Source organism: Phalacrocorax aristotelis, chromosome 4 (genome assembly GCF_949628215.1).
Source record: "Phalacrocorax aristotelis chromosome 4, bGulAri2.1, whole genome shotgun sequence".
Classification (NCBI taxonomy): Eukaryota; Metazoa; Chordata; class Aves; order Suliformes; family Phalacrocoracidae; genus Phalacrocorax; species Phalacrocorax aristotelis.
The window spans coordinates 55,620,898-55,692,986 of NC_134279.1; the positions used below are offsets into that span (position 1 = coordinate 55,620,898).

At 40.0% G+C, this 72,089-nt stretch overlaps 1 protein-coding gene across 1 annotated transcript; it reads left to right on the forward strand.

Moving 5' to 3' along the window:
- Positions 1-1,995: 1,995 nt before the first annotated feature.
- Positions 1,996-49,748, forward strand: GABRA4 (gamma-aminobutyric acid type A receptor subunit alpha4). Its single transcript, XM_075091566.1, has 9 exons — positions 1,996-2,303; positions 2,415-2,533; positions 11,972-12,039; positions 14,446-14,666; positions 14,770-14,852; positions 16,623-16,766; positions 18,168-18,320; positions 21,631-21,890; positions 38,229-49,748. Exons 1-9 carry the CDS (start codon positions 2,221-2,223, stop codon positions 38,760-38,762), a joined length of 1,665 nt encoding a protein of 554 aa, XP_074947667.1. The 5' UTR covers positions 1,996-2,220; the 3' UTR covers positions 38,763-49,748.
- The last annotated feature ends 22,341 nt before the right edge of the window (positions 49,749-72,089 follow it).

The window sequence follows — 72,089 nt, forward strand, 5'->3', positions numbered from 1 at the left end:
AAACAACCCCAGTTCCCTCAGCTGCTCATTCATGTGGGGAGATCATTACTGGTGAATACCACTCGACTTCTGTATTTCATTTCACACAGGTGTCTGTACATATGTCAAAGGTAATAAAACAATCTAAACCCAAGGATGTCCCTGCTCTGCCAGGGTGGTGTTGGCTTTCTTCCGCAGCAGCTGCTAGAAGTGGCAGTTCTGTAGAGCCGCGGTTTGCTCCACGTCTGTGACTATCCGGCAGGATTCTTCCCAGACCTCAATTACCATCTATTGCCATTGCTTTAGTTTTGTGAATTTGGCTTCTGCCAGCAATTTTTTTTCTGAAGTACCCCTAGATCAGATAATCTCACTTCAGTGTTCTGCAAGCAGGGATTACTTTTTCTTGCAAAGGACAGGAAAACTGAAGATTATCTTTACTGGAGGCAAGTCCTAAGTATCCCCGTGGCATAGTCCGTGCTATAGCAGAAGACTGGTCCAGAAAAACAAATTACATCAGTTTTCAGAAGATCAAAAGTGGCTGATTAACCCAGGCAAACTTATCTGATGTGGTGAAATTAGACTCCTGAAGAGCTGCTGATCCATCCTTCTGTTGTTCCTGATCGGGTTGCTAATGCAGCCAGGGCAGTGGACTCTTGCTGGCGTGCTGGTTTTCACCTGTGTCTGGAGTTAAACAGGCTGCTCCCAGAGCCTCATCACGGGAGCTGAAGTGACCTTGGCGTGGCATCCTACCGTCTGCATTGTCCAGGCTTTTAAGTACTGCATGGAGTGCACATGCTGTCCGTAGGCAGGCTGCCCGCTCTGGGAGGTTTCGGCAGAGCATTTGTTGTTCCAGTAAGACAGTCAGATCAGGATCCTGTAAGGCAGTCAGGAGATGACAATCCTGTCAAAATCTCAGGAAGCAGACTAGTAATCTGCAGAGGCCTAAATAGGGCTTTTAAAATTGGAAGCAGAACTGACTGCCTAGACAGAGTTTTTTGAAAGATAAACAGCATCAGCAAGCTAAATGGATTTCAAGCACAGCTTTAATTCTCTTTCAAAGGAATCAGCAAAGGGCACCTTAGCTGGAACAAGCTCTGAAGTACAGTCATGAAGATTTCAAGTGTACAGTAGTTTTGAAGATAATCAGGCATTTCAGTGCTGGAAGATAGTGTAGCAAGTAATGAATAAAGCCTTTTTATGTCAGCATCGACAGTACTGTAGTCTTGGAGTCAATTACAATACCTGCTCTATAATGCTGCTGTGCAATGAACTTCACCATCCTCGTTAAAATTGACCTGCATACTGATTTCCAAACCCAAACAATTGTCCCTGCAGCAGGCTTGATCAGAAGAACAAGCTGTTTACTGCCAATACCTATTGAGTGGGGGACACCGCTACCTTTCTCTTCCTTTCCCCCTCTCATCCCCTCTCCATCCCAACAGCCTGTAACAGACCAGCAACACTTCTGAGTGGATTTTACTGTAATTGATGCAGAATCCCTTGGACCTTGTATAATGGGAATTATTTGGGTCACCAAATCTTGTTCCCTAATTATAGGAATGAAAAGAAAAAAAAAGATAATGTGAAACTATTCTTCTGTTCTGGCATTTTTGCTTTCAGAAACCCGGGATAACCCACTCTCTCCCATCCGTTTTGGGTGCCTGCTGTTTGAACCTTCAAGTCAGAGCTCTCTTTCCTCTCCTCTCCCACCGGCGCGGAGGGACCCTCCTGCTCCCAAACCCTCCTTGCCGGGAAATTGATCGCTGCCCCCCCCGCCCTTGCTTTCGTCCCCCCTGTTGGGGAGCAGAGATGACTGGGACGAACGAAGACTTCGCCGCCGCGGTCACCACCGGGACGCCCCCACCTACCCACCCACCCGCCCACCCGCCCCGCACCTCTCCGCACCCGCACCCAGAGGCGACGGGCGCGTTTCCCGCCCCGGCCGGAGCGCGGGGCCGGGAGGGGAGCGCGGGGCGGGGCGCGGGGCCGCGGGCGGGGCGGGGGTGGGAGCGGGGAGCGGGGGGAGCGGCGGGGACCGGCGCCTGTTGCCCCGAGAGAGTTAACGGTGCGGGGAAAGTCGTCTCTCCTCCGCCCGTGCCGGGCGCCTGGCAACCGGGGCGCCGCGCATGTAGGGCCGCCGGGGGCCGCCGCCGCCGCCGCCCCCGCGCCGGGCCCCGCGTCCCCCTCCCCGCCCCGGACAAGGCGTTTAACGTGCCCAGGCGTGAAGTATGGCATGCAAAGATGGTTTCTGCCAAGGAGCCAGCCATCGCCATGTCCTCGGGGCTCTCCATCGCCCTCCTGCACTGCCTGTGCCTGGCGACGTGGTGAGTACCCCCGGCGGTGGGGGGACGGGGGGGCCCGGGTCGGCCGGTCCCGGCGCCGCTGCCCCCGCGGGCTCCCGGCGGCTCCGCTCACCCTCCCTCTTTACCTCGTAGTCTCACCGGGCCGCCGGGGCAGAGCAAAAAAGAGGAGAAATTGTGGCCGGAGAATTTCACCAGCATCCTGAACAGCCTCCTGGATGGCTATGACAACCGGCTGCGACCGGGATTCGGGGGTACGGTGGCGGCGCGGTGCCGGCGGGTGGGAGGGGGGTGCCGGGCAGCAGGGGCAGGGGGCGCAGCGCCCGCCGCTCGTACCGACCCGTTACCGACCGAAAACGTGTGTGTCCGTTTGTGTCCGTGTCACACCCCGGCCCCCCGCCCTGGGGTCCGAACCCTCCGGGAGGGAAGGGCCGGCAGCGAGGCAGCGCCCGGTCCCGAAAGCTCCGGGGGTGGGCTGAGCGACACCCCCACACACATATACCGTGGGGGCCCCGCTGGGGCGGTCCCGGGCTGAGCCCCCGCTTCGCGGCTCTGCCCGTACCCCGGGCTCGGGGCGCTGCAGTTGCCCTGGGGGGAACAAAAAAGCCCTGAGGCCGGTGTGCGTTGGCTTGGTGAGGATGGAGGGACCTGTCTGACATCCAGATTCCTCTGGTTCTTGGCAGTTTTTGACCCCTAAGTGCCACGGATCGGGTCCTAGGAGAAACGAGTTTACTTTTACCAGCCTGAGAGGTCAGGTCTTCGATGGGTTCTGTCCCACTGGTTAGGGCAAACCAGAGCTCCGGTGCCTGAGTACACCAGTTCTTTGCCACAGTTGCTCGAATTCCAGCTTTGATTTAGAAGTAGTAGGCTTAATTGCTGTGCAGGTATTGGCAATGGGGGAGTCTCGAATTCGCCTTCACCTGTGTTCTGCGTGTGGGCACTTTGTGCCCCTTTTGTGCCCCAGGCTGCTAAGGCGCAGGTTTGTGCTGCTGAACGAGCAGCCAGACTTGCTGTACTTTATTGATTTGGATGTTACTGTGCAGGGACTTGGAACCAAAAATCACTGGGACCCAGACGAAATAAAAGTTTATTTGTAATCTGGAATGAAGATAATAAAAACACAGATTTGAAAGGTTTTTTTTTTTTTTTAAAATTTAACAAGAACTGCTATGGTCCTTGTCGTGATGCACAAGGCTATAACGAGAGTTTTATAGGCTGCTTCCTATACAGGATTGAATGAGATCCTTGCGTAGGTTTATGTTGCGAAATACTTTCTTCCTCCTCTGAAAGTACCTTCTTCATACACGTGATCCATCTACACTGACATGTATGCCAACATGTTCCCCACATGTCCTCTACAGTGCTCACATGCGTGATCGTGATTGTTCAAGGACAGCACCTGGCATCGCTGATCACGCCTTTATTATTTTGAGTGTATGGAATAAATGAGGTCTTCTATAAGTTAGCTTGCACATTCAGTGAGAAGGAAGCTAAATTTGTTAGCACCCAGAGGAATCATTGGGAACCGCTAGCCTTTTGCAATTTAGTCTCTGCGGAGAGGTTACAGACATTTCTGCACGCGTACAAGAGATGTGCTATGTTTGGCATCATTTTAGGTTGAATGCCAACTAATTAGTCATCTAGCAAAGATGCTTTCTGAGCATTATCAGATTTCCAAAATTAAACAACTACTAAATATGTAATATGACATAGAGTTTATGTTGATTTTTATTTTAATACAGTTGTCCTTCTCAGGATATTTTGCAAGAGTAGATCTTTTTCCCCCAATAAGTGTTGCAGACTTTCAGCAAAATGCTGTCAAGGAGAAAAAGTTCATTGCGTCTCCCTGAACTTTTGAACTTTCATAATCACAATATTGAAGTAAATGATAGATGGAGGAAAAAACATTCAGATTTCAGCCTGGGGAAAACACTTCTAGGTGAATATTTCACAAAATGGGTATTCTATTCGTTCTTGCTGCTTCTTCCTTGTGACGTCTAAGCCACTCATCTTTGAGTTTTGAACTTGTAAGTAACACATGGGGAAGAAAATTGCTTCATTTCTGAAAATGATACCTGCCTCCCTAGCTCTTTACAGCAAAAGTTATCTTCGCATATTTGACAAGAACAGCTTTTAGAAAAAAAAAACCAAAAACCCTGAAAACAAAACAAACAAACCCTCACCACCCCCACCCCCCACCCCCTCCGCAAAAGCCAATTCCAAAACCAGCCAAAGAAAGTAATTTCTGCAATTGGTCAGATCTGACTTTTTGACATTACTCAGAGTAAATAACTGTGGGTTAGTTATTAAAATAGACACTATCCAAATCCAGTTTTCCCTATTTTTTTTTACTGATAAATCTTTATGGTAAATGGGACTTGCATCTTAAAAGTGTCACTCACTAGTTTGTAGCATAGCAAACAAAATGTCAGAGGGGATGGAAGTATTTAGAGATGGAAAGTATAGTGTGTTTTGGTAACGTTAAACGTCACTTTCTGATGAACAGCAGAATATTTATTTTTGTTTTATTCTTGAAGCTGATTCACCATCTAGTTTTCACGTGGCTCGAAAAGAAACGAAGGTTTTATTTTAAGAACAAAAATCTGCACAGAGGTCTGACTGTGCTGATTTTAAACTTCAAATCAACGAAAACATTTCTAATTCTGGCACAAATGATGTTTAAAATCAGACTTGGGGAGGTAGCCAAATTCTGAATTTTGCTGGCATCTTCCAGAGTTGCCACAAATAACAATTCATGAAGATTTTTTGCATTCAGAACAAAGTAGAAAATGTTAGATTATGGAGCTTTCCTAAAACTGGATCTAAATTCTCCACGCTATCATTAATTAGCACAATTTTTTGGTAGTTACAGAGGAGAAGTTAAATTGCCTGAGCATGCTTACAAATTGGAAGTTGTCTCCCAGGAGGGTTTTGAACTTCAGTGGAATATATGGAAGCTTGTCTTGGTACTTCTTACGCAGGAGCATGGCGTATGTTGAGGGTTAATAGAAGAATGAAGGTCCCCATGGCATTTGATTGGCACCTTGCGTTACGAACTCACTTTATTAAATGGTTTTAAAAAACTTAACAAGTTGCTGTCACTTACTAAGCACTGTGAGGTTTGGTAGTGTAATAAGCAAAACCAGAAGGGTTTATGAAAAAAGGTTATTATATACCATTAAAGTGGAAGCTCCCATTAAGTTTGGGGGGTGGAGGAGAAGGAAATTAAAGAAGCAGGAGAGAAGCAGAGAGATTTCACCTCGAGATTTAACGAAACAGCAGAATGGGCAGGTTTGTGTAGGAAAGAAAAAATAAACCCAAGTGCTGTCAGGAATACTTTAAATGCATGAGAGTTTTGAATTTCAGCAGAGGGAAGGTATTTAGGGACTAATGAATAAAGTAAGGCTGTATGACATTTGAAAATAGTGTGGTGGAAATGAAGTCAATTTTGTTCCCTACACTGTATGCTCCATGTTACCATTATCCCGAATTTCAGAATGCAATTTGTAACGCGTGGGGATTTCCAGGTCAAAACCACTCTGTAATCTAACAGATGACAAGAACAGGGTGTTTACAGGTGCCACTTGTAGTGTGATGAATTAAAAGCATTATCTGCTGGAAAACTTCAAGAGTGTTACCACAGTGCTGTTTTGATTCGGCTGGAAGACTTTGAAGCAAAAGCATTTCTGGTTAGACCCTGACTCTGGTTTTCATGTGCTTTTAAAAGTTTTGGGTATAACACAAAGGGAAACTATAGAAAGTTGGAAATACTGGATTTTCTTTGAAAATCATCTTTTTACATTTCTACTGGTGATTAGTTTCAAAGGGACAGTAGAAGTCCAGATGGCTTTTTGAGAAGAGCACTATTCACTTGAACTGAAAGGCCTGGGTCTCATTTGCCATTTTGAACACTTGCATGGTTTCAGACTTCACCTGAGCAACTCTTGACATAAGTAAGGGCCCGTGAGATCCAGTTCAAACCTGTATTGGATTGTAACTTTAAAAAATATAAGTGTCTTTGAAAATTTCATGATACAGTAACTTTTCATGCTTAAGACTACACTTATGGAAGTAAGAAAGAATGGAAGGACTGAAACTGGTGAGGGCAGCATCTCAGTGTGCTGCCACGTTTCTGCTAATTTTAATGAATTGTGCCTTTTAGAGAACATCTCATCTCTGGCGTCTTGCTTTTAACAACCAATTGTATGGCCAGACCAAAGGGAGAAGGTGGTGTATGCTTGCCTCCTGTCTATGGCTCTTAGGTTGACTGCAAAACTTGCTGATATTAGCTCTAAACAGGCTGACAGTATCATCCACAGCGTGTTGCTGGCCCATTATGGTGTGCTTGCCCATCAGTTGGTGAAAACTGGAGCTCTCTCTCCTCTTGGGTTCTGTTATTTGTGTGAGGTAGAGTCTGGCGTGAGCTGCAAGACTCTCTATCAGCTAGCGAAATGGTGATAGCCCAGTGGCCGCCTGTTTAGAAGTTGTCACGTGCGCTGGCTCATGAGTAGAAGGAGCAGGACTATGTTCATTCATTTTCCTTTTTCTTTCCTTCCTCTTGTCATATTCTTTCTCATGATCTTGTACCTGTGCAGCAGAGTAGTTGGTGGAGTTAAATATGTTGGCCATCGTCTCTTCTAAGAAGGGTAGGAGAGGGCCTCTCTGCCCCTTCTAGGCTGTGTGAAGCTCAGCTGATGAACAGCATTTCTGAAGACCCATTTCCTGTCAGTGCAGGAGGTATGACTTTAGTCAGAGAATACACACAGAATACATTTGAAGAGCAAAGACTATTTTCTGTTTTTAGAGGAGAGGAAAATAGCTATGTGATTATCTGCTCTTATTAGGAATTCACACGTACCTTCAAGGTTCCATTGCTGACATAATAGATGTAGCATTTTATTTATTTTTTAGATTGCAAATGGGCTTAAATGAGCACTGTAAAGTGAAGCTGATCCTTTTTCTTTCAGGCAGTTGTCCAGTCTTCCTCAGCTAGATGACTCAAAGGCTTAACAGGATATGGTGTTAGATACCTGTAGTTGACTGATTTGAATTTGGCCCAGGTTAGTAATGCTTGAAGTCATTACCATCTGTCTGATGTTCAGTGACCTATATAAAATTAGCTGATATTCTTAGTCTAGTTCTTAGTGGACAGGTGTCCACATCATGAAAACTGGCACCAGTATCAAGCTTGTTGGCTGCCTCAACAGAGATTATCTGCTGACCAACAGGCAAAGAAACACGAGTAATCTCATTTCTGGAGGTATGTTTTTTCCTTTTCAGGGTTCAGACATGCCGATGGATGAACATACGTAGAGACAAAAGCTGTTGTGTGATGTTGTATTTGTCTTTTGGTGGGGAATGTAGCCCACGTGTTTGAATACCACACTAATTTTTAAAAAAATGCCCTACCTAGTTGTTCTGGCTTCCTAACAGAAATCTTACATATAGCAGGTGTCCTCAGCTGTTCTTTCTGATAGAATGAAACAAGAGAACATACTTCATATGATGGCTTTTTTTTTTTCCTTTCTTTCTTTCTTTCTTTCTTTTTTTTCCTTCACTTAAAAGATATCAACCCTATCCAGGCAGCAAGAATTTGGAAAGAGAAAGCACCAAATCTTTCACATGTAGTTATATTTAAAAAAAAATAAATCTGTAGCAATTACTTTTTTTTTTTTTTTAGATGTAGCTGTAGGAACCGATATAATTTCATGTGGTTTATGTATCCTGGGACTGATCTCATAATAGCAGCAATAACTGCACTTAGCATTTAAATTGTACTTTGTATGTTGAAACCTTTGTACAGACTTGTTTGCTAATGTTCCTGATTGGTTGTGTGACTCCTGACGGCAAAATTTGCAATATACAGAAAGCCTGTGCAGGATTTGACTGTTTACATACAGTGGGGATCTCTACAGTGACAGTTGCCTATGGAGACGCGGGGATAATGGAGCCCGAAGTCTTTCGGTGGGAGCTCTGCTGCAGTTCAACCCATATGTTGGCATAAAATGCATGGGAGAGCTGTCTTATGTTCCTCTTCACAAGGTTAGGGCCTGGCACCGCTTCTTCAGCCCACATGTAACATCTCTATCTAACATTGAACTATTCTGGCTTATTGCAGGGGTTGCTTTTAATCCTGCCTGAGCTTCTTTAAAGTATATTATCTTGCAAGCAGTGATTCAGACTTAAATGTTCCCACTGCAGTGTGTAGGACTCTCCTCCTATTCCATTGACATAAAAATACACACCAGTATGTTATAAATAGTTCTTCAGCGCTCCTGAAGATTTATGGTGGATAGATGCTTTCTGAACATCCATTGAGGGATAAGCCCAAATGGTCATATTTAAAGTTAATTGGCCCTTCTTACAACTCACTGCATTTCATGGCCAGTATTAGAGTGTTAAGGATTCTAATAGGATCTTCTGCTTGTGGACCCTGAGTCGATTAAGTGCAGCAACACCTTCATTTTAGAGGGCTGCTTAAATCACCAGTAAAAGTAGGTTAGGTGACTACAGATCACCTCCTCATTGACAGGAATTCCCACGGTTAATAACAGGCTTTTTTTTAAAAAAAAATAAAAATAAATAAGCATGAGTCACTTATTTGTACCCCTACTATTGTTACCTGTTGGAGTTATGTTTTCTTCTAGAACAAGAAGAATAGGGATGGGTTTTGGTGTCACCACAGATGCTCCTGGGTTGGTATTAAGTACTGGGATGTGCTAGAAAATCCAAGATTTGGCCTTAAGAGTTGTGAACTGACAATGTAGGTGGAAGATGTGGAGCACAACAGGAAAAGCTTTAGAGGGATAATCAGCTTCACTGGCCCTTCCTGCTGTCTTCACTCCTACGAAATACTTACTGTTTGACCAAGGTTTTGGATGCAAAGCAAGGATTGGCGCGTCAGTACTAGCTGGGTAACCGTTATGATGCCTAAAATATTTCTAGAACTTCATTCATCTGCCATTTTCTAGTGGCCTAAAATGTGATTTTACCATTTGTTTTGTCACTGTACTGCCATCATGTCAGGCAAGAAACCAAAAATAAACTTTAATTTCAATCTTATTTTGTGGCTTCGTTATTGTCTGAGAGTTCTTGCTTCCTTCTTTCTCGTGGGTCCCGCTGATAAATAAAGGTTTGAGAGCACAGTAACAGTTACAGAAGGATGAACTCAAGCATAGTTCTAGTCCTGTGCTGCTATAGGATTTCTAATAGCATTAAATCATAGGCTTGCTGATTTGGCGATTAGCTTCTTGGTCTTAGCTCTCCCCTTCTTTCTGAGAAACTCCCAAAAATAAGCTTGCAAAAAAATCTCTGAACGCTTATTGCCAATGAAGCAGTAATCATTTAATAAAACAAAAGAAATCAATGCCTGAGGAGAAGCAGCTCATGTCTGTGGGAAAAATCTGTCCCTTTGCTCAACTTGTTATGATTATAAAATTACAGTGTTCTGAGAGCTAACGAAAAGGAGGTATTGCCAAAGGAAAGCAGGTAAAGGCTTGGGTTTTTTTGTTTTTGGTTTTTTTTTTTTTGAGGAATATTCATATTTAGAACTACCAAATAAAGCAGTTCCCGAAAGGGTTTTGGGAAAGAAATCCTGAAAGGGATTCAGGAACTGAGTGCAATATTCAGTGTTCTCTTATTATTGAGTAATAGAGACTAATTCCTACATTTTCGTATTAGAGCTATGTGGGAAAATGACTTTTTAATTTCTATAGAACTTGATTTCAGAAATGTTTCCAGTTCAGGTGAAATAAATACATAAATACTTAAACCAACCCTAGATAAATTACAGTCTTGCGATTATGGGAGGTCAGATATGGTTGGATCTCTTCTATTTCTATGTACAAGTATGATTGGGCTTTTCTCCCCTATTTTCTAACACTGCAGATTAATGTCTCCACTTTCAGTATCTTGATAGCTCTAGTATGAGTTTTTCTACTCTCTTGGACCTCTTCTGCTCTCCAGAAATAATTCTGTTCAGGAAATGTCGTTGGATTACAGTGTCAGTAAAATGAGCGGTCTAACCACTCATGGATTTGCCTGACCTAAAGAACACGTTGTTATTTGTAGGAAGGGGAGCAGCTTGCATTTGACATGTTTAGAGAGCAACCCATTGCAAAACAAACAGCATGGTATGAAAGTATGTTATCTGGAACTTGGGAGCTTCTTCTTAAAACGCCTTCAAGACAGACATGCCAAACTATCCAACTTTCCAGGGACCACTGAGCTACCAACTGTTGTAGGGTGATTTTTCTTTAGATTTTATCTCTGAAAAATGTCCTTCTGTGAAACTGTAAACTTCCAGCAAAGTTGGGTTTTTGACATTTAGCTGAAAAATTCTTAGCTGTTCTCCTCTACATAACTTGCAAACTGTTTAGTGAAATAATTTTACATGGTTTTATTTTACTTTCTGTTCGCAGTTTGACACTTGTTCTAGGTGCAAGAAGTATAGGTTCCCTGTTTTCCAGTTGCTTATTTCTTTTTTTCCTTTTAACATTTGATTCAAAGTGACATCTGTGAACAGTGATTTTTAAATTTTTTTTTCTTTCCAAGAGGGACATATTCTTCTGCTAACAGTCTTAAGTCTTTCCTCCTTTCATTTTTAGGTTGTATATACTATGCTAAAGCCTGAATTAGCAGATTCAAGCCACTTATCCACTTTAGAAATTTGAGTGGTAGGGGTTTAGAAACTGTGGTTGTGAATTTTTTTTTTTCCAAAAAGATACTGTTTGGTAAGACTATCAGTAGATTTTCTTTCTTTTTTTTTTTTTTTTATTTTTTTTTAATTTACAATGTGAATTAATTACCTGAATTAAACCATTAACTAATGCTTTGATCACCAAATCGTCATAATAACTGGTAATGATTAGCAGCTTTCTAGCTTTGTACATTGGGAACAGACCTAAATCCCAGTGGAATTAATTAGTGCATATGTTCTTTGGTTTAAGGGGAACCGTAGAGTGTGCTGTAGAGTGAACGCCCGTCTGCAATTTCCGGGTGTTTTGCACTGTAGTAAAGAAAATGATATGTTAAAGTGAAACTGCTTTCTCTGGTTGCTGTGTGGCACCCAGCTGTGAGAGCAGAAGACCTCTGCTTGGTACACTGTTTCGAAGTGTCCTAAACATCTATAGTTCTTTCAAGACAAGCTTTGTGGTAGCATCTGAACCTAGGTTCAGACCCTCAAAAATGCTTATCAAACTTTTATTTTGATTGTTAGTATTAAAACACTTAAGTGCGCCTCAGGATACGGATACGGTTCTTGATACTGCAGTACTAAAATTGCCTAGTGCATGGCATGCTAATACCTGTAGTCCAGTTACTAACATTTGGTTCTATTGGTTCTAACAAATGCCTTGGGGAACGTGGGTTTCCTGAATTTGGTGCTTGTTGTTAATTAGCATGGTGTTTTCAGTGAGCCTTTTAATTTTTGACATCTGTTTTCTTATCTGTTGAGTCAACATTGGTTTTCTGAATGGGGGTTTGCATGGAAATGCTGCTTTTACTTATGTGGTAAAGGTAACTGAGCAGTGCTTGTTATTAGAGACTTATCTGAAATGACCTGTATTTGCGTTTTCCTCTTGCTTGTCCACAGAACCCTCAAAGCAATAACTGTTCATGTGCCACGATCATTTATGGGAATTGTTGACCTGCAAAATTCACATTTTCTTGCTCACTTCCTTTTCATACATTAGGTCCTGTTACTGAAGTCAAAACAGATATATATGTCACCAGTTTTGGACCTGTTTCTGATGTAGAAATGGTAGGTATTTCTGGGATTAAAATGCCATTTCCTGGTTCTGAGAAACCATTAACTGGAGTAAAGAGTGGATGCTTCATCTGTACTGTTCTGTCAATCATGCAAAGTAGGCAAGATTAGTAACAGCTTAATTTACAGGTTATAATTAGATACATCAGGCCTGATTCTGGTCACACTTTCACTGTTTTTTGGCTGGCTTAAGAAATTCACTTCATAGGATTTAAAACAGGCTTTCACGGTGTAGGGGCAGACTCAGGCCTTGTGGGGAGCATCTAAGTCTGCTGTGGGAAATGTGCAATATATTTTGAATTGCTTTTCCTTTCTGAAGCTTGTGTTATTCTCAGGTGAATAATTATGACATCATTTAACAAATACTTGTTGACGTTTTCATTTCAGTTGAATGCCCTCTCCTGATCTTTGTACCCCTTTTAGCATCACTTTCAGCAAATCTTTGACTGATAAGAGTTTTCATAAGTGTCTGCAGAAATTGAACGTCAAAGTGACATGCATGAAATAGTCACTGAAGAGAAATGTTACATTTGCACATGCTGCTATTTGTGCCTGAACAGCATCTGAATTCATTTGAGGTCAAATCCAGCAGAACTCTCATCAACTTCTATAATCTAGAGCTATATTCTTAAATCACACAATAGTTTCTCTTTTTATAAAATATCCAAGAAATCACATGGAAGTAACAGCCATATGTGCATTATATGTTTGTACTGAACTTCGTTAAGGGAAAGGCAGTTGCAGGGCAGTAACTTTCTTCCCATCCAGTGCTGTTGTGCACTTTGTGGTGCACCTGATTTGGTTCTGTCATGTGGAAAGGTATGTGATAGCAAGATATTTTTTCAAGGGCTAGATTCGTGACAGCAGTCTCATGTTGAAATGCATCTTACCCCTTCAGTGGTTGTCATGTTCAGTGTGATGAGGGGTACAAGAACCTGGTCCCAAGGAAATCTAGTAATGTGTGTCTCAAATCTAAAATAGGGCTGCATGGCATCATCTCTCAGGTTTCAGTGAAGCATTTGACATGGTGCCACTTGGGAAATTATTAGTTATATTGGAGAAGGCAGGAGTGAGAACATGGACTGAAGGTAGGTAAGGAACTGGCAGAAGGAGAGTTTACAGGAGATGTTTCTCCTTTCATCATTAGGGATTAGTTAGGAGGCTATTCAGGGATCCATAAATTGGTTTTGGAATTAATCTATCCATTAGTGATCCAGTGTAATCTGAATGTGGCTGCACTCCTAAAACTCACTGAAACAGCAAAGTGTGATGTAGTCTTGGTGCAGGGGATGATCAGAATGTCTTTATAGAGCTGGGTTACTTTGGTACCCGGTGTAAGGAAAAGGGACAAAACCTCATATTACAAAATCTGTCACGTAGAACTGCTGGTTACGGTCTATGAAGTCACCAGCAAGAAATGACACTAGAAAAGAGACTTTTCACAGGTTAACTATAAACCACAGTGGAGGATGCAGCCATGGAAAAGAAGACATATAATTCTAAGATGCATTGCACTAGTAGACATGCCTACTTGCCCATGCAAATAGATATGGCCATACAAGTAGTTTTGATGGTAACATTATGCAGAAGAGTTTGAAATAAAGGCAGAAAACATTGTGTAGCTTAACAACAAAATCACAACTGTGAGTTAGAAAGGAATTACAACTTTCTGTGTTACCTTTTTCAATGCTGCGTGATGCTTTTTTTGGTGAAATGCATTATCTTCCAGATACGAGAAATGCATTCCTTCATCCATTCCTTCACATATGATTTCTCATGACATGCCTGTGTCTGCAGTTCTGCAGCTGTTGTTTGCATGTTTTCTTTGGGGCATCTGAATGGCTTTTCTGAAGAAGTTAATGGGGTAGTTACATAGTTAAAAACAAATACATTTATATGCACATTTATCCATGTTTTGTGGGCATGGCAAAGGAAATATTTAGCTGTCCTCATTTAAAAGCTTGCTTTCCATCAGTTGAAATTAAATTTTCTTTCCTGACTTTAAAGTGGAAGTAATCGTTTGCCCAGGTATTTTTAATTTACCCCGCAGCAGAAAATCCATGGATATCCTTTCTTTGAAAATCTGTTGACATTTATTGTCAGAGATCATTTTGTTTCCAGTTATATGCTTGACTACAAATTCAATTGCCTGCTTCCTGCAACCTAATTATTAGTTATTCCTTAACGATTGAATATGTGTAGCAATTTATTGATACGACTAATGTGGGAAATTAAGCTATTAAGAAGTACAGAGCACACTTTAATTGGTGGGAATACGTTTGTGTAGTGGACTAAGCATTTTATTTACTACTGATTTCTTTGCTCCTAAGGGATTTCTTTTTTTTACAGGAGACACTTATACGTGCAAATGTGATTTTGTTTTTCTGCAATTTAATACAGGAGTATACAATGGATGTGTTCTTCCGTCAGACATGGGTAGACAAAAGATTAAAATATGATGGCCCTATTGAAATTTTAAGACTTAATAACTTGATGGTTTCGAAGGTGTGGACTCCCGATACTTTCTTCAGGAATGGGAAAAAGTCTGTTGCACATAATATGACAGCCCCAAATAAACTCTTCAGAATAATGAGAAATGGCACCATCCTGTACACAATGAGGTATCTAACTTGTCTGTTCAGCTTCTTACAATTACTGTATGCAAAAAGTTATACTGCCTAGACAAAATGGCAACCAGAGACTATTTAATTTGTTCCATTATAGGCTTACAATAAGTGCAGAGTGTCCCATGAGATTAGTGGATTTTCCCATGGATGGTCATGCTTGTCCTCTCAAATTTGGGAGTTGTAAGTTGCAATTATGAAATTTCTTGTAAATACAGAATTTAAATGGTAGAAGTAGATTTTGAACAACTACTAAACTTTCTGAATATTAGTCTTGATACACAATCCTTATACAGACAAAACTCCTGTTAACTTCCTTGGGAATTTTATTTAGGGCCTGAAAAATTAAACCCAGGCAGAGAATTGAAAAGCAGTCAGTGATTCAGCTGTTATGTTAAACCCCACTATTCTGGCTATACAGTTGCTTGAAATGCATAGTTTTTCTTGATTCTTAGGGAGGAATTAAATACTCAGTGAGAAATTCGCCGGAGAAGACAAAGGGTGGGATCCATCTCACCTTCCAAATGCCAGGTAAAAGGCACCTAGGGAAGCAAGTTTTTTTACTTTCTCTAGAGTCAGTGGAGACACATTGACATCCTAAGTTAGATGTGTGGGTTACGAATAAAGATTTGATCTTGAGTTTGATTTGTCTATCTCTTATGTCCTGGCCTATGATGGGAGTCTGCATGACAAGTTTAGATAATTTTCAGACTGGTGTGAGGAATCTTAGTGCAGGTGACTTTTGCTTTGAAATCAGATATAGATTTTTGGATAAGCTCCAAACTTTGGCCAGAAGGAACATTTTTGGGACCTATTGCATAACATCCAAGGGAGGTAGCTATGATTCCCTGATTTGAATTCTCAACAGAGACCTCTGAGACCACCTGGAGATGGTTGGTGCACTCCATTAACTATGTTGTCACTTTTCTAAGCTTTCTCAGTTGCCAGCTTCTCTGCTTTACACTCCAGTGTAGTCAGTGGCTGGACATTAATCTGTTTTCCTTGACCCCAGAGCTCTCGAGTTAGAAATGTCTGGAAGCTACTCATAGTCTTTCCTTAGCATAAATTTAGCTTACACAGCTGGGTAGTCAACCAAAAGGGGAATATTAAAGACATTGCTCTGATACAGTTTTTCATCCCTGTTACAGTGAGACTGGAGACCAGGTGCTGACAGAGTTGGCTTTGGTACCAGCTGTATGATAGGGCAGCTTCAATAGTGGGGGCTTCTCCACAGGCGTATTTCTTCAGGCAAAATCACCAGCCAGCAGAAATTGCGCTTGACACTAATCTGATATCTTCCTCACTGAAACTTAAAATAAGATGTAACCATTCTAAATGCAAGGCTGATTTAATTTATTTTTAACAGGAGTTTGGGCTGTGTAGGGGTTGAATGCTAGCCCTAAGTTACGTCTTTTGTATTGAATGTAAAATGCTTCTTTGGGCATGCTTATTTTTGGGCTATTGTGAATATTTTACTGACCTCTGGTTTCTGGCAAATCTTTTAAACACAAGTTTAAAATATAGTTTTTCATATAATATTGGTTTTAGTGTGATCATTCTTTTCTGTAAAGAAATGTGTACCCAGTCTTCAAAATGTATCCTCCATATACATGCTCTTTTATATATATTAGTATATTTTAATGACAAAATTTTAGATAGAAATTTCTAAACTAATTTAAAGGTAACATTTACATGCCCAATAAGGGCTGATCCAGAAGGAACTTGTGTTTAGACTTCACACTCAAATGTGAAGTGAATTTGTGTGTGACTCTTGACATATGGCCTTAGCTCCTATTTATTCTCCTACGAGGGTGGCTTTTGGGGGTAGCTTAACATGAAGGGTATCTTCTGAAGCTGTTAGTCTTGCTGTTTGGTTTCAGTAGGTTTGGACTGGGCTCTTAGTAAGGTGTGAGAAGTTGTTTCCTATTTATGCAAACTGATGATGTGTTGTAGATGCTTATCCAAAGAGTGAAATGATTTATACCTGGACAAAAGGACCTGAGAAGTCAGTGGAAGTTCCTGAGGAGTCTTCCAGTTTAGTTCAGTATGACCTGCTCGGGCATACGGTATCCACTGAAACCATTAAATCTATTACAGGTAGGAATCTTGTCAGTAAAAATCAACTTGAGGTAAAACTAACCCTGTAACATTGCCCGAGGCTTTTTTTTCTTTCCTTCCTGAAAGGTATTCTACTGAATGTCATATTAAGGGCTGAGAGCATAAATCTGAATTAGGTTTCTGTCCTTCAGATTTACATTTGCAGATTCATTACAGTAGATTGCTACGGTCTTTCAGAAAGCTAGAATGAGATCATTACTCCGAGGGACAAAATGAGCATTTAATCACTGCTTAAAATGCAGTTTGAAGAGTCAAGAGGATGCCTGGGTGAGGAAGTAATTTCTCAGCACTGTATCCACATTATGTGCAAAAGACTTCCTTTGTTTGGCGGTGCAAACAGCTCGGGATAGAAGTACAGCATACAGAATGGGTTATTAAAGCCATAAAAACCCTCTAGTCAGATAAGGATGGGCACAAATGCATTAGTCACAATAGATACTTCTGCTGATTTGTGCTGTAAGAAATAAGGCAAATGGCAACTGCAGGCATCCGAAATGAGTGAAGTATCACTGATGAGCAGTGTGGTGATAAACAAGCATATTCCCAAAAATATTCTTAAAATTTGGAATCATTTTTTAAGCATCAGCAAGTTTGTATGTTGTGAGACAGTAAAAATGAAACAGATAAAGCAAATATATTTGGTGTATTGCTCTATGGATTTTTTTTTTCTCAAAGATAAAGCAGTGGTTTGCAATACACTAGAAATTTACTTCTCACCATATTGACTGTTACGAGTTAACAAGAGAATTTTCTTACTGTCCCCAAAATGCTCATTCTGTAGTGCTTTATTTAGACAGTTTATTCAGTTTATGGTAAAACTGCGGGTTGTTTTTTGTTTAATATGAATGAAAACATTTTAAGTAAACTTACGGTCTTTTTAATTCTTGTCAATGATTTTTTTGCATTTGTTTCATTATCATAGTGGTGCTGAGGTATAAACCTAGTAAAAAGCTGAGATACTTTCGTGTGATTTGATGTGCATCATTGTTGTTACTGTTTTATTTGGCAGGTAGGTACCACAATGTTCTGAATACTATGGTAGGTAGATAGCTTGTGTCTTGGGACACTTTTCCGCAACAGATGCCAAAAGAATTTTTTAAAATCATACTTGTACTGTAAAAAGTGATCCAGTATTAGCTGTAGATTCATAGTATTTTTGATAGCAGCTTCAGAATGGCACTGTAAGGACCTACTACTTCCAGGATCTTTTGTTTAAAACTTTCATTCATTCTTGTCTCTAAGGAACACGTCTTTCTGTACACGTTAAGTGGTATGAATAGCATCACCTTAACAATCCCAACTGATAGTCTGAAACAGTTGTTTAGCAACACAAACATTTTACGGACAGTCAGAAAAATATTTTATTTTCTTTTTTTTTAGGTGAATATATTGTTATGACAGTTTACTTCCACCTCAGACGGAAAATGGGTTATTTTATGATTCAGACCTATATCCCGTGCATTATGACCGTGATCCTTTCTCAAGTTTCATTTTGGATAAATAAGGAATCCGTTCCAGCTAGAACCGTGTTTGGTAATTATTTCTTTTTTTACTTTTTCTAAAACTTCTGCTTTTAAAGACTTTCACTACAGTAGGCCTTTTTTTAGTGCCTGGGGGTATACTGCCTCTGCTAGTGCAGAAGCAAAGGAATAAGGTAAATTCAGAGAAATTTTTGCTATCCATGTATGAAGAATGTATTATGTGAATCCTTGGAATCTGAAGAGAAACTTGGAATATTTAACCAGAAGGGTGCCACAGTTGTCTGTGGCACATGGACGTACATCTGTGGGGATTCTACCCGCTTGAGGGAGCAAGACCTGGCCCTGAGTAATCCAGTCAAGTCCTTAGCCTATATCCAGGGCAATTTTATCCTACAGTGGACAATAATGTAATTACTTGACCTCACAGCTTCTAAAATCCTTTGAAAATAATTTAATTGGGAGTGTGTGAAATGCACAAGATATCTTCTTCCAACATATCTGTGTCATCAGGAAAAGCTTGCTATGAGTAAGGCTTAGATCCTGCTGCTGTAATTTAATGTTTAGTGCTCTTCTTTCTGTCATTGCCATTATAAAAATGAATTAAAAAAGCAAAACGATCGCAAGATATTAAAGTTGACCTCATCTAAATACAGCTTGAGTGAGATGCAAAGTGAACTCTGAAAATAAAATCCAAAAAAGCTTCTATGGAAGACAAAGCATAAGAAATTAAATGGAAATACAATTCCTAGCAAAGATGTAGGATAAAAACATTTTTAAAAGCAGTCTTTATAGAGCAATGTCTTGACTTTATAATGTACTGTAGTCTAAAGCAGGACTAAACAGGAAGAGAATGTTCTACAAAAAGCCTTTCTATAGATAGATAGAGGCTGGCAAGAGTGATAGGAATTAATGTTTCTACGTGATGGCCCATTCAAACATGTAAGTGGAGTCAGAATACTGTGTAGTATCACAAATTAGACAAGGTTAATGATTAGTTATAGGAGAAAACCTGTAAACCTGGTAAGAACCCCACATGCTCTCAACTCAAGCATTACATTAGGCAAACTAGTATACCACTTCACATGCCTTTGCAGTGATGTTGAATAGTGGTACTTGTTTTGAAGGGAGTATTGCCATGAACCAGAAGGGTAGAATCTGTATTTACAGGCAAAATGTAAGAATTGAAAATGTAAAAATTATAAAGCAATAGAGGTGATATGTGTCATTATATCCATATGTGAAACTGAAAACAATAACGTTTGGACATCCTCTAAGATACAGATAAGCCTTTGAAAGCAAGTGGCTTAAAGTCTGGCTAAAAGTATCTTTTTAGTTTTCTTACAAATTCCAACAGGGACCCTGTTTTCTAAAGGTTTTCTTAAAGGAAGATAGAAGTGTTGCAAGCAAGAGGTAGGAATGAAGCCAGAATACCTGCTAAGGTACCAGCTTTCTAGACGAACTGTCAGAAGAGGCTAACCAAAAGATCTTTCCATTGGACACTGCATGATTAGGGAGCACTTGGCAAAGGTAACAGAGGCAGGATACACAAGGAACTAGGGTACATCAGGTCATGAATTCTGCAGTCAGAGCTTCAGACACCTGAATCTGGTGATTGTGGGAGATTGGTGTTTCTAAGGGGAAAGACAGCAGTAATTTTAAAGCAGGTTTTTAACACTATTTTTTTTTTATATTACAATACTCTTAATCTATTTTTATATGATATGTGCACTTCTAATCAGAAGCTTGCAAGTATTTAGCTCTGGATAGTTACAGTTCATGTGTATATATAATATATATATAATATTTTTTGCCACAACTTAATTCCCTACCCTGTAAATCCCTATGGCACGTATCCAAGGACAGTTGATTTAGTAACTGCAAGTTTCCCAGAAGAATGATTTAATAGGGGGAAATCTGATAAAGACTATGGCAGTAAGCTGTAATACTGTCACAGCCTCCCCTCTCCTCCTTCTATTTGGGGAATGGTTGGTCATTCAAGTCTCTTCACCCTATTCATCTATTAAACAAATGTCTTTAGAAAGACAATTCAGGCAAACTATTTGCTTGAAGTGGACAAAGGTAGAATCAGGAGGGATAGGGCTAAGCATGGATGGGTGCCTTCCAGGAAAAAAATAACTTTCCATAATTTAATTTTTTTCTCAGACTTAAACATTTCAGTGGTGTGTTTTTCAACACCTTCCCACTGAAGAAGGTTTTGTGAGCTTGCATCTGTGTTTTTATCCTGCTGAGTTTGCTCTGAGATATTCTGTGTGCTTTAATGAACTGGCTATTACACTTTTTTTTTTCCTTCTTCAGTATGAAGGACTGGTTTCTCTGTATGGCAGTGCCTAGGTGAAGCCTTTTCATATTAGATTGCCTAGATGGAATACCAACATTTAGGGAATAGGGGATGTGAGCATCCGTTTGGAAAACATGCTCTTAATTACTTTGCATTCTGAGCATATGTACTTCATCTTGAATTAAAATGGGTACAGTGCTCTTTTCATAAAAATAAAGGCATCATTTGAAGTCAGTCTTCCTTGAGGTTATCATGTTAGGACTTATGCAGTGTTCACTATATACTCAATATTTTACATTTGTATGGTATGGGATATTTTGGATGAAAAATGAAAAAAAAGACGCCATACCTTGGTTTTATACAGCATGTATTTGCATTTGAAGTATTACCATGAAGCAGTCATATTTTGAGTTCAGTGCTCATGCTTGTACACTTTAATTAAAAAGTTGTTCTTTTAGAAGATGAAATTCTAATTAAATTTCATCGGTCGACTAGTAGCAGAAGGGTTTAAAAGATAAGGTGATGATTTCTTAATTAACAGAGTTGTTAACATAGTATTCTAGTTTTCCTTAGCACCAAAATACTTTGCCACGACTTAATGGCACCTGGATTATGAGTGGGATGAGAGGAACAGATGCAGACTAATAGGTGGCATTCTGAATCCATTACAGGAAAAGTCATGTTTTTGTTGCAGTCTGAGGAGCGCTGCCCTATGTAACAACTTAAATTATGTTCAAATGTTTAGAAAATAACTTGAAAGAAATTCTACTGAATTTGACATGAAAAAATATGAAATGGAGGCTTCCACGTTTTCTTCGTGCGAACTGTAGATGATCTGCTGAAGTCATGGCTTTCCATGCCTCCTTTAAAAACTGGTTAACTGTTTTGTGTGCAGAGTTGCTTATAGATACATGATGGTTGCCATGACTTAAATCTAATGCACTATTCACAAGCAGCAGAAAAAGACTCCTAAGTGATTTAAAAATCTTTGTTTGAAGCTGCTTGCCTATTCTCACTTTGTTTTACTCGGATTCAGCAGTGCTTTTGCTTTATTTCTTTGAAGGAATAACCACAGTGTTGACAATGACGACACTGAGCATCAGTGCAAGACATTCACTGCCAAAAGTATCCTATGCTACTGCCATGGACTGGTTCATAGCGGTCTGCTTTGCCTTTGTGTTCTCTGCTCTTATTGAGTTTGCTGCTGTCAACTACTTTACGAATATTCAAATGGAAAAAGCCAAAAGGAAGACGGTAAAATCCCTTCTTGAATTTCCAGTTGCACCAGTACAAAGAAAAAGAAGTACAGAAGAGACAGTCACGGTACGTTTTCAACTTATTCAAACATTTTCTGTCTTTTTGGTAGTGTTTCTTGGTAAAAACAGGCCTTTAACTTCCTCCCAGGTTCGTTCTGAGCTAATGATGCTGTGTAAGTCAGCCTAATTGACTAACATTGATTCTGATTGGACTGATTATTAATCAGATTATTACAGATTATAAGGGCAGCATGTTATTTAATGTGGCTAATGTCTTTAATGAATGAAAATAAGCTACAGCATTCTACCTTAGGCACTTTCCTAGACATGACAGTTCCCCTTTCATTGCATATATGGCCTATCTAGAGTTTTCTTTCTTCATAAGTTGCAATTTCAGGAATTTTTGAAGAATGCAGGATGAAAACTTTGTGTCCGCCATAGATTTCCTTTTTATGTAATTTGTGTATCTTTTCACAAGAGCTTACCTCAATTCCTGAAAAGGTTTTGGGGCTCCATTTAACAAAATATTTTCCAGCTTTCATAGTGCTTCAGATTAAGTGTGACTTGTGTGGTAGCTATCTTAATGCACGGACCAGTTAATAAGGGCTTGATCTCACTTCCAGTTGCGCTCAGTGGTGATTCTCCTTTCCCCCCTTTTCCCATTCCCATATGCTTACGCTGCTGCATGGCTCCTTTTATTCATGAGACACCTGGGTAACAAAGTCACTAGAGCCTTGCACTGGCCATGCAGTGGGCCAGTAATTCCCAGCCATGGCTGACTCTTGGCAACGCTGCTCAAGAAGCAGCATTGTAATTTACTCTTCCTGTCAGGCTGACTTTGTAATTTCCTTTGGCTGAGCCATGATTTAAGAACCACTGTTTTAGACTAACCTCTGGTAATTTTATCTTCTGTCTCTTTTCACATCTCATTTGTCTCTTTCCCTATTCATCTGCTCTTTTTTTGCCTTCCCACCCCTTCCATTTGCTATTGCTGCTCAGCTGCTGTCCACCCGCTTCCATTTTTCTTCCTCTTCTTTGCTTTCCTACCATAGATCATTACTGTTTTCAATCTCCTTGTTGTGTTATTCTGTTAGCTCCCATTTCTGCTTAAAAGGATAGATGTGCTCCTGAAGAGTTTGTTACTCATCACTCTGTCGGCTGCTAGTAAGAGATGGGAGCAAGAAAAAGTATGTTTATAGCAACATTCACCTTGTCCGTAGAGGTATTAGTCCCATTAGTTTATGCTAAGCTTCTTGATTGTACAGCATGCAGTTCGGTATAGTATCTTGGGCACTCCTGAGGGGTGTTGATAAGTACTGCTTTTGGTGACAGCCAGGTTTTACTTGGGTCCATAGGAAAATAAATTACATAAGAACAGTTTCATCCTAGGTTTATTTATAAGATTTGATTAAAACAAAAGGAAAAACAGCAGTTTTCTCAGGTAGCAATGATGGAAGCTTAACAGAACTGTTTTGAATCATAGTCAGCATTGCTCTGAGTCAGTCTTGTATCAAGCTCAGCCATTTACACAAGTTTTGGATAAACTTCTCTTTCTCTCTTTTTTTTTTTTTTTTTTTATTTAACAACTGCAACAACAGAACACACACAGCTTCACCCAACTCAAAAGCTAGGTAAAATGAGATGTGAACAGTTTGATTCCACTGCTTGCTTAATACCTCAGCGATAAAGGTGGTAGTATGCTTACAGGTTTAGGGTTCTGCAAAGCACTCAAGGGAGCAAACTACTCTCTTGAAGGGTTATACGTTAATGTTATGAGTATGTAAGTGAGTGATAATGTTCATTGTACCTTGAACTGTTATTTTTTAAATGGCTTTTTCTCCAATTATGCCTTTGCTAAGACTTGAGTCTTTGCTGTTCCAGGACAGTCATATAGGGTGAGCCCACGGGTACTGTTATAAAGGCATTCTGCAGTCCTTTCCATGACTAGAGGATGACTTCTGTTCTGGTCTCCTGCCGCACAGGCAGAAGCTAATATGGTTGTTCTAATTCGTTAAAAGCTAATATGGCTGTTTGACTCTGCTTTCCAACCTGACATCTAATATAGACCTCTCCTTAAAATTTTTAGTTTTGCTTATAAAAGGCTAATCTAGAATTTTCTTATGCCTTATTATGAATCTGATTTTTTTTTTCTGCACATATACTGTCTAATTAGTGCTGATATGCCAGACATAACAGACTCTCAGCTTCCCTGTGAGTTTGTGGTGCACAAAGAATGCAGGACAATAGCTTGACTGTAGTGTGTAATCTGTAAGCATTGCTTCTTAACATAAAGACTTAATATTTTATCTCCATCGCTGAATGATAAGCTTTGATTTCTTAACCCAGTTAGTGTTTAAAAAAGAAGCCTGTACTACGTTGCCACTATTGTGCTAGAAATTCTGTTAGCAATACATTGCCTGAGCTCAAGGAAGAGTTTTATCTTAAATCTGAAATGTTTTTCAAACAGAAATAGAATTCCTGGTGGTGGGTTTGTTTTTTCTTTTCAGTCAAAATTTTTGTTAGTTTGTTTGTTTTTCAGTCCAAAATACTTTTCAAGTTGTCTTGGATCAAAGGCAACTCCTATCATGATAAAATTATTTGGAATGTGTTCATTCATATTGTGTATTTCTTCACCACAACCAATACATCTTTACTGTAGCAAATGTGGACTATATGGTTTTCTAAGTTATTCTCTTGTGTAGTTTTATTTACTTTTTTGGAGCCACATGGTGGGTGTGACTGATCACTATATTGATTACAGTAAACATTAAATGATTTTCAGATGCTAGCCAAGTAATCTGAACTGTGTTAATTCCAACCAAAAAAGCCCTGCTGTCAAGCTAATTTACTGGACTGGGGATGGCACGGGTGAGCAGACAGCCCCTGTAGTGCTTGCAGATGCAGCGTGTGCTCCTCTATCACTTGATTTGTTTTAGCCGTGGTATTATTCAACCTCTTTTGTACTCCTCGCCCTCACTGCCCCATTTCAACTCATTCTTCTTGTTGCCAATAGCTGCCTTATACAAACTTACTGTGTTTCCATAAGGAGCAGTGCAGTTTTGCAGTAGACATCCCATGAACAGGACCCAAGGTTGTCTGAAATCTGCGTTGAGTTCTCAAGGGACTTGGACAACCTCACTTATCCCTTCTGTCAGCCACAGTAAGATAGTACTGGAGTCTGTCTAAGCCAAGACAGATGACTTACTCCTGGTCTCCTGTGATATCCTGGTCTTGGGAGCAAGTTAAAATGCTCTTAGGTTAAAATGAATGAACCTGTCCCTAAATGTTCTGAACTCCTTTCTTTAGTAAAAGCAGAAGTGTTGTTGCAAGTCAGTGTGTGATGGAAATGAATGATTTATAGTTTGTTATTGGACTCAGCCTATTTTTATGCTTCTGCACTATTTCCTTTCAACTGTATTCCTATGGAGTTTATTTTTAAAGACCTACCCAATTTTAGAGATGAAGAATGCTACTGAAAAATGGTCTTCAGAAAAATAGGCTCCTAAACACTGTTAGCATGAGCTTCAACCTCAGCTGTTTGTTAAAAAGAGTGTGAAACTTGAAAAAACAGGTCAGGCTCAAACAAACCTTTTGAATTGAATAATTTCTTCAAACTCGGTCACAAGTAGATGGTAACTCTAAAACTTTCTTCCTCTTTGCTGAAGCCACTTAAGTGACACATTGTCTTAAGTAAGCCCTGTAGCATCTAATGGAGGAACTCAAGGGTCAAACTCTTCGGTGCCATGTAGATGCACATTCTTCACCTCACCAGGAGGATCCATGCTGGGGTGATATGTGACTGACATGTACCTGACAAGTTTACAAGAAGCACTGTCATGTGGACAACCTTCAGACATGCTTTCATGGGATTAAGATGTATTTTCTGTGATGGGGAGTACTTGCCTTTTAGTCATATGATGGACACAGCTCAAGTTACATGATGGGGGGATCCTTTGGCAGCATTTGATGAACAATCATCTGGCACAACTCATCTCTGTGCCCTGTCTCATGACTTGTGGAACAAGGATTGGGCCAGATGAATTCTCTGATGGGCTGGGTTCAATCCAGAGACTGTGGGCTGGATACTTCTCTCTCTTTGTTTGTTTTTTGTTTTTTTTTTTTTTGTTTGTTTGTTGTTTTTTTTTTTTTTTTTTGGTTTGTTTGTTTTTTGTTTGGTTTTGTGTGTTTATGTGTATTGTGTCTAAGGCCTAGAAAGAAAATGAAAGTGGAAATTTTAACCTTTGAACCAAACCTTCTTTCTGAATATGTAGACAAATTGTGTAATGAAAATGTACATAAAATGTACATAAATGTGCATAAAATGTACCCTCTCTAGAGTAGTACTGGAAGGTACTGGGAAATGCATTTACCACTTATTTCTTTGCTTCTTCCTTGGACTAGTGGAAAAATAGCTTCCCGGTCCCAGTAAAGAGAGAAGTGGAGTTCAACCCATTTTTCACATATATGTAGGGAGTTATCTGAAGAGCAGGTAGATCTTAATGGCAGTACTTGGACCACAAGTTGATGGTCTGTTTACTGAACTCCTTATGTGGATGCATAGCCTACCTCCTCTGTGTAACTTGAATAGTCCTGCAGTTGGAACAGCATTTCGGTTTTTAAATATAATAATCATTTTTTGCTGCTTCACTGCTTCCACACTGCTAAGGGTGTTACGGTTTGTTTTGTGGGGGATTTTATGTTTTAATTTTTTTGTTTTGTGTAGGGTATATTTTGGGGGGCGGTTGCAGTTAAAACTCAGATCCTAATGAAAGACTTCAGGCTCAAGAAATGCATAGAATTCATGCAAATATAAAGACAGGACCATGCAAAGGGAGGCTGCTGTGCCACGTGCATAATTTCTTTGACGTGTTAACAATTTTCTGTTGCTCTAGTTTCATTAGTCAACATTTTTGCTGTTCACGATTTGCAGTCATAATATTCTGGCATCATGTTGAAGTAGCATGAGAGTGGATGCAGGTCATAAAAAACTGGCACATTTTGTACTGAACACTATTTGAAAGATAGGAGCAAATGACTACCTAGGGTAATGCTGCAGTGATTTAGTGGGAAATTTGAATGTTTGGATACCTGTGGATAGAACAGATCCAAAATGGTTCTTAAAATATTTTATTAGCTGTGATGCTCAGGTACAATGGTTTGTGTTTTTTTCCCTTTTTATTTTTTATGGCTTTTTTTTTGGTAGTTGTTGTTTTCCTTTGGTTTTTGTTTTTTAATTGGTTTGATAGACTTAGATAGTCCTACCCAGTAACTGGCACTACTTGCAATGTATAAAGCTAAATATGTGCTCAGACAACATGATTGGGGCATAAATGTGGGGTGTACAATTTAAAATGGTTTTCTGAATATTTCACATAGTATGTCTTCCTAAATAGCACAAATTAGAGTGTTATATTAAAAAAATCGGTCTCTTTCCAAGAACCTGCTCTACCTTTAACATGGTTGAATAAATTTACACTGGAAGTAGAAACATTTGTTTACTGTAAAGTGAGCAAAGTAATTACTGGAAGTGTGCAACGTGGTATTAGGTTTGGGGATAGATTCTCACCCAACCTACCTGTGATGTAAGAAAACCAAAAAGACTGGGTGTTGATATAATGAAAAAAATTGTTGGAATTCAAAGTTTGGGAATGAATTTTTTCTTATTGACAGTGGAAATGCTTTTTTGTTTTGTTTTTTGTTTTTTTTTAACATGCACAAAAAGCAGGAGTTTAGTTTCAACACCTGATTTATAACTAAATAAGAAGTCCTGCTGGAGTGCTATCTCCCTAAACCTTACTAGGAAATGTGGTAATTGCTCACTCTTCAATTTTCTGTAAGTATTGTAATGTATCATAATGAACTACCACAACAGTAGGCAAGGGAATATGAGGGATATGCTCTGCTGTTATTCATCTGACGCTCAAATACCTGACAGTGTTTACTGTAGTTAATGGAAGACTTTAAATTAAATGGTATTAGGATAAGGCTTTTATTTTGGAAACCAAAGCATAGCTCAGTAATGTCAATCTTTCAAGTGGTTATTCCAGAAAATCCTACACTCCATTGTTTATAATTTAAAAAATACACTTAAATGCCTTTCTTTGTCATCGTGCTGATCTGCTGAAGAGACATGGTTTTGTCATTAGAATGAACAATACAATCCTGTTTAGCATTAAAATAACTTTTATTACTAATGTCAGTTGCAGGCATTAAGCAAGGTCTTGTATTGATCCAGTTGCAATTTCTTTCCTTTTTTTTTTTTTTTTTTTTGTACAGGCAAACCTTAAGTACTCAAAGCCAACCAAACAAAAGTGGTAGCATTTCAGAAACCCTAAGTCAGAATAAACCTATTTGGTAACAGGAATAAGATTTTCAGATTGTCCAGCATCCCTTATAAAGTAAATTGTCAGGTAGTTTATAGTTTTCCCTATGATGGTTATTATGAAATGATGCCTTTGAACACAAGGCTCTTTATATTTTCTGCTTAAACCTTTTTCGGTATTTATATTTAAATTTCAGTTTTGTTTCCCCTCTGCAAGGAGTTTTCAATGCTGGTGAGCCCAATGACACCAAACTGCAATTGAGTTTCACAGCTGTGTGTGAGATTTCTAGCTGACTTCATTTTTATACTGGGAAAATTGGAGTCAGAAGAAATAAATGTTGAGAGGCTTGGGAAAATCTACAAGGCAGTGAGTGTTCAAGGCATTTTCAGCAAACTACTGGAGCAAATTTAACTACAGCTTTAAGGTCACCGAAAATTGAAAGATACAGAAAATAATCAAGGTCTTTGGTACCTAATCAGCTGTTCTTCTTCCTTTCATAGATGTTAACAGAGCACCTCCACAGTCAGTTAGCACACAACCTATCCTAATAGATTCTTTTTTTTTTTTCTCCCTGTAGTTATGTTTTCAGTTCTTTCATATTTGTCATTATATAAATAAAATCTTTAGGAATTGTGCACACCAGTGGTTAAGAACCATATACATGCATACTTAAATATACATATACATATATGTATGTATGTATACCTGCTTATCTTCAGCACCATACAGGTGGATTGGGGTTTTTTTTGGTGTAAATTTGGCATCCATTGTTTGAAAAAAAGCTTCTTCTAATTCGTGTCTCTTTATAACCTTGAATTCCTTTTGCTTCCACATCATGCACTTTTCGGCATGCGTAATGGTAGAACAGAAGACGGTGTGATGATCTTACCTCTCCTCCCCTCCCATCACATGATTCAGATGACAAAATGAGCAGCATGGATGGTGCACCGGTTCTTACAGCTTATTGCCCCTTGCTTTTCTTCCCCAAATAATCTTCCTTGCTCTTTGCACTGCTAAGTCTATGGACTAGAATTCGTTGTATTTTGTGGCAGGTGGAGCTTTTACTTGGTCATATTCCAGGGCTCTGTAAGGCAAAACAAAATCTCTAGTACTATTCCAGTAAAATTTTGATTGACTGGCTCTACAACATAATAGTAGAACATGGTAGATTTCCCCTCCAAGTTGTGCATTTGCTAGCAGCATGGCAATATGGTGACTCAGTGGGATTTGGGAGAAGTAGCATTATTTACACTGATGACAACATGCTACTTCCCTGGTAAATGTCAATGGTGTGAATTTGGCAGGCTAAAGGATGTCCTCCCAGAAGAACAGACTGTTTCCTTAGGAAGGAATGGTAAGGATAAAAAACACTACGGTAGAGTTTAATAGCAAAATATTGCTAAATTACCACACAAACAATTTTCATGTTGCAGCTAAACAGTAAGTAATACCAGACTTTTGGTTGCTTTAAGCCTTCCAATTTTTGCCTGAGTTTTTGTTTGAATTAAATGAAATCTCTCAATTCGGGAAACCTGTGCTTTCATATAGCGCATCACTGACCTTCCTATATATTAATTCACCTGCATGTAATTAAAGGTTTAATAGTGCTGTCATTGAAGGCTCTAAGCTCAGTCTTGCAAAATTAAGTGAGGCATAAAGATGTCTGTTTATTGTTTACTTTTCATTCCATTATAGTAACATCCTTTGTTATATGCTTTGTTATTCTAATAAACAATTAAAATCCTTCTGTGCAATTTTAAAATTGCTTTGATTGTGGTACCCTTTTTGATTATTTTGTGGTGGTTTTTTGTGTTGTTTTGTTGGTTGTATGTGGTGCTTTTGTTTTTTTTTTGTATTTAGGAAGATTAAGTATCCAAAATGGTGATTAGGCACCTAAAAGGCTTAATTACTAAATTTCCCTGGGTAGGCATGTACAGAAACTGACTTGCTGCTTCCAAAGTGTTTGCCATGCATTTTAGGTGGAGAAATATGTACTCTGTTTGGTCTGAATGGCCAGCATGCCTCTTAGATACAGCCTCCCACAAACCCCATGTGGGAGTCTGAGCAGGCCAGGGAGAAGGAGAGCAATTGATTCTGGAGCCAGCCTGTCTGTGCATGCACTGCAGTGGGAGGGTGAGATTGAAGTGTTCAGAACGCAACATCTATAACAAGGAATGAGGACCACTTGTTCTAGTATATCCAGTGGCTGGGTGGGGAAGCACTTGAGATATGGGAAGCCTATATTGATACCCCTGTGACAGTCAGGGTGGATTTGAGGTCACCTATCACCAAACCTAGGTTCCCATCCTGGTTTCTGGGTTAATACAGAGGAGGATGGAGTCTTCTTGCATGTGTCTTTTTAGTGTGACTTTTCTGCCTAGCTTTCGGAGAGAGCTCAGAGCTGAGCGCGCTGGGTAGAGTTGGATGGCTGCTTCTGCAAAGGCATGTAATCTAGGCTGTGATCCTACCCAGGGCATTGCTTTCCAGCTTTGACAGCTGCTTGCTGAATGTCGAAGAGTTAGCTCTCTCCTGCTAGGACTGGTACCAGATGGTGATGTTGTGACTTGTAAATTCTGCTGTGAATTTATCCCTAAGAAAGCAGAAGCTACTGCTCCAGATATTGTGCTGCCTCTGTCCCAGAGACAGATAACCACTTTAGTTAAATCCTGTGTGAAAGATCTGCTAAGGATCTAGAAAATGCGTTGGCTTGCAGCAATGAACTCTGTTTCAGTAAACAAATGATGCAAAAGCAGCCCTGGGACCTTGCACAATGTTGCTGTGAAGGTCTGTCGTAAGATGAGGCTGACGCAGGTCTTCTGAAGTGTCTATATATCCAACCCCAGGACGGCTGAACTATTTTCCAAGGAGTGCTGGGGCAGATTAGAGGGATAGCTCTGAATTGTATTGCAAATGCATGGCCCTAGTTTTAGTGTGTAGTACTCCTGGTTCTGTGTTATCTCAGACAGTAGGAACTGCTTATTTTGGATTTAAATCCAAACAGAATGTATCCACCATACAAACTATGAAACAATTTAAAATTGCAGAGACTGAATTGATGCTGCTATGTGGAGCACTAACAGGCTATAGGAAGATACTCTCGAGTCATATGAAGGAGCTAACTCCGTACTGTGCTTGTACGAACACAAGAATTTCTCACAGCTTGCAGGGTTCTCGGTGCTTACGTTCTTAAATACAGTCCTAAGGATGAAGTTGCCTGATGCCCTGGTAATCACTTTTATCATTGCTGCATTCTCCCTAGGACTTGGCATGTGACTTTTAAATAATGGTCTTGTTTGTTTTGCAGATTCTAGGTTGGCCTTCTTATAGGCAATCTGCACTCTGGTTGTTACCAGCTCTCTTTGCTCTGTATCGAGATGACTGAGTTTGTCAGTTTGGTATTGTATATTGCTGTGCTGATGATCCCCTTACCATGAATCTCAGCTCAGCTGCTGCACGCTACTTCAGTTCATGCTAAATTTGCAATCTTGACTTCATTGAAGTGCAAAATTGGCTTGCTTGTCAAAAACCGGTAATACACACAAAACAATCCAGTACTTTATTTTTTTGGCTCAAGCCAAGGCTTATGTAGGCTTAGAGAAAGTTTCAGAATTTCCACATTATGTGAGCAGCTGTTTATAGTGTGCAAACCTTCTTAAATATTGAAGAGCTTAGATTGACTCATATTTGTGCATCATTTTAGTGCAGTAGTAAACAGCAGTATCCATCAAAGTTGCGCTTAAATGGAAAAGCAAATGATGTGCAAATTGATTTTTTTTTTTACGATAGAATTGTTGTTGGCTTTTTTTATACCTTCTGTCGTAGAAGCTGACCACCAAACTACCTCCACAAATCTGCCACAGTATTTAACAATAAATTGTATAGATTTATCCTGAAGTGTGCTAACATCATCGTTCATTGTATTATTCATGGTCGATTGCATGCTTGTCAAGGGAAGGATACAGCATTAATTACCACATTTTACACACGCCTGCAAGGAGGTTGGTTTAGTTATCTGATCTTCATGCCAAATAAAACGCACTTTCTGCTCTGGGACTAGCAAAAGGGCATCTTACATCAGGACTTTTTATGTAGGAGGTATTTGTACTGAATATATCTTTCCCCACTTCAGTTCTTTTAAAGATAAAACCCATGCAAAATAGCATGTGATGCTTAAAATTAAAGCAAGATCTCTATGCTTTTTAATACAGTAAATATTTCAAAAGCTTTTTGCATACTGCATGCTGTGTTATTGATCATGATAAAACAGTTTCCACCTTGACTCTTGAACACAGGGAACACAGCTATCCTCTATGGAACAGAGGTTTTAGATTATTTTGTTCCAGATCTCGTGCCTTTTTAATGGGTTTAGTACCAAAATTGGTGGAAGTCTATTATCACCTCACATAAATTAGAATCATATAATCATTTATGTTGGAAAAGACCCATAAGATCGAGTCCAACCTAATATTGCTAAATCTACCAATTAGAATATGTGCCAGTTATTATCATTTAGGGTGTGCAGAACAACCAACCCCCAGAGCTAAAACAGTTCTTAGATGAAGTGCTAGGAATTACTAGTCACTTCTGTGACATGCGTTTGCATTGATATCTCAGGAGGCTACATCTTTGCAAAGATCTGACATGCTCTGCTCTGAGCTGTAAATCAACTGACTACATCTCTTGGTTGGAAATTGCAGTGACGTTTTTGCTTGTTTCCTTCGTTCTAGAACACAAGGTAGTTGTCTGAAGAACTTGGGTGTTGTAGCATGTCATCCACAGACCCAGTGGGATCTCAGTCCTATGAACACATCCAGTGCTGGAGGAGACCCAGATCTCTAAGGACTGATGCTGAAACCTCAAATCCAGAATGCTGAATCCCAGCCAGGTGGAACAACACAGGAGAGGGCTTGGGATATGTAAGCTTGGCCTTCAGGAGCTGCTATTTACAACCAACTTGCTCCAGCTGCTTTCAACAAATAGGGAGGCAGACAGGTGTCCCATGCTCAATAACTGGAACACTTCTGCAGGAGGTGGGAGATGTGAACAGATACAATTATTTCCCTGTCTGACAGAATTTGAACCTCCTGTCTATTCTATGGCTCCCCATCCCATGCTAATGCATAGGATGGAGCTCTCTAAATCTCTTGCACCGAGCCTTTTTTTCTTTTTCTTTTTTTTTTTTAAATTTGTATGGACTAGTGAAATAGTCATGTGGACAGAAAGAAGGAGTGATTATCAATTTCTTCTGAAAAAGCCTGGAGTCTGCATTTACCTATGTTTGGTCAATACCCTGGTTTTGTTAGTGCAGTCATCTACCTACCTCTGGCATGTTGCACCTTTTAGTGTCCCTAAATCAAAGTCTTCGTAATAAATGTTTGAAGTCCCATACGGGCTGAAACTTAGCTTTCACTGTTGCTGATCACGTCTGTTAAAAATCAAATAGGAGATTGGTGTTGTAGATTCTTGGCATTAACATATCTCAGCCAACCACAGAGCTTTATCCACTGAAGATGTCCTACAATTGTAACAAAATACATATTCGTAGGTTATTATCATAGTTCTTGAGGACTTTGTCTATGTGTGGGTGGGAATAGTGCTCTCATATTACCCAGGATTTTGAAATTCTTATCCATAGTGTTTCTGCCAGTTAAGATTCAGATGCTTAATTCTCCTGACAGGATCAACAGCAAGAAGGTTTCCTCCTGAAGAAGCATATAGCAAAGAAAAGTACTTACTACTTGTGATTTGGTGGTGGTTGTGAAGGTGGAGTTGGTTGGACCAAGCCAGAATGATTGGCTATTTCAGAGGAAGGGCGAGGTATCATTTACGTAAGCAGCAAGTTGTTGTGTTTACAGAAAGGCAATCTCTATCAAATGTATTAAGCCTGGTGTTGCATGCTGTAATACGCTGCATTTTATGGTAGCTTCCAGGCTCCCGTTTCGCATTCCTGAGCTACACCATTTTAAATGTCTCCCAAAAATCTCACTGAAACGTCTCCAGAAAATCAGATCCTTTCTGAATCTAGAGCGAGAATGTGAAAAATGTGGACTCAGTATTTCCTGTGGAGCTCCATCTGGGCTAGCACAGCAGCTCTCTGTTGGCTCAGGATAATTGAATGGTTTCCTGACTTGCCCTCGGAAAGAATCTTTACTTGGATAATCACTTAATTTCTTGGGTTGCATTTTAATTTGGCTTCCATTTGTTTTTCATGTTTTATTTCTGGTTTTCATGCCTCCAAACTAAAAGCTACCAATAGGCAGTAGGTTTGTGTTTCTTGCTGTTATTTTTTAAAAAAATGATGTAAAATAATTCTGGGAGGCAGCAAGTGCTTTACATATGTATATAATTTTGTTGGTCAGACTCTCATTATCACAATGTCCTTTTACTAGGGTTATGTACTGTAGCTGAAATGTCTGTGGAATGTTTTGCTGAGTACAAACCAAATGTTGCATTTTACTATGTTTTGCAATGTAGCGGTTAACCTGATTTCTGCTGATGTCAACAGAATTTGGTTTGTAAGGCTTGGCCACGGAATCAGTCTTGTCTAATAATTTTTTTAGTGACTTTGGCACTAATTTTCAGGTGATGCTGAGTTACGACATGACATAAGTACGGAGGAGGAATAGGCTAATGTAGGAAGAAATGAATTATCTTCATAACATTGAATAGAGGAATATATAGGGATCATATACATACAACCCAATAACAAGAATTTTTGCTAGAAACTTTTTAACTGGAGAAGCCAAAAAGGAGACACACCTGAGTGCTTTGAAGGAGGAGAATGAGCTATTGTTGTGATAGTGTCTTGAGTAAGGCAAGTGCAAGAAAAGAGAGCAGTGAGGCAGGCTGCCTGCCACTTGTTTTGCTGGTGCATACTGATTCTACAAAACCTACTGGGCACAGGAGTTGGAGCATGTTCCCCTTAGGGCTTCTGTGGTATATAAGGGATTGGAGCTAAGCATTGACCCAGGTGATTTTCTATCTCCAATATTCAAGTTGCTGCCAGCACTGTTAGAGTGACTATTAATGGTTAACAGGCTGCTCCGGTAGTGGCCAAATTCCCTGCCTTTCTGTGTGTAATGTAACACCTCTCTCCACGGAACATGCTTGTTTCTGTATGTTTCAAGGACAAGGTTCAATTCAAGAACACAAGTCCAAACTATTACAATGACATTATGCAAGAACAACCAGTTTTCAGTGATATGTTGTCTGTGGAGCATGCTAGAAATGCATTTTCGAACTTCCATGCTCTTGGAAGGTGGTTTCCAGAGAATTAACAAAAAATGTACCCGTATTCTGGGGGCTTGCTATGCAGCACTATGTTGTGATATCTAACAATGTTACCTTTTTGGGCTTTATTTGTATGTTGTAATACTTATGAGGAACTCGCTTTCTCTCTAAGCTTAAGGTTCCTGAAGTATTGGAAGTTTTGTGAATCAGTGGCAAGAAAGAGAATGCCCAGTAGACTTTTAAACAGTTGCACGTATTGGCCATTTGAAATAGTGTAGATAATTTTATTCTAGAATAAACACTGTAATGGGACATGAGTAGTGGATTAAGTAGCAACAGGTCTTATTTGGTCACTTAGATGACAGCCGAAATGGAGGGAAGAGGAGGTATTATGCAAATGTATCGATGGAAACAAGTTTCCGTAAAAGAAATGGAGAAGACTGGAATGTGGGAAGGAGCCTGGCTGTTCCCTGTCTGTCTTACCAGTGTCTGTGGCTGTTGAAAACAGGTGATGGTACAAGTGAGCAGGAGGGTTAAATGGTGCTTCTATGAATTGCACTTAATTCTCTGTTCTACTCTTGGGACCGTTTTTATCGTTGCGCTTGGAGTGACTGGAGGTGTGGTGCTTCTATTCTCCCGCAGCACCACCTCTAAGCTACTGGTCTAATGTAGGCAGAGAGCAGTAGGGAAGTGAGACTATGTCTTAGTTTCAGTGCAGATCTACTTTGCAGCCGCGTGGGCTTTTGCTCCCCAGGCACTGCTTGAAAGCTTTATGATGGGAGAACCTTACTTGAGCAAAGCCAGGTTGTCCAAGGATCTGCACGTAGAAGGTAAAACTCACCTCCTTTCAGTGACTCCAGTGCCAGCTTCTCCATAGCACAGAGCTATTGTTCTAGATAGTGAACATCGATGACTTGCATCTGCTTAGCTTTGCAAGCCTTCAGGTAACATGCAAGACTCTGTCAGGTATTCCCAAGTCTCTAGTAAATGCACTCCTGTCCTGATTGGACTTTATAATCTCAATTTAGCACTCTTGAAAGCTGCTTTACTATTCCTGGGTCATTGACAACCCTAATGTGAAAGTATCCAAATTGCACACCTGTGTGTACTTATGCACTTCGCAAAGGGTGACTCAGGCTTCTTTTTCAAATAGTACAATTAGCGTTTCTTTCAGGAAATACCAGTTTCCTCTGGTGTTTATTCTAGTCCTCTGCTTCTTTGAATTGCAGATGCAGAAAAATAAATAAAAGGGACTGACATGCTTCTATGCAGGAAGGAAAACTGTGAAACCTAAGAGGGATCATCAGCCATGAACTGGCACATAGCTGTGACAGCTTCAGATAAATTCAGGCCAGCAGTATTGCCAGTGACTGATTTGTACTGCAATTAACAGGATTTGAGACCAGCATTCTGGCCACAATGGGAGTACTGGAGATGTCCCAGTACTACAAAAAATCTAGTGATTTTTTTTTATTTTTATTTTTTCAGAATTTTTTTTTCAGCTCCCATTTCTCTGTTTCCTTGAGCAAAACAGTTAAGCACAACTGATGCAGCAGACAGACATGGTTGCTACTCTTCTCACTACCTAAGGTACTGAGTTGTTCTCCGTTACTGTTCTGGCACTTAGCTGAAGAGAACTGCTGTTGGATGAAGGAGGGAAGAGAGATCACTGCCCACTTTTCCCCCCTTCTCCTTGTGCTGTGAGGTTTGGCAGTGGTCTCTGGTGGGGATGAAGGGAAGGGGAACCAAAGGCACCGTAGGTGTGGTGCAGGGCAATGCCTGGGAACAGTATCATCAGAGAGGTGCAAAACATGTGCTTTTTGATATGTAGCAAGTGATCTTTTGGTCCTGCCTGTATTTAGACCTGTATTGCTGCTGTTGAGTATATATACCCTATCTGCCATTAAACCTTTGTCTTTCAGAAAGCAGTGAGTCTTTGGACAAAATATATTAACGTATTGTATGTAAAATTTAATGTTTTTATAATATACTTTAGGTGCAGAGCTGAATGTTCAAAAGTGTGTTCTTCAGGTAGCCTTCCAGAAGGAGGTTCAGGAGATGCTGGATTTCCCATCTGTACTTTCTTATCTGTGTTTCAGTTTCTCATCCAGCCTAATAAGTACTATTTAGCTTAAGTATATCTGGCCGAAAGGCACCCAGACTTGCCTGAAGACATCAAGTGATGGAGAATTCACCACTTTTTGTAGTTAATTAATGGAAAGGAGTAGTTGATGAAAGACTGATTTATTCACTGGTTCAGTTGCAGCTGGAGAATTTATTGCCTGTGGTTGATGTGAAAAAGCACTGCCTTTATTTCTGAAAGAGCAGCGATGTGGTAACTTGGTTTGGTAAATACTTGCATTTTAATAGCATCTACTCTAGAAGACAGACTAGAGTTCCTAATACATGGTAGTTACTTTTCTGGAGATATAAAGCAGACGAAAATCATCATGGCTGGTAAGTTGTGTCTAGAGCGTTTTTGTATCATCAGAGAAATAGGTGAACATCAGAGGTTTTTGTTCTGAGCATGAGCCTGGGAAAAAAAAACAACTCTAACCCAAGCATCCTTAGCCTCATGGTATTAAGTTTATATAGGTACCACATCACACGGAGTGTGATGCATCAGATGTGTTCACCCTGGTGTTCAAGCCACAGGGAAAAGGAACTCTTGTTTATCACTTTATATGCTATTAAATCCATTTTCATGAGCATGCAGTATCTTTGTGCTTCAGGATCAACCTACTGGTTATATTTGTGAGTATTACTCTGATAGTGCTTGATTGTAAAGTTTCCATTGCTTCTGTTTAAGTGCTTATTTTAAGAATGACTAGTATTTTTTTGTTACTTTGCAGAGTACAGATGCCAATTCAAATGTGAGGAAAAGAATGAATGCCACAGTACAGTCTGAAGCTGATGGTGGGAGCCGAATTGACACACGGCACAGCTCTATCCAGCCTCCCTCAGTAGCTCAGGGGTCTTCTGACATTACACCCCACTCCCTTTCTGCATCAAGTCCCAACCCTTTCACACGCATCAATGCATCAGAGACATTATCTTCTGCAAGAGCTACCCCTCCAGCTCCTCCTTCTACCCCAATTTTAACTGGATTTGTATCCCAGCATGCCACAGCTGGATCCCCTTCCATTCAGCACTTGCTTGGATCTAGACTGGAGCAGATTCAGACCACCACACCTAATACATTAGGAGCATCTGCAAAGCCATCTGCTGTCACACCACCTGCTCCCCCCGCCTCCCACTCTGGCACGAGTAAGATAGACAAATATGCACGCATTTTATTTCCTGTTACCTTCGGAGCATTTAACATGGTCTACTGGGTGGTGTATCTATCCAAGGATACCATGGAAAAATCAGAAAGTCTAATGTAGTTTTGCTGCTATGTAGTAGTTCCTGAATTATACTCACATTTGATGCAGAGTTTCTTCTTTTGAAACTATTTAAAAAGGTCAATAATTCTTATTTATAAAAGCTGTGTGCTACTTTCCCATTGCAAAGGCTGGAGTTATTGGGGATAATTAGTTAACTCCTACCAGAGTAAAGGGTAACAGATTTGTCTTCCTCCCTTCAGCTAGCAGTGAACCATCATTCTCTTCAGACAGACTACTCTGGCTACACAGAGGTTGCCTGTGGGAGGAACACGCACCCCAAACAGATCAAAGGCAGAGGTGCAGAGCTGTGCAGTGGAACACATCTTGTATGTTCATCATTACAAATCCCTGAGGCACCCAGCTCTGCTGTCTGGACACAGCTTTGCATTCTCGGAGTGCAAGGTCCATGTCCTGAATATTTTGACAGTGCTTGCTAGAGAAGGACTTTCCCTGCTAGATTAAAATTGGCAGAATGGGGGGAAGAAAAATGAACAGTGGAAAAAGAAAAGAGAGTCCAGCCTGGGAGAGTGCAACTCCAGAAAAGTTATGCAAAGGAGTTGTAGAGCTCCATATATTTTTACTAAGCATTATTTTGCGTTGCAACCTGCAAAATTCTCACTCCAAAATAAGAATGAGTGAACCTTGTAAAATCTGCAATCTGATGTAATTCTCAAAATTGCAGTTTTTTGTTTGGTAAGGTGATCTCAAGTGTGTGATTCTTCTTTGACCTTGCTGACCAGCTTGAGTGGATTTATTCCTAAATTGCGTCCATTGTGGTAGATGAGGACCAGGCCCACAATGTTCAACTTCTTATTTGAATTTTTGTTAATTTTGTTCTTTCTTTGGGTGCTTTGGGGTTTGTTTTTTTTCTTCTCTCTCCCTTCTGCCCCCCCCCATTTTTCAGTCACATTCCTCTGATTTCCTTTGAACACATATTCCCCCCTGCTTTATATAATGTTTGAGTCAAGGTAAATTTTTAATACGGTTTTAGAAGTGGCTTCAAAATTAAGCAAAACAAATTTTCCTATGCTTTGATGAGCATGGCTATGGCACATCTTTGAGTGAATGAGAGACACCCTTTTGTGAAGGAATGCTATGACATAAAGAAGAAAAGAAAGTTTCTAGGTGGAGCCTGGGGGAAAAAGGTTTATTTGTGGTCTGTGTTTCTCTTAACCTGTGGCACAGATGATAGGTGCTTTTCTTAGTGGCTCAGATTGCAATATGCAAGCAGGCAACTTTAATAAAGAGCTGAATAGTTCAAGCCTGATAGAAAACTTGATCAGAAATGTTCTTTTCACCAGAACGGGTGGAAGGTATGCTGGCAATAAATCTAAAAATGTTTGTACAGATCCATCTGGCTAGGCAAATGTTAGCATTTCTCTGCAGGTGACACACGAAAATCAAAGGCCAAATAGTCAGCTGTGATCTGGCTATGCCTTGAAAGGGTATGGGTTAATCCTTAGCTTCAGCTGATTGGAATAGCAGATTGGTGGCCTATTGTCAAAATTCTGTGCTGGGGGCAGATCAGGTGAGTGCTGAGTGGTTCTGTGCCCTGGTAGTGAACAAGTGACTGATGGAAACCACAAACAACTGGGGTAATTGAGGACATGCATGAGACTGCAACTAGACTATGCTGGGACAAGAATCAGAGTAAAAAGACCCAGTGACAGTGGAACTATGTATCTCTGTGCTGCTTTCTCTCTCTCCAAACCTTTTAGCCAGTTCATGGCTGAGAATCTGACCTTTAACTTACAGGACCTGGGAGACTGCAAGAGATGTGGACTACAGCATGTAGTATGGATCCAGGCTGCTATTTCGTGTATAGTATTGGACTGTCAGTGGTAGAATGCACAGGATGTGGGAATGTCTTACATGACTTTATTATGATGTAGTGGTAGAAACAGTTACGTTAGTCTTTTCTTTTTTACTTAAGTGATGTTCTCAAAAGGCCAGGTATGATCCAGAGGTCATCTAGTCCAACCCCCCCTGCACTGAGCAGGAACACCTTCAGCTAGATCAGGTTGCTCAGAGCCCCGTCCAACCTGGTCTTGAATGTTTCTAGGGATGGGCATCTACCACCTCTCTGGGCAACCTGTGCCTGTGTTTCACCACCCTCATTGTAAAAAATTTGTGTCTTATATCTAGTCTAAATCTATCCTTTTTTAGGTTAAAACCATTACCCCTTGTCCTGTCACAACAGGCCCTGCTAAAAAGCTTGTCCCCATCTTTATTATAAGCCCTGTTTAAGTACTGAAAGGCTGCAATAATGTCTCCCTGGAGCTTTCTTTTCTCCAGGCTGAATAACCCCAACTCTCTCAGCCTTTCTTCATAGGAGAGGTGTTCCATCCCTCTGATAACTTTTGTGGCCCTCCTTTGGACCCGCTCTAACAGGTGTATGTCTTAGAAGTCTGAGATTACAACACTCCTTAGAAAACCATTACACATGCCATAGTACAGAACTGGAAATGGAGCGCCCATGCAAGGTGTCTAACTGCAGTAGTTTGCATCTTTGCAAACTACTGTAGCTGTTTCTTCCCTAATTTGGTCGCATTATTGCAGACTGTCAGAATAGAAGACAGTATACAAGGGATTATTTGTTTTGTTAAGCCAGAAGAAACAAAGCTAATTCTCTGGCAGTTATTGGTCATAATTGCACAAATGATAAAATATTTCTAGTATGAAGAACAATGGCCTTCTGTGTTGAGAGCCTAGTGTTTGCACCAGAAGCTACTGAAATTATTCTTTGCTTTCCTCTATGATGAAAACTAAGGCTGTTTTCCCTCAGGAAGAGCTTTAAATGATTCACTAGAAACAGCTGTCTCTTCCTTCCACCCATCCCTGTACACTGATTGTATAATCAGCTTTTTCAGTCCATTGTTCAGTAGGACCAACACTGAATACTGGTTCAGCCTATTTGACCAAGATCGATCTAAATGTGCTACTTGGATTCATTTGTAGTTACTGTTTCATTTTAAAGACTTGTAAGGAGGAAAAAAGGATTGCAAAAAACCAATAGATTCAAATATTTATTTCTATACTTCCATTTCTGAAGAATGATTTTTTTTTCCTGTGGTATCATTAAAAATATTTTTAATCTGTCAGTGTATTTCTGAAGTACCTTCCAACACTTGCATGCCTACGTTCAAAATGAGATATATATATATAAAAAAATCTCATTATGAGTCTAGGACTAATTTATTGTACTGTGCTACATTTTTGTTTTACAGCATATGAAGAAATTAGCATAACTAGCTTTCCAAAGTACCTACGGACAATGTAAATAGGAATTTATTGTTAACAGTGGTTCTGAATTATATTTAATCTCCTTGCAGAGTGATGAGAAACAGTAAAGAGCCTGCAGTATACTCAGTAATACCGGCAGGTTCTGAATACTGTGTAATTCTGAAGCACAAACAAAAGCAGGAATATGCTAAATATTGTGGCCCAAATGTTCAACACCGCTAACTCAAATCCTAAGGGAGAATGTTGCAGGTGTCATTTCAGTGACCAAATGGCTTCCTAGGGGTGGGTTTGAGTGCGATAAATCTCTACAGGAGCTTTTTTTTTTAATATTGGCTTTGTCGAATAATCTTTTTTTGACAGTGCCATAGTGATTTAACACTAACCAAACACTTCAGATAGTCATCTCTCTGAACAGGGAAGGAAACTGGATGGAAAGCCAGAAAACCTTACCAGGAAACAGAGATAGATCTCCACTGACTGCTGTTTCCTCGGAGACATTGTTACCAACAGCAAAACTCCCACAGATTGCAGTGATGCAGCCCCAACCACTTATGCAGTCATTTGAGAAAACCAGTTAAAAACTCAGTTCAGGCACATTACTTTTGCAGGAACTGAAGTGTATTTTATTGTAAATTGTGAGGAAGGTCAAATTTCTATCAGTCCACTATTAGCAGGTTTCACTGCAATTGCAAAACTAATGAAACCAAGCAAAGTGGCAAACCTAGACCCCAGCCCTCCATTGTGACCTGAGCTCTTAGAGCGCACCGGCAGAACTGGAGTCTGTTTCTCCTCCTATAAAATGGACTTGTCTCCATCAAATGGATGTTGGTGGTGTATTTCTTCTTCCATGTGTCTTTTAAGGGGAAAAAAAAGTAGACTTTGTAAACTGTTCAGTCATCCAGTCTATATTGCCCTGTGATCAGGCAGGTAAACCATATGATAATTGAATGAAAGAGGCAAATAATTTAATAAGGTTTTAATAAGGTTGATTAGAGCTTTTCTGTTAACAGGAGCTAACGGCATCTCATAAGTTTCATCATTCAGGGTGGACCTTGCAAAAACTTGGGGAAACCAGGAAACTGTATTTAATAGGATTCAACCAGTATTTCTACAGAAAAGTGGATGAACTCAACTTTTCAATATGCAGAGAACAGTGCCTCCTTCAACTTTCTTGTGCGTACCTCCTGCATGTCGCTTGGCCGCAGTGTACCTTATGCGGTAGTACAGTGTCTCTGTGCCATGTGAGAACTTCAGAGTATACAGTATAGGGTTATCCAGTTTATCCAAAGCCTAAGATTCCAATCTCCCTTGTGCCTGGCCATCTTGGAAGCGGACAGAAGGCCAGAATAGAAGAAATGACCACACGGGTTGTGTAAGAGACACGTGTTGGCTACCTGGGACATTTTCCTATGGATGCTACAGGAGATTTCCTAGGAGAAACTTTCTCAGTGTGAGAAACTGGAGCATGGTTTCTGCTGCAGCACAGTCTCCCCACAGATCCCAAAATCTTCCAAGAGATCTATTTAGGAAGCAGAGTAGCCTGGGCTCCAGAACTTGAGCTTGACCCAAAAGATGTAGGTGGAAAGAAATTATGGTGTTTCTTTGTCTTTCTGGAACTTGCCAATAGGGGTTGATTGTACTAAAATAGGGAAGTGTTGTGTGGCTATCACCGTTGTGAATTGCAGTACAGACAGCTGACAAAAATTTGCCCTTGGTTTTGTTTAATCTGGACATTGAATAACAGATTAGGAAAATGGCAACTGTAATGTTGAGAAGCCTGGGTGAAGTGTAATGTTTACTGATGGTATAAAGTTGTAGAAGCATTGCAGAACTGCAGAACTACACGGCAGTAAATTTGTAGCAGGTCAGTGGGAAGTGGGGAGAATAGGAGGTGCTTCTCTTCATAGTCTGACAAGCATAAAGCACTGCAGCATAAAGTTGGGGGAGCGAAACTCTATAAATAAAATTTCTTACTCATTGAACATCCAAAGGGTAAATAGCCTTATGGAGGTCAGTATTAACTCCTCGCCCCGCCCCCCCCCCCCCCCCAACCCCCCAGAAACTAAGAAAAATCCAGGAAAAAAGAAACCAGTTAAGTGACAATAGCATCTTTTCTCCCCAAATATTTTTTTTTTTCAAGACCTTATATTTCTTTTACTGTGTGATTCCAAGGTAAGTTACTTACAATGCTATTGTTGTAAGGACCAGTACTGGTATCCACTGAAATCAATATGTGGTTTTCATTGACTTCAGTGCACTTTAAACAGGAAGTTTACTGGAAGGAAAAATGCACCATTTTGAAAGAGTCTGGTATGCATTAATTTGTGCAATCTTCATTTATAGGTCTCTTCTCAGAGTCAAGGTGTAGCTTTTTTGGAGAATATGAGTGTGGTGAGCAGTTTCAGCATGTCCTGAGTAAATCAGACTCTGAAAGCAAGTTTTTGCCCCATCCCAAGCAAGTGGGAGTAGTGTGAAGTACAGAGCACTCTGAAAAGATCTCTCTTTGCTAATGTTATGTACTGTGTTCTTAGCTAGAGGGAATGAAAAATGCAATTGCTGTAAAACCAGTAGAATTTGTAAAACCTACTTTGTTTTCACATGAATTAGACAATGTAGTAGGTATTTATTTCAGAACTGAGTAGCCTCCTAGTCCGTAACTTCTACAAACTTCTCAGCCTTTCTTATACTTCTTATAATTTCCACTAGAAAGGACTTCAAAGCAAACCCCTTACTATCCACGGCAGTTCACTTCATTTTTTGGTCATAATTCTATTTTCATGTGCAAGAGAAACTGAGAGCGTGATGGCTTCTTTAAAATTAAAATAACAGCAGCAAAAATAAAAAGACTTGGAGATTCCCTTTTTAGAAAACCATCCAAACTCCCATCAATTATCGAATGCTTTTTTTAAATAATAGCATAGATTTAGCATTTAAAAATACTAATGTGATCACAGCCTGGATATATATATGCATCCATTCAAATAATGTGAATTCCCTGAATTGTAAGGGAGGCAGGCTCAAGATGCATTTGCAAGCAGTCTTGTTTTGAAAGAGTACTTTTCTGGATGGAAAGCATCATGTGAGGTAGGTTATTATTATTATTATCATCATCTTATCTCTATTTTGAAGATGATCCTGAGGGAAAATACAGTACTACTGAATTAACCCTCAACTAGCACAGAGATACAGGTTATTTCCCGCTGGTGGCCTTGCTGTTGTTGATCACCTCCAACATTTGCTGTGTGTTTTTGTGAGTGTTGTACCCACATTGCTGTTAACTGACCTAGCACTGTGTGGATGATCTGATGGCATAAAGAAGCACTTAAAGAAATAATAATTATTTGTGAGTATGTTTTCATCTTTGAAAGACTTAACTGGAGGTTGATAGCAGAAGCAGGTGACAGTATGAAACACTCATCTGGACTTCCGAGCTCGATGCATTACAAAAATCAGTCGAGTACTGCCTTGTCTTGCCTCATCATCTTGTGCTGATGGCTCATCTCCATGGTAAGTAAAGATACACGAGGATGGAGGACTCAGAAGTCAAGAACATGTACAAGTATTTCTTCAAACTGAGTTAACCTTATTACTAACAGTAACTTCACAGGCTGCTTTACATCTGCAAGCTTGAAGATCTCCTATTCTGCTAGGATGTACCAGGTTGTCAAATGAATAATAACATACTGTTCATAAATATATGATTCTGTATGTACATGCATTTCAATTTTTATTTGTGGCAACATTCTCTGGCACCAGAGCAGTGGTGGAGATTTGAGGAGTTTGAGATAACCAGAGTTCTTGTAGATTTACATGAAAATATCATTTTGTTTCATAGATGCATGCCTTTACAAATCCATACCAGCAGCACATTCATGGTGGAAATGAATCCACTTGTGCAAAATCCTGGCCTTGAGTATTTAACCCATATTTGAAGGGCTCATGAAGCTTGTTGGGCAGGGCAGGACTCAGGGCATGTTTGCTCTAAGGGGCTTCTGGATTGGAGCTGGCTTATGTCCTGCCATCCTCTGAAGCAGTCTGCACCAGACTGCCCACAAGCAGAATCCACGTTTTTTGTTTCGTTGTTGGTTTTTTTGTTTGTTTGGTTTTGGTCTGTTTGTTTTTTAATACCATGACTATGCCACCATAAAACTCTATTACTGCTGAACATAGTGCTCCCACCTTCTTCCTTGCTGTCTTCTTTTGTGTGGGGAGTAGTATTGTGTGGTCATGGTGAGCTGGCTGAAATAAATTGTCTAGCTAAAAACCAGTTTTCTGATCTGGCTCCCCATCTTAGTGCTGAATCAAAGGAGGTAGTGAGGGGGCTGGGATTGATGTTTTGAACTGGGTTAAAAAGCTGGTGTGAAATCACAGCCTGAGGATCCTCATCCTGCCTCCTCTGGCATTAGGCCCTCTCAGGGTTTTTCGAACCACAGGTGCCCTCTGTAGTCATTTTTCCTCCACAAAGGTGATTTTGTGAATTACATCAATGACAAATAACAGAGGAAAAAAAATAAGCAGGCCAGAATTTATGAAAGAGCCCAAATCAATAAAGTTATTTGAAGCAAGAGAAAAGGACAAGAAGGAAAAACATGAGTAAGGATGAAAAATTTAGTTTCTTGCTACCAAGCAGTTATTTTAAGATATGTTCTATTAGAGGTACTAGAACAGCATCTGGCAGGAAACAGCTTAGAAATAATTATTTATTCATTATAAGTATAATGAGAAAGTAATAAAGAAAATAAGTTGCTAATGTCCTCTTAGAAACATTCGTGTTCCATTGAAGTTGTTTTCCCTAAAAGAAGCATATTTTCATCATCATCCAGGAAGAATTAGGAGACAGAACGGTAAGGGAAAAAGATGGAGTTTTATTAAGTATTACTGTTTCCCTCTGTTTTACAGCATTTCTCAACCAAAACTGTAAAGAGTAACCTTTTTTTTTTTATTTTTCTGGGACTCCATATATTTAATTTTCAGTAATGAAGCACTTTGGAACTTTTAGCATTTGACTGGCTTTATGTTCGAGAGACTGAATGCAGAGACTGCTGCCTCTGGTTTAATTTGGTTGTAGAAGGACTGGGGGGGAATGGGCTGGGGGGTGGGAGCAGAGGAAAAAGCTTTCATTACAGTAACAGACAGTTTTTGGAAGTATCATGCTTTCCTGCTAAATACGACGACTTCAGTCCTGGTACCTGAATTCACAGGAGCTTTTTAGTGCTGAGCATTTCTGATAATCCGGTCATTACTACAGCCTGTGGGCTGCAGCTGCATTTAAAGTAGACGTGCCTGAAAATGTGCATCCACAACCTCGGCACTTGCACAGCATTGATCCCGTGAAAGGCAAAGATGTGTTTGTAACCCACTGTAAGGCTGCAGGAGAGCTGCTGTGTTGCTGATGTGGGAGAAGGTAGGAATCTATGGTTGGAAGTAGAGGGGAGGAAGGAGAGTGAGATTGCTTATTTCAGAGACAGTGCAGATCTTGTATTGGATTAAGCCACTTATGAAAATGCCCCCTAAACTCTCTTCCAAGTAGGCACCAGCTGAGTGCAATGTGGAATTCAACAGCAACTGCAAATCCTGCCTGAGGAGCAGCACAGCTGATCTGTCCTAAGGTTTCTGATGTTGTGACTAGAAGACTGGAAAGATGTGAGCTAGCAGCTGCTGCCAGCTGGGATGCATCCACATTACTGTGCATCCAAGCTGTACCGTGAGGCATCGGGGCCCTCAGAGCACTGGGGGTGGGATGGAAAATGCATTCTTGGAGTACAAAATGAGGCAGACTGTAGCGGAAGAAAACTCCCCCTTCAGGTCAGCACTCCTGATGCTCACTGTAACAGCACCGAACATCCCAAAGGAGGATCAAGGTGTGTTGCAGTCTTCTTGCACGTCTGCTAAATGTTCTAATATGGGGAGGGGTGGGAGCGACAAGAATGTGTACGATAACGAAACAGAGGATGCTTAGTGCTGCGGCCCGGTAAGCGCCCACAGTCTCTGTGGTGATTCCGTTGCTCTGCAGTTGTAAAAAGTGTCCAACTGTGCAGACTCTGCTCCTGAAGCACATGCCAGCAGTTTGTGGGCTTTCTCAGAAGCAGAGCTGCATCTCTGGTTTTTGTGTATATAGTTATGGCCCTACCGCTTCTCCCATAGCTTAAACATTGGAAAAAGGGGTTTCTCCTTGACACTTATTTCTCCATTTTGTTGTGTATATGTGAAGAAGAAAAACAAGCTGATTTTTTTTTCCTAGTTTTATTTACTTTTTAAAAAAAGAGGTTTCCTCACCTGCACACGTGGAATTCACAAGCTTTGTTGCAAACTACAGGAAGGTAGCAAACACTCCTAAGCTAACTTCAGGATAATTTCTATGATTATTAAAAAGACAGCTTAGGTTTTCAAATAAAACCTCTCATTTGGAGAGTATTTAGTTACAACTTTTTACATGAGCTGTAGTTTATAAAACTATTTTCTCTGTACTGAAAATGTGAATTTTTTTTGTTTCCATTTTACGAAGAAGGTAAGACACAATGAATGTACATGTTTTTTTGTCTGTTAAGCTAGTTGATATATATCATGGTAGGAAATATGCTTAGCCATGTGATATTTGGTAGCCATTTCATAAATACATGGATAGAACATTTTTTCTTTGGAGAGTGTGAAGATCATACGTTATCAGAAGGTAGGAGAGAGAGATTCAAAAAGGCTACTTCTTGCTTCCTATCTGGAGATTATGCATAAATATAGTGAACTAAGGTAAGAGAAAATATGTGAGTAAAAGAAAAGACCTCTGATCTGCACAAAAGCAATTGTTCTTACTAAGTATGTGTGTTAACAGCTTCCCTATACGCTTTCAGGTTTTCCCTCTGCTGTGGACTCGGGGAAGTGCAATGCCTTTTCCAACAAGACTTAGGAATTTTTAGGTTCAGTTCATCAGTCCAGTCAGGAGTGCACTCAGTCAGTGCTGGTCTTGCTGAGACAAAAGTGTGGTCTCATAGGTCGAAGTTTAATCCTGGTGGAGCAATCTGTCCAGCAGGAGAAGGTAATTCCAGTTCTGGGTAAGAACATCTGAGGCTGGAGACCCTTAGGCATTTTGCTGAGGTGAGATGTGAGAGTTGAATGAGGCTTAAGAGCTGCTCATTAGCTATTTAAAAACCCCTAAGCGTACAATTTAAAAACACGCTTCAGTGTGTCCTGCTACTTTTGCTCCATTTTGATTCGTTCTGGACCTGTCGCTGGCTTCGCTCCATTGCCTCATGGTTGAGGTGGGCGGCAGCAGCTGCTGGGATGGTGCAGGATTCGCATGCCTTCCCGTCAGCTGAGGGCTCTGCTCACTGCTGAGCATCACCAGGGTGGACAGCAGAGGCTGGGCAGGGAGAAGGCATGTGCCCATGCAGGTGGTAGGTAAAACCTGGCAGTCAAGCAGTGAGGTGCAGTGTGGATATGGTTGGAGTACTGAAGCAGTGGTCTCTGAAGATCTCTGTGGGCGTTGCAAGATCCAGCGTTAGTGCAATGCCATAAAGCACTTGGGATGCTTGAAATACAAGTCAGTTGTAGAGCAGACAAAAGGTTATCTAGTTTCCAGATTTTGTGGATGTGTGCTAGCGCTGCCAGCCCAATCATGCTGTGTGCTGCTGTGGCAAGGACCATTCGACTAGAAAGTCATGCTAGTGTTGCATCACTAGCAAATACACAGAGCAGCAACAGTATACTAAAAGCCTGGCTGCAGGCACAGTATTTACTTGCTGGTAATAAGTGAATAAACCATCTAATATTTGCCTTGTTACTGTTTTTCTCCTCACCTTTACCTACCATCCTTGTGCTCTGCCAACAACATCCTCTTTTGCCAGTTCTGATATTCCAAATTGCTGAGGCACTTCTGTGAGCTGTTAAAATTGGTCTATCTAACAAATGATGTGGAATATCCTTTCTCTTGCTCTCTTAACTCACGGTGGTCAGAGAGGCAAGCCGAGAGATACCAACTTCTGTGCTAATTCAAACTGTAATAGCTGTACCACCTGAGGAACCAAAGGAAAAAGGGGAATTTTTTGTGATGTGCAGCAGCTCCTATAGCTGTGTGTCATTTTGAAGCTGAAAAAAGTTAAAACCAAGAACATGGTATTTACTGGTATTTTAATTAACCACAAGCGTTTCTTTTCCTGTGAAACCCTGTCCACTGTAACCAAAGCATTTGGGTTTAAGCTTAGACTTTGTAAGAAATACTCCCAGTGAAAAATATGAAGCTTTTTGAAGAATTTTAGTCTTTGTTTTCTGTAAAAGCTGTGGCATGCAGAAAATACACACTAAAACAGCAGAGTATAAATGCTTCTCTAACACCCTCTTAGGAACGTCCTAAATCCCCTAACTTCTCTGTCAAGAATTTACTACTTCTGCAATATGTGACTGTCTTAGATGCATGTTGCAAGAGTTTCTGTGCCATGCCAAATTCTGATGTTTATCCCTTTGTATTGACTCATACATGGGGAAAAACTAAAAGGAAATCAAAGCAAGGGAAGCCTTGGAGTTGAATTCTTTTACACTATTCTTCGTGCACATTTTTGTTGCATGGAACAATGAGGCTGGGAAGATTGGAAGAATCAGAGGTTAATTAAATTATTTGAATGCGTATATTCAATGCTGGTCACCTGACTATACCAACAAACTTAAAAGGTGGTTTGATAGCTGTCAACTTGTTTTGCTATTGTGCAGCTTAACTGTTACCTTCCTGTATTATGAACATCTATGTATTTGGAAAATAAATCCATCTTGCAAGAAAGATTGTGCAAAAATTTGTTCCTATTATACTCCAGTGTATATTGCTGATGTCAAATAAAATACAACTGTGAGAGTTCTTAAACAATTGTCTTTCTAATTGTGGCCTAAAGAAGGAAGAGAAAGGAGTATAGTAAACTTCTTTGATATGGATCCTTCTGCAGTTATTGCTGGAACGTTGTGTTAGATTAGTCGAACTGATGCTTTATATATGAAGAGATAAAGGGATGGGTTTCATCAGCAATACGATGAATGATAATCTGTGGTATAATTTATTAAGACGGCACACCAGTCGACAGATGTAGCATTGTCAAGATGTATCTCACTATGTTAACAAGCTAAAAGTTAAACAAATCACCTTGCCTCTCTCACAGCAGCAGAAACAACACACATACTGGAAGTGCCCACTTTATTATCTTTTTTTTTTAGTTCCCATGAGGAAATATAGCAATGCTTACTCCTTGCCTTACCTACCAACAGGCCAGCTGTCAGCTGCTCTACTTCATTTCATGACCTAAAGTGATCATCTAATATTCTGTGCTTGGGCCTGGTAAAGCTTCCATGCATTAAAAGGCATAGACTTGCAAGACCCTTGTTTCAGTAAGGATGAAAAATACCTAGCAATAAATATGTGTGGAGAGAGAGGTATGGAGAAATCATTTCAGTATGTGCGGTGGCCTGTGCAAGGCAGGGAGCAGGGCACCCTCATTTCTTCTGCAAAGTGTGGCCAGGACCATCAAATCTTTTTGCAGGCTGAGATGAGAGCTGTCAGAATGGCTTACAGCGCTGCAAAATGCTGTAGTTGCTGCTTGCTTCAGGCACAGTTGTTGACGCCAAGAAATCTGCTGTGTTTGACAGCCACAGCTAGTTCATAGATTTGGGAAACTCTACATCCCTTTCTCCTGGCTTCTGTGGGTGTACTTTTTAAGCCTGATGTACAAATTAGTCATACGTGCTGCTGCTGCCACTTGATGCCGCACGGCATGATGCTACCCCGCATCCCACATTTTATTAATGACACTTATCCTGATTAGTCAGGGAATGAGGCCTGTCTGGCATCCGAGGAAAGTTGCCGTTGACTTCAGCAGATGCTGGGATCAGGTTTTATGCAAGTCAGAACTCTGTCTTGCTGGTGGTGTAAGAGGAATTCAGTCTGCAAGCTGAAAGCAATTAGGAACTTCACTCTGGGCTAGTGTAAAGTACCTCCTAAATTCATTATTCATATCTCTTCACATGCAGGGCTTGAGTGTGATTAGTGTTCCTTGAGATCACTAGTAGTTCCTGGTAGTTAGGAGCATGAGACTTCTGTTGTAGGTTTATCTTCAGTCTGAGTTGAAGAAGAGAATTGAGCCAGGGTTTGCTATGTGAGTGGTCTCACTGTGGGCCTATGAAAATCTGAGATTGAGCTGGGAACAGGTGCTCTCTATTCCCACTAAAATGTTCTACTTTTATATGTACCAATTAATACTTCTCATACAGAAGAACCACGACTGAGGAAGATTTGGTTGGGGAAGTTGGGTTCTGGCTCTTTGTCTGCTACTCTCCTCTGCCCTTTTCCTCCTTCCTTTCTGCAGGGCTTGGTCTCACAGGTGTGTTCTGGGATGCTCTGTTGGAATGGTCTTGGAGAGGTGACAGGTAAGTACATCGCTTATTGAATAAAAAGTCCTGGTCTCAAATGTTAAGTATCACTGTTCATCTACTGAGCAAGCTCTGACCTGGAGTGTATTAAAGGTAAAAACAGCTCAGTTGGTTAGGTGGTCTGAGATGATAAGAAGTAAAATTGTCTAAGAAACCAAACCAGATAACACCTGGGAGCAGGCTGGATGTAACCTATATAGATTTTCATACCTTATGGTAGCAAGTGTCATGTCAAGATGACAGCCAGCACAGGCACAGAGAGACAGAGGCAATTGTATTGACTTTGCCTTGGGAGAGAGCACAGCTGAGTGAGGCTGCGGGAGAAGTTCAAGAGACAGTGAAGGGTAGTTGCAGTGTGAGAGTGGGAAGGAACTGGTTGCAACTTGATGATGTTATGTGAGGGAAGACAAGGGCAGGAGTTGACATGATTAAGCTAGCAAGATTTAGAGAAATTATTCAGTCTATCAGTGATGTGGTTTTCAACTTTGTTGGGAAGTGATGAGGAGTATGAGGAGTAGAGGACTTCTCTGTATTGCTGAGCTGGCTTTAATGCTGAAGAAAGCCTTTGGCTAGGAATTATGTTGCTGCCCTATGTGATGGTGTGAAAGGAATCTCACTGGAGAACTAGCAGGTGTGAAGCTGTTGGGACAAGATGCCAAAGGCGTTCTAGGATGGGAAATGTGTCCAAATTGATAATTTCTTGCAGTTTTGGCTATGTTTCCTATATGGCTTTTTCTGTTTGTTCTATGGAGATTTTTACTTTCTGAACTGAGAATATTTCATTTCTAACTACAGAAAATTCATTAAAAATGTATTGAAGTATTCTCTCTTTCAGATGACAAGAAGCTGAATAAAATGCCACTCTGAAGTTCGTGCACAACATGAGGCGAGCATGCCAAAACAACATGAATAACTCCGGGCTGCCCAGTGCTGTATCTACTGTTTTGTGGTTTGGTTTTGGTTTTTTGGTTTGGTTTGGTGTGGTGGTTTTTTTTGTTTAAAAAAACACTTTTTTTTTTAAAACTGATTACAGACTGAGGTACTTCTCATGTCCTTTTCTTTACTAGGCTAGCTAACAAGCAGCTCTTGCCCATAAAAGACCTTCAAAGATTCCTGCCCATAAGGTGTGTATAGATGCAAGTTCCCAGATGACATAAAATAACTGTAACCATAACTATAGTGTGAAGTAACCATAACCAGTGGGCCACTATTGCAAAGGAGAAGCCCCATGGGGTCCCTTGAAGCATACTAGAAGGCATTTTGGTTCAGGAGCCTGTCCAGGATCTGGAGTGGGGAATGGTGCATGGTTCCGTTGCTGGTTCAGGAGATAATCTCGGACCCATTTTTCACAGTGTTTTTGGATCCCTTGTTTGAGGAACCTATATGCCCAGGGAGCCTTAGCACCAGGTAATGCTGTATGTGGCGTGCTATAGACAGGTGTTAGAGTTCCTACAGATGTTGCTGGATTTAGCCCTCAATACTGCTAATATAGCAGCTGATAAAGCAGTTTATGGACTTGCAATGGGGAACCAGACTCAACTGAAGAGGCCGAAGTGTTACATGGGTTTTATGGACACAGATCCAGCTATAGGAAGACTGTGGGACACAACCATCCTGTGAGCTCCACCCCAGCTTTGTGGCTAAAAGCCATAGTGGTTTTGATACTTAGCTCAAAGAGAGACCTTGTAAGGGTGGAGATAGCCAGACAGAAATTAAATCAGCCTGATTATTTATATGGGTCTGGGCCTATCTGAATGATTCTTGCTACTGAAATATAGCAGCTTCTTTTTTTTATCATGCAAATGACTTTGATTCCTTAATTTTTTTCTCCTTAATAATGTTCTTAGCTTTTATGGAAGCCAGTTACATCTGACAGCTTAGGCTGTAAGTTGTGCTTGTATTTTTTCTAAATTTCCAGCCCCTCTAAACAGCATTACGTCTTTGTTATGTGATTTATTGTGGGCTATAAGGCACAGCAGTGCCTTGGAGACAGCATGTGTAGTCTGCTTTGTATGTTAAGAGCTGAACGTTGAGAGGATGGGATGCCTTGGGGCTGCAGAAGCAGGCCCCTACCAGATTTCCTGGCCATCACATGGGAGGAAGTGTTTGAGTTCTGGTTGCATGCTCTCCATGTGGCTCCCAGCCTCTTTAAGCAGCTCTGCTGTCTGAGGGTCGCTGCAGGTGGTATTACCCTAAAACTCCTTTACAGCATGTTTTAACTTCAGCATGTAAGAATGCAATAAATATCACCTTTGGAGAGCAAGGGTGATAAATTTTAACCCTGAATTTGAGAAAAGGTTATAACTGTTTGTGGATGTAGCTACATAAGTAAGGAAATTGTGTATGTCTGCTATACTTCTCTAAATGGGAGCCTCTCTTTCTGTGATTTTTAGGAGCCTGGGATCCTATCAGCATCTTGGGCTTTGATAATTTTCACATCCACCTAGATTAGCTAAGATGTCAATATTGATACTTCTGAATACATTTAGTTGTTATCAAACTTGTGACTGCTTGTTGATCACTGTATCTGTCAGACCTTTTTCAGTCAATTCTTGTATAATGAGTGTTTTATCTTGCCCTCATTTGCATAGGTTGTTATCAAAGATTTGCATTCTAAAATATGAGCAATTAGACTTCTCTGGGACAGGAATAAAATCACATGAGCATAAATGGCCATCAGTTTGCTATTGCAAGTGGTGATGGGGAGAGAAGTTGGACTGGCAGATTCTAAAATCTGTGCAAAATACAGGTGTCTGTATGCCAAGAAAGGTTTAGAAAGAGCCAATCTCTAATGGATTGTTCATTTCTCTGTCCAAGGCATCTGTGGGCAAAGCCTAATAATGAGGTACATCAAAACCTAGATACGAAAACTTTTGTTCACATTCTGTATGTGCCTTTTAAGTACTTAGCCATTGAGCGCTCATTGTGGTTATTGAAGCTCTTGGAAGGCAAAAGCAGTAGATAGAAATGCTATCAGTAGGGAAGAAAAATGCTGTCATCAGAGGCAAAACTACAGAAGTTGTGCTGGAAACATGCGACTTGCACAGTTTGCTAAAAAAAAACTAGCGTGCACTTAGCAGCAACTTGCCAAGAGATTTTAGCTTGGAGATAACAAATGATAAAGGTGTCCTGCTGTAAATCTGAATGAAGCAGAAAGGGGGGGGTTGAGGGAACATCAGGATATGCTGTCTCCTCAGCATTTTCCTTTGAGCCACCTCAGGATAGTCCCTGCCTAGCATCCTAGACTCTGAAATCCCTTTCTGAGACACCCTAGCTCTGTGATAAACATAGGATAGGGAGCCAGGGATCCCACAGGAGCAGAACCAAGAGCCTCTCCTCTGAAGCTCTGGATTGCAAGCCCTGGGCTCCGTGCTGGTCATCCCAGCTTTTTAGATGCTGGTTCCCCTCAGTGAAATCCAACAACCAAACCTATAGCAGAGTTTGAACCTAAACCCAAGCAGATGCTATTTTACGCTGATACCATTGCAAAGGCCTTTCTTCTTGCTGTGTTTTATTGTAGGAGCAGAGAGGAGGAGAGAAGGGCAGGTGACAGGGAAGTAAAGGTGAGCAGTGGGTGGCAGGGAGAGGCAAATCTTTTCTCAGATAATCTTAGCATAATTTGAATAATAAAAAAATGTTTGTTTTCCAAGATCCTTTATGTCTCCCTTCTCACGTGTACGTTGTGGGATGCAAGTCTTGCTAAAATGTTTAAATTTGATTATGTAGCAACTTGCACTGAACTCCAAATTAAATCCTTGGTTAGGTATCCAGCCTCTGTCCCAGCACACTGTGGTCTGGTTGTTCAATCAAATGGGAAGAAATGATGTGTGGCAGCGATAAGTTACAGGTGCTCAAAGCAAGAGCTGAGGGAATGAGCCTGAGCCTTGTCTTGTTGTTTCATGCATCTTGATTTATTGTTGCCTTGTTTGCATGAAGTCAAATTCATTGAGTAAATTATCTTATATAGTGTGAGCATCTCTTACTTCCATTATCATAGGAGCAGGGTGTGCTAAACTGAGCAAATCAACCAAATCATTACTTAATCATGTGCTTAATTCATTGTCATGGATTTTCCTCCTGAGTATTGGTTACGTCCTTGCAAATGCATTGCTGTTGAATTTCTCTGTAACCATTATTTCAGGTTCTTCTCGCTACTCAGTTAGTACATATTACATTAATGTCTTCAAACATAATGTCTTTAAACCTAAAGTTACCTCACAAGTAGTTAATTCAGGTTATGAATAGTTTTGTGTTGTGTTATTAATGATTTATTTAAAGAGTTTTGTAGGGACACCTGTATAGAATAAAGCAGTCATAGAGAAATGAGTAGTACAGAAGATATTTTCCACTGTGTTTGTGGTAGAGTTACTGAAGAGTGAGGTACAGATCCCTGCAATGGCCAAAGTACAGTGGTCCAAGGCCATCAGATTTAATCTCAAATCCTGGTTGGTTCCCCCCCCACCCCGCACTTAGGATTTGTCCCATATACTGTTTCCGTTTCTCTCCTCCTCTGCTATTCAGTCCCTGCCTTCCTTTGTCCAATGTTCCTCCCCAATCTCTCTCTGTAACTAATTCCCTCAACTAACCTAATAATTGACTTCAATGGGACTTGAGGACGTGTTCAAGTGCTCTCCTGAAAAAGGATGCTCTAGCTAATCAGGATTGAAATTGTCTGTGAAGTAAATAACACTTATGAAGAGTTTTCTGAGTTACGATTAAATGCCAGAACAATTTGTTCATGTTCATTTTGTCACAAATTACTTTGTTCACAAATTGTTCAGGCAGCTGGATAAACCTCAGGTACTGGGTGTGGAAGAGAACTAACCTCACTTACATATTCATTTAGGTGCTTTTGTTGGCATCCCCCAGTGAAGCAGTTATACTCTGCAGTCCAGTGTTTAGGCAGTGAAACAAAGACATAGTTTTCTTTCTTTCTTGCCTTTTTTTTTTTTCTTCCTGAATATATCTGTACTAGAAGTTAAACACTGAAACTAGTCTCTGGAGTGTTTTTGGCTTGCATCAGCTAGCTGGATGGTTTCTGGGCACAACTTGGAAGTTCCTGGTGGGAGTTTTCTCAATATGTAGTTGCCCTCACTGGAAGGCAAGAGAAGTAAATGGCATAACTCAGTTCTCTACCATCTGGCCTCAGCAGCAGGCAAAGGTCCTGGGCAAGTTTAACCTAGTTGTATAGGTGCACCAGACTGCAGTGGGGTAGAGAAGAGTCCCTGCATTCCTTACAGGATGGTAATTTTACCTGGTCATTAAGCAGAACCTGCAAAGGAGCTTCTTTGAGTTCAATTATGAAAGTATGGAGGGATGCAGCTAACTGTGTTTGGAAGTAGACTTTTTAGAAAGCAGTTGCATAGCAATACTCCACAGGGTGATGATAATCCTAGCCCAAGGACAAGCTTAACTACCATTAGTGGCATTGTATGCCATTAATACTTGTATTTCAGAATGAAATGGCATGTATTACTGCAATTTGGTCCTTTGCAAATGTTTTTCATTGTCTAGGAAATAACCCTAACACATTCCCTGAATTTGAGGTAAAGACGTTTAGTATTTCAGGCATCACAAGTAAATTATCTTGCTGGTGCCGTCACATGTGAACTTCACAGCCTGTGATCACATCCAAGCAGTGGCATACAGATAATTCACCTGAGACATACCACAACTTATTCCCCTCAGACTAAAATGCAGTGATAGCTCCATGAATTATCATCCACATGGCCAAAGTACACATATTCTAGATAAAATCTGAACTCCTTGTAGTCTTTCAGGTCTGACAGTACACAGGCAATCTTTCTGGTCCTTGCGTGCAGGTGGCTGATTTCACTGCCTTCTTGCAGATCTTGCAGATCCCTTGAGTCCATGTCACTGTCGTTAAACATAAGGGAAGCACTAGAGTTGTTTGAAGTTGAAATGTTTCACAGAGATTTATTTGACTAAAAGAGATGTAATAAATGAAAATAAAAAGTCTGTGCTAATTTCAATTATAGCATTTGGATTTCTTCTGTGTCCAAAAGTTGAACTTGAAAAACTAAGACAATGTTTGAAAAATAAATCTCTAAAACACCTAAGTTTACATGTCAACAAAAACAAGATTTTCAAAATTTCTATGAAAAAATTGGGAATTTTGTCTGGTTCTGATGGAAAAAGATTAATAAAATAGTGGGTGGGGATGTGCATGCTCTGTTTTAATAAAGTTTAATTACCTGATCTAATGAAAGAATTTCAAGTGAGGGGTTGCATCAGCTTCCAGACTTAGTTTTAATACTGGTAATAGAGAAGGTCATAGAGAAGAACAGCATTCAAAATGTAAGAAAAGGAAGATGACTGAATCAAGTAAGATCTTGTTTTATTCTACTGACCATCTGCACAGGTTTGTGGCTCTGTACCCTGTTTGCCTTGAAGTGCATGGGAGAGTTCAGGTAAATAAGAATTATTCCTGACCTATATATTTATAGACTTTTGACCTGCACAAAACTATTCAGTATAATGGCATTGATATTTCCAGCAGCTCTATAACTAAAGACTAATTTCACAGAAGTACGGTGTTTTAGGAGGAATTTGCTGTTTTGTAGATCTGGCCTTATGGATAGGTCTAGGGTACTGCAGGTATTAATACCTGTTGTTAATAATGGAGGGGAATTTAAGTTAGGAGGATATAAGGACTGATAAATGTAGAATGGTATTGTGGCTAAAGAATTGCATTCTTAGATGAGGCCAGAGAAAAGAATTAATCAGTTTTAATAGTAAAGAAATCAGCAATAGAGAAATAGAGTGTCTTGGTAAGTCAACTTTTTAGACAGTTTTTTGTACACAAGACAAATTTAGAGCTATGGAACTAAAAAAAATCATTAAATGTCAAGAAGTGTGGTACAATATGAAGAAGTGTAACCAAAAATGTTACCTCAGCTGAAGCAAATGTTTCCTAGTTTGAACTGAATAGCAAGCATATCTATAACATACTATTGCAGCACACTGAAAATATGTTAGTTGCCATCTGGAAAGTTGCAGTGATTGCACTTTTTAAAAATTTCCTTCTAACAAGAAGCAATTTTGCAATCCATCTCAGCTGTGGCAGAAATTATCAAGATGAAATGCTTCTTTACCTTTACTTAAATGATACATTATGCAAATTGAAAACAGCAATTTAAGGAAACAATTACATAAAGAGAACAGCTTTTCTGATCCTTGAACAGGAAATGTTAAGGGATAAAAAAAGCAAACCCTAAATGCTGTTGACTTCAAGCTATTACAGGAAAAAAGCTCAATACCTTTCTTCATTTCAGGACTTCCTGGCTCAGCAATTGCCAATAAAGACAGTCCTTGTATAATTTCCCTGATGTGAGGCCTTTAAAAAGCTGAGGACAAGTAAGTAAAGTTGTACACCTGCTGAAAACTTGAAACATGAAGAGTACTACTGAAAAGCTATAGGGGTAGTAAACAAATTACTTTCAGGGCAGAACTCTTACCCTGACCTAAATTACTGCAACCCCTCCACATTTATCAGCTTTTATGGGATTCATGGCTCTTTGCTGATAGTGTCTAACAGCCCAGTGCTTGCTGATCTATGTCCATCAGTGAGTATTTTTTACTAACAATTTATTTTTGTCAGGCTTTAAAACTGAGAAAATGGTCAGCATCTCTACGGCTGGGGAAAACTGGGGAAATTCAGGTGATGACAGTACTGTGTCCCACTTCACTAACCCACCTCCATCATGTATTTCAGGAATTTTAAGCATGTGTTTACATCTCGTTGACTTCATATTCTCTCTTGGTTATCTGTATGTAGAAGATTACCTTTTAGTCTTCCACATTTTGACTGGCAACTCAAACTCATGGGCTGACATTCACATGGTGAGGGAGACTTTGACATTGGGAAAACCCTGTTAGCTGCTACCGTATTCCAGCACAGCTCTGTCTAGGGACTTTTTGGAGTCTCATTGTTTTTTCTTAAAAAAACCCCAACAAACCAAAACTGTATCAATCAGAAATGTTTTAATGCTGTTGGCCCTGTCTTGGGTATGAGTTTTGATCAGCTGATCTCTTAAGGTTTGGGAAAAATAAGGTGTGTTTCCTTTATTCAAGAAAAAAATTTGACTTATGTTTTTTAATTATTATTTTGATTCATATTTTTTGTGAATCTAGCTCCTTGTGTTTCTTAAGAGTTTGCATCTTTATTATGAGGACTGCTGCTACTGTCTGTATTATGCAGTATGATTTGGCAACTGGCAGTTTATATGTCTAGCCTTTTTCTAATTCTATTGAGACTCTGTGTCTGTATATTCAGTTTTCTTAGGTAAAAATAGAGATGTTAGATCCTTTGTATGTAAACTGATCAAAATATAATTTTTTAAAAATTAAAATAGAGTTTTTACAGAAGCTTTCCTTAGACTATGATGTTCTTAACATTGTTTTTAGTTTTTAACTCTGCTGCAGCTCAGCTTTGCCTTGTTGAAGTAGTGTGCGTGATGCAGTGGCAAGTGGTGAGACTGAAACCGTGTGTCACCTAGGCGATTCTTTTCTTTTCCAAAGGTGCAGCTAAAAGGTCCTGCTCTTCTCTTTTTGCCAGGTGCCCACCTGCACACTTTTCTGAATAAATATTTCAGCAGTAGAGTGATGGAGGGGGCAACACCACAGTGCAAGGCAGATATGATGTCAAAGAAGCAATAGGTGCAGATCGATTAACAGCAGCTGCATGTGACAGCAAAAAAAAATTATATGAATGGTAGAAATGTTTGGGGGTGGGGAATAAACCTGGACCTTGTTAGCTTAAAAAAAGATAGCTGTGATGTACTGGGGTCATGACTTTTAATTGCCTGCTGTCATCACTGCTGACATCACTGTATATTGGGATAAGGGACAAGAAGAGTTTGGGTGCATTAGTATAATATATTCTTGGAAATAAGTTTAACTTCTGCACAACTGGTATATATTCAGTTAGGATGTGTTTATTATTTTAGACTGTTATTATTTAGGGCTGTGTTTGTGTTTTCTTTACTTAGGGTTAGGAGCTAAATCTTAATTGTCACTGAAAGTAGTTTACTAGATAGCTGTTGCATGTAATCACCTGTTCTTCTGGCTCTCCTCTGTTTCCTAATGTTATAATTCACTGTGTCCCTGGCTGAAAATAAATTTGTACAGAGAGGTAGCATGGTAAGCACTGAAGACATGATAAAAATTCTGGTAACAGAATGCACACTTAGACTGAATTGACATGTCAGTTCTTTTTAAATTTTGTGAGAACAAAAGTAGGTCTATAATTAAGATGTTCAATTTGCAGACTAAACTATGAGATACAATGAGTAAAGAAAACTGAACTGAAGACAAATTGAACTAAGAAGCTCAGAAATTGATGTGAAGCTGATGCCCGGGATTTCCTTCAGAAAAGAAAGGAAAGATCGGGAAACTTGGGATTCAAAATATTGTAGAAAAGATCTCCACATCTTTTTAAGTGAATAAACCTCTCAGAAAGGATTTTGGGAAGTATTTAGAGTGCCTTCAAGCAGTTGAAGAAAGGCTGAAGATTTAAGTAAAATGCCTTGGAGGTCAGCAAATGAGTGGGTAAAGAAAATTACAAGCAGTCAACCTCAGTTAGACATTGAAAAGGAGTTAAAGCATATAAAGGACTTTTTGCTTAGTAAATAAGGATGAGATAATGACACTTTACATGTATTAAAACAGTGTTAAGATAGAGAAATAATACAAGAAAACAATATAACAATAGTAATAGAGAGTTGGACTGAAATAATATGCAAATGTATAAGTAAAATAATGAGAATGAAATATCTACCCATCAGCAAGGATTGAAATAACAGTCTGTTCATTAGAGGAACTTAAATTTGTGAGAGTCAAAACTTGTGGGTGATGATAGTGGAGAAAATATGTTTAAAGATGCTGTGACATCTTTGTGAAAAAAGAAGCAAACAACGTAGCTTCAAAGAGGACTGTGCAAAATGGGAGGAGGGGAGACTTAAGCCACAGGTAAAAAATAAGAGACATTTGCAAGAATATTAAAGACACTATTAAAACCAGCATAGAAAAGATACAGACAATAATGAATTGGTTTGGCTGAAACTAATCAGATGTTAAAAGGATTTACTAACTGGACAAGGGTAAGAAGGAAAGGAAATGCGAGAAGTAGGTCCACTAATTTTTAAGAAGCTAATGGGTCAGAAAAAATGGCTGAGAATTCAGAATCAGTTTTAAAAAAGGAAATAAGGATGCTGAGCTCCAAGAAAACCAGCTCTTGATTAAAATCGGCTTTTCTCATTTCTGTGTTTCCAAAAGAAAAATGCAATGGGGTTTAAAAGGAAAAATCAACAAATGACAACATGATATTTTGCATTTTTAAAGTACCTTAGAGGCTGTACGCAATAAAATGTTAGAGATGTACATATTTAGAGTTGAATGGGCAGGTGTCATTGCTTGTGTGTTCACCACCTCCGATTGAGAAGCTGTGTAATTGCACTAGGATCATGTTGTGCCTGAGCTAAAAGCTCTGCTGGGACATGAGCTGCATGTTGAAAAGGTGATTTGTTGCTGGGAAGCTTCCCTCTGGCACGTGTGTTTCAAAGAAAATAGCATTCAAGAGTGTATCTGATCCAGAGCAAATTATGGACATCATGAAACCTGCTGAAACAGACTCTTTATGAGACTGGTGGAGAAATGGCTAACTTTGGCACCCCCTTGAGACTTGGGTGGGAGCTAGATGCTGAATTACACAGAATGAAGCAGACATGCAGAAGAGTAGACGGCTACCAGTGAGGATTTTGGGTGGTGTCAAAGGGATTTGAGCACTTCCAGGTTTTGAGGGTTGCTGAATGCAATTATGTTGGGAAAAACTGGGTTGGCTAAATTCTGCCTGGGGGCTGCCTACCTCATCTTTAGAACATCTAACTTGTAGCTCAAATCAGTAATCTCCAACACATAAGAGCTGTTAACCTGAGTTTGTAGCATTCACTTAAAACCAAAGAACTTCGTTCATTGTAAGTTTGTTCAACAGACTGCATTTCTTTAGTAGGGGATGTCTGGTGAGAGATCCGATAGACCCTGGGGCCAGGAGGAACATAATCATCTTAACAATGTGTGCCATGTAGCTGTAACCCCAGGGACCCTGTCTCGGTCATGTTTGGTAAGGTACATGAGAAAAGATAGATTTTGGCCCAAAGACCTTACAAGCTTTTCACTTTTCATTTGTTTTTACGTTATTTAGTTTTTCTACATTCTTCTATAAGCTATTCCTCAACCTTAATTTTCACTACTGTGGAGCAGTTTTCCCTTCTGCAGTGCCTGTTCTTCCTCCTTCAGTGTGTGTCTCTAGTGCTCTCATCAGTCTGTTCGTTCTGTCTTCCCCTGCCCCGTGCTGTGTCCTCTCCACAGTCTAGTCAGATGTAAGCTGATCATAGAAATCTTTATGTTCCTTTTGAAACACCTTGGCGCTTCACGTTCAAGCGAAGAAGTTGTTCTTCGCTACTCGTTTTTGCCTGACAATTATATTCACGGCTTTGTCATCCCAGCCAGTGAGAGTACAAGAACTAGCAACATCCTGGCATCCTTTTTGACCACACACGCTGGATAGCTATTGCCGAATGCTGTTCTGTCATGATGTTCAAAGCAAACGTCTACTGCAATGCAGCTGTTTGAGCTCTGCCTGCGCTTTGTACTATTTTTGTTTGCAGTTCAATATGTTTTCTTAAACCTCTTTTTGTAAACTCAGATACATGCTGCAAGCTGATAGCTACTTAGGGAAAAGCGTAATCCCTAGGAGCTGCCTGCCTTGGCAAACGTGTATGCTTTTCAGTGTGTCAACAGGCAGTTGTTCAAGTAGTGTTTGTTCCCTCAGTTTGTATTAGCCTGGCCTGACACTAGAATAATTTTTTCATTTGCTTTCACTTAAGGAGTTTGAATGAATTCACAAGAATAGTGAATTCAACAACTGTGGATCTGTGCGGTCCCAGATCAGATGATTTAGTTATTCAATCTTTTATGCTCTTTTAGGATTATATTAGAATACTAATATTTCCAGGACCAGGATCATGCAATTGATATTACTCACATGAGTAGTCCCATATTCACTAAAACCAGGTGTTGACATCCCAGAGAGTCTTTTGCCTATCTTCTTTAGCTCTTATTTCCTATTCCCCTGCCACAGAACATTCCTACAAGAGCTTACCTCCACATTCTCAGGAGAAAAGCTACTGCTCTGCTGGTTTTTCCCAATCAAGATCATTTCAAAGTAAAGCATCTTGCTATATGTACTCAGGGCCTCATCTGTAATCATCCTCCAAATCTGCAGTTCATTCTGTAATTAACTTGTAACTATATGGCTCATGCAGCGTACAGGTAGATCAGTTCTTCATGTAAAATGTTCTGCTGATTTGTGAATGGTTTGAAATATTTTTCTTTGGGAATATTTTTTTATTATATCGTTACAATAGTGAAAGAAGTGGAACGTGCTTTTCATGCCAAGATATAAACACTGGAAGATTGGAGTTCTCTACCTCTTTCAAAGAAAGAGACCTGCTACAATAGATCTTTTCACTTCATGTCTGGAACTCCTTTTCTAAAGCAAAGTAGCTGTTAGAGTGCTTAAAATATTTTAGTGTGATTATAAATACATGCTGCAGTCTGGCGTGGAATGATTACACGTTTGATATCTGGACTTATTCCATTCAGGTATCTACTAGTGATGCGGGCTACCATTTGAATTTTTGACAGCATTGGTGTGAACATAAATATTTCAGTTTAACCAAGTATTGTAATACTAACATACCTTTTTTGACTTCTGGGGGTTTTTAGGAGGCTGTGGATTTCCCCTCCCTCCCTACTACAGTAATGTCTCATCTGCAGCGGATGAGAAATTGTGGGAGCTAAGTTGTCACCTCAAGATGCAGTGCCAAGACCCTGACATGCTTCATCCTTTCCCTCCATGCTAAGTTATATTTTCTTCTACTTATTACAGCCATTTCCTCTACCCAATCCCCTTTGGGGTCAGCCATGCACATGGTGCTCTGCTGCATTCTGTGTTTTGCTGGGGAAAGTTGCAGGAAGGTGCAGATCACGAGAGGGGAAAATGTGAGCTGCTCACAAAGTGCAGTGGTCCTTTGACAGGCAGAGTATCCTGCTGGCCAACATTAAGCAGCACATATGATGGGAGACAGCTCACAGATTTGAAAGGCTTCCTCTGCAAGGAGAGGAAGAACTTAGAGAAGTTTAGGGTTTCATTTTAGGGGGGATTTTTTTTTTTTTGAGGGGGGAGGGCTGAATAAGAAAAGAGGACAATGTTTCTCTTGAAGGGTAAACAGGACAGGTTTCCCCTGAGGGGTACCTAAAGAAGGGTAAATGGTTTTGTTGTGTTGACTTTAACTAACTGGAGCTGATCTGATCCCATGCTTTTGGTGAAAAAGGAGACAGCTGGAGATCTTTCAGTTAAAGTAGCTGACTGGTAGGAGGCATGGGCAACACATCCCCACTGCCATCCCCTTTCTTTCCCGGCTGTTAGGACAGGCCATGCATGTGGGGGAAGGAAGGTGGAGGTAGGATGTGGACCAGGAGCCTCAGATAACCCAAGCCTGATCTCGCAGAGTATCTCTGCCAGAAGTATCTCTTCCTGACAACTCTGAAGTAACACTACTGCGAGAGTAGCATGCCACCTCTCTCTTGAACATGGCAATTTTGATAGATTTGACTGTGTTTGCAAAGCCCTCGGATCTTAAAGAGCACAAACATCTAGTTTGTCTCTTTGTTTTTCCCTTAGTATTCACATTTTGCTCTGGGCACTTCCAGCATTTAGGAAGAATATCAGTCTGATTTGTTGCCTGCAAGAGAGACTAATTAAAACGAGAGAGCAGGATGGGAACTGATGACACACAGTGCAGCTGAGCTGCTCCCAAAGCTGAACATGGCAGCTGCGATTTTCGTCATTTGCAAAGCCTCAGCCAACACGTTGGCCCACAGAGTTAAAATAAATGTCTAATTATGTTGTTTAATTATTTCAGTTCCAAATTCATGCTTGCAAAGTATTGCAGAAGATGGGAGAGAAACACTGAAAGCGCCATGATCATGACTGTGGCCTGCCAATAAATCAGTGATCATGATGCTTTTTCTGAGTTAGGTTCCTCCCTTCCCCATGCTAGGTGGTCAGGCAGCAAATGAAGGGGGGTGTGTGTTCTTGAATCAGTCTCCAGCCCTCTCTCTTCCCTCTCACTAGGCACAGACTCGCAGCACTGTTTTTCAGCATGAAGGTAATAGCTGCTGAGCAGTGAGATACTGTAAATGGTAAGAGTAAAGACAGGAAAAGACTTCAAAGATGTTTACCATTTCTTTTTTTTTTTTTTTAAATAAATCATATTGTGAAAGTGATAAAGAAATATCTAATCACTGCTGCCCGGATCCAGCAATTTGTTGTGTGCAGGGAGACATAGTTGCTCCAGGTTATTCTGGGGTGAGGAGGTTATGGATTTCTTCTTTGCTTTCCATGCAGTAGTTATTCAGTGGGCCAAGGAGAGGGAGCAAATGTGGATTGCCCTAAGTCTGGTGGCTAAACATGGACAAGGTGGTACTAATGTGCCAGAAGAAAATTGCTGCAGCAAGAGGGACTGAGATCCCCACATAAGCGCAGCCTCTTGGGAGGTGAAATGTGTTAGGTCTAAGTCCAGTTTGGGGTATGGGGGGCAAGTGGAGACCTCTTCACGCACAGTTTAAGCAAATGCTCTTGATTAAAGTGATGAGGACAATTAGGTGCTCAAGACTCTCTATAGTTTTAGGCCATACCCATAAAATTATTTGCCAGTAAGGAGATTAATACTATCTAGATTAATGGGTCCACTCTGCACAAAGGTTGCATATCAGTTAAGCTGTTTGTGAATTAAATGTTCATCTAAATTATCTTTACCAAGAGCACTGGAAATGAGGGGACTTCACACATGAACGGTTCCCACTGATTATGTCTATGTACTTAAGTGGTGGCCCACTACAGCTGTACTGTGTTACTTTTAATTTGTTATTCTCCAATTAGCTCAATAGCAGATGAATGTTGAATACATTGTCTAAAAGTAGGAAAAAAAGTCTTTAAGAAAGGCTTCTCATTTTCATCCAAGTCTGCTTGTCTTTTCTTTTCCTGGTGTTAAAGGTCTTCCTTTCACCAGTCAGGGAAATTCTGCAGAACATGAATTTTGTGCATGAACACTGACCAAAATAGTCATTGCCTCACTTACCATTAATTTGTATGATGAAGGGGACATCTGAACTGTTCAGGGAATACTTAGAGTCAACAGTTTGCAGACATCAAACTCGTGATTAATGCACTAAGAAATTGTGACTGCAGGTGAAGAACTCGGTGAGCCCCCTTGAGAACAGTTTTTTTCTCCCACAAAATGAATCTCACATTTCTCATATCTATACTGAGACCTCCTCCATTTCTACATAGGAGTAATAAGAGGGGAAAATGAAACCTGGAGTACTGAGAAGCCAGGAGACCTATCCAGAATCCAAAGTTTTGGCTTTTTTTTAATGATGCACATTTTGCACTCCAGAGGGATTTACTCTAATAACAGATGTTAATTATTGCAAAGAGAAACTGGCTGAAGAGGAAGAAGAATTGTCCCCAGAGTTTAGTGTCAGTCTGCTGCTGGTCTCTCTTCAGCTAACGTAAAATTGGTACTACAGACAATGACTGCCCACCACAGTCAACTGGAAAACAAATTGTTTTCTTAATACTTCTTTTGGAGCATGTGGTCAGTCAGCTGTACTGTCCTTTTTCAAATAAAGGCTTTCTGATTTTAATTCTCTGTTTCTTCCTCAGACTGATGCATTTTGTAATTAGAACATTACAAAAAGACTTTCTGGAAAGCCTACATGTAAAAACAATTAGGTTTCTTTTTTTTTTGTTCTAGTCTGATCCTGTGGGGGGGGTTTAAAGTGATGATTACATAGAAATTTTTGTGCACATCTGAGAGTGGTAAGAATTAAAAAGACTGATTTTTAGTTCTCTTAACCTGGCAATAGCATAAATTAGAATTTTATAAAATGCATAAATCAGAGTAAAATGAAATTACACTTTTTCAGCTGTCCTTGGGTCTCTAAGCCTTGCTGGTCCCTTTCCTTGTCTGTTTTTTTGGTTTTTTTTCTACACATGCATGTCTGTGAGTAGTATTTTATTCTCACATGTATTTCAAGATTTGTTTACACCTATTTGTTTAAACTGTGCAATGCACAAGTGTATAGATTGTCACTAGCTTTTATCCAGATACCAGCCACAGTTCCTTTTTATCTTGGACATTATTTTCTTCAATCCAAAGTAAATCTAAAATGGTATTTTACTTTCGTCACCTTTCATTTTCAACAAAAGCAGCAAAAATGACTCCTAAATTTTGTGTCGAGGGCAGAATCAGTGCAATTAGTCAGATATAGAAGGATATTAAAATATAGCATGCTAGCTCCGGCTCACTAAAATCCCTGATCCGATCCCCAGTTCACAAGCAGTTGAAGGGGACCAAAAAAAGTGTTAACTGTATCTTTCCAAACGTGAATTTCCACCTGGGCATTCAGAGGAAGGTCATTAATCAATACACCTCATGCTGGTCCTCTGCTGGTGAGGCCACTTCCCACCCTTGTTGGTAAGAATGCACTTTCTTAATTTTGAAGGCTTGGACTTACCCCTGCCCACTGTAAACTGAGGCAACATGAGGCTGGTGTAGCAGGATGTGATGCTGTGATGTATAACTACTGCTAAAAAACCAGGGTGTTTAACAGGTTGAAGTTCATCTCTCTGCTCTATGAAGGCAAGTGCTTATCAGGTGCAATAAGCATGAGGCCACTAGACCTGAGGTTTCATTTTGCCACGGAGCCCAGAAAGGTAACCACACTTCCCAATGACAGTGATCTGCTTTCACCCTCAAATGTTCATGCAAGAGAGGACTACAGTTAAGCTCACACAGTGCATACATTGAAAAAAAATATTTCAACAAAACTCATGTCAGCATTAAATTTTGAAGTTGTATATTATCCTGGATTTTCAAACATCTTGTTAAACAATGGATACATTTGCGTTCTTGTAATTCTAGAGGAGTACGACTTTGACAGCATGACAATGGGGCATCCTGGAAACATCAAAACAGCAGCGGGTGAGATTTTTCAAGGCAAGTACAGAATTAAGCTAGCAAAAAGAACATTGAAAGCTGTTATAAGGACAGCTTTCTGCATCACAATTCATGCTTGAAAATGGTGTGGGTAATTTTTTTCTTTTGAAGAAGCTCCAGTAAAGTGGGAATGGAAAAGAAAGAAAAAACCCAGAATGTAGTATATGCAGGCTTCTTTTATGCCAGCCTGTTAAGGCTTGTTGTCCTTAATACAGCTTTTCTGCTGTTAAAGTAAAATAAAAATATCCCTCTCCTACTTTCCAGTGAAGAATTTAAAAGACTGAAATGAGACTTCTGAGTTCTTGCAAGATCTTTTTATCCAGAGCATCTCTGGAAGAGTCTGGTACTTCAGTGAAACCTTAGGGTACCCTGCACTGTTTCCATTCTGGTTTTCAGAATTCTCCTCATGGGAATGGTCACTGGCTCTCCTGGCTCAGCATGCCATCCAGTTACTAAGTGTATTTCAATTTTAAGTGTGTGTTTACACAGTTAAATCAAGTGCTCTGCAAATGAAATGCTCAACTAAAATCCGGACATGAGGCTGTCATTGGTGGTTGCAGTATTTCTTCTTGAAATCAGTTGCCCTCTTCAAAGAGAAATTGCCACAGATATCCCATCTACTAGATTATTTATTCATCCACAGAGGTGGTTGGGCCAATCTCAGCTTGAACTTTCAACTTAAACTCACATGACAGTGGCTTTGGATATTTCTGGCTTAGGTTTCTAAACTAAAATAAAAATGTTTACGAGTGCTAGCAGGGCAGCTGCTAGATGTGTAGTGTGTCACTGTGAAGCCGGGTAACTTCACAGTGGGGACACCAGTACCTGCTTTGGTCTAGATATGATAGGGACTGACTTGCCTAGAAACTAGGCTTTGCAGCATCTAGCTTGACCCTAAAAACCAGGAAGAACTCTTAAAGGGATCAACCCACTTGGATAAAGAATAATCTGGGTATAGCAGTAAACTTTAGAACTGTCACTACCTCGATTTTTATCTTATTTTAATGGTAGCCAGACCTAAATGCATGGAATTTTGGACAAAATTTGAGTATAATCAGTAATACCCCTCATACATTTTCTAAATACATGGCTGAATGAAATTCTAACTAAATATTTTCAATTTATTTTTTCCAGAATTAGATGTCCTTGGATATTTTTACTTAGAAACATTTTTCATTCTTCAGTACTTAGTAAAGCCATGACCAAAATGTGCAGTGTAGCTTTGAACAGTCTATTTAGCAAGTGATCTCTTTCAAGGTTCAGAGCCTTAAAGTTATAGATGAAGTGTCTGAAATTATACATAAGCCTTCTGCAGAATGCTTGTCTTTGTGAGCTTCTCCTAGTTTATGTTTCTTTAAGATTATTTGTTATTTAAAACATAGCTTGTCTTCTTTTATTTAGATGCTTGAATTGCATGTTACAGTAGCAATCACACGCTCCAGGTAATTCATTTCCAGTTGAGCTTTGCTCTGCTTGAGCCATTTGGCTTTCTGTCTTGTACCTTTTAATGCCCCCTGCAGTCTGCAATAACCATTCAAGAAATTCACTGCTTGTCATGGCCTATTGCTTTAATTTAAAAAGCTAAATTTGGAGACTCCACATGCTCTGCTTTCAGTTTTTCCAGTGTAAATCTGTCCTACCAAGGGAAATTGGCAATGGACTTCACCATCCCTGAAAAAACCTCAACATTAATTTAGTGGGAACAGAGTAGAAAAATACTTTGGCTGTGTCATACTTGGTGAAATGTAGTGTAGATATAAATTTGAAATGTGCCAAGGCTTCTAAAAAATCCCAGCTGTCTTAAGGCAATCTCTGCCTTGGGGGATTGAATGCACCATGAAGACCCTGAGGTGGCATGTGATGTGGCAGCACCAGGCAGAGATACTCACGAGTCAGGAGGCACTACAGGAATATCAGTGAAGCAGCATGCCTGTGGCAATACAGTTACTGCCTGCATTTATCCCTGTTTGGAGTGTCTGGTTTGTGCCACATGACATTCCTGGCTCATGGGGATAGCTTTTGTAGAGACATGTCCAATGGCTGTGATGTAAACACAGCAATATAAGAGCATCCTAAGTCTCACCATAGCATTTTGCTTTCAGGACAGCCCCCATATCCCTTTTTGCATGGTGAGATTTGCTCATGTAGTACCTAAAATCCCGGGGAGAATGACAGTCAACAAAGTGTCCCATCCAGCAGTTGGCATGGAAGGTCTCATTTCTCCTATTTATCTAAGCCTTTACCTTATCTGGCATCAGAAAGGAATATACTGAACTCAAGAGCTGATCCATACTACAGAGGAAAACTGTTTGGTAAAAAAAGCACATAACAACCACAGGTAGACACATTTGATATTTAAAGGGTGGTGAGCAAGTCAGTAAGAGTTTACCCTCACAACCCCAGCACTGTGAACTGTCTCTAGATAGCACAGATCAGTAAGCTGCTGAATCTAGATTATCACACTTGTGACTCTGCATGGTTTATCACTGCTTAGTCTTGGCAGATCAGCTTCCAATCCGTTTGAAGGGCAATTTCCCTC

What these genes read in the sequence shown, in the direction of transcription:
- GABRA4 (XM_075091566.1), top strand. Translation starts at nt 2,221, where the DNA reads ATGGTTTCTGCCAAGGAGCCAGCCATCGCCATGTCCTCGGGGCTCTCC. An exon ending in ACCATCCTGTACACAATGAG is followed by an intron (nt 14,667 to 14,769) that starts GTATCTAACTTG and finishes GTTCCATTATAG; the next exon opens with GCTTACAATAAGTGCAGAGT. An exon ending in AACCATTAAATCTATTACAG is followed by an intron (nt 16,767 to 18,167) that starts GTAGGAATCTTG and finishes CTTTTTTTTTAG; the next exon opens with GTGAATATATTGTTATGACA.